The 58,275-nt window shown below is 32.5% G+C and overlaps 6 protein-coding genes and 1 long non-coding RNA gene across 9 annotated transcripts; 4 read left to right on the top strand and 3 right to left on the bottom strand.

Moving 5' to 3' along the window:
- Positions 1 to 4,811: 4,811 nt before the first annotated feature.
- On the top strand, positions 4,812 to 11,217 carry LOC112779257 (membrane protein of ER body 2). The gene is made up of 6 exons (XM_025823506.2): positions 4,812 to 5,141; positions 6,203 to 6,592; positions 8,257 to 8,304; positions 9,168 to 9,383; positions 10,013 to 10,074; positions 10,456 to 11,217. Exons 1-6 carry the CDS (start codon positions 4,994 to 4,996, stop codon positions 10,948 to 10,950), a joined length of 1,359 nt encoding a protein of 452 aa, XP_025679291.1. The 5' UTR covers positions 4,812 to 4,993; the 3' UTR covers positions 10,951 to 11,217.
- A 14,716-nt stretch (positions 11,218 to 25,933) lies between these two features.
- LOC140182026 (uncharacterized) lies at positions 25,934 to 26,722 on the top strand. Its single transcript, XR_011877835.1, has 2 exons — positions 25,934 to 26,279; positions 26,375 to 26,722. It is a non-coding gene; the product is annotated as an uncharacterized lncRNA (long non-coding RNA).
- Positions 26,723 to 29,686: 2,964 nt separating this feature from the next.
- Positions 29,687 to 35,366, top strand: LOC112777114 (uncharacterized). Its single transcript, XM_025821398.3, has 2 exons — positions 29,687 to 30,384; positions 33,742 to 35,366. Exons 1-2 carry the CDS (start codon positions 30,125 to 30,127, stop codon positions 35,120 to 35,122), a joined length of 1,641 nt encoding a protein of 546 aa, XP_025677183.1. The 5' UTR covers positions 29,687 to 30,124; the 3' UTR covers positions 35,123 to 35,366.
- A 138-nt stretch (positions 35,367 to 35,504) lies between these two features.
- LOC112775524 (uncharacterized) lies at positions 35,505 to 38,891 on the bottom strand. Its single transcript, XM_025819185.2, has 4 exons — positions 38,634 to 38,891; positions 38,108 to 38,221; positions 37,445 to 37,549; positions 35,505 to 36,212 (listed from the first exon to the last, which is right to left on the bottom strand). The coding sequence occupies exons 1-4, from the start codon at positions 38,842 to 38,844 to the stop codon at positions 35,932 to 35,934; spliced, it is 711 nt and encodes a 236-aa protein (XP_025674970.1). The 5' UTR covers positions 38,845 to 38,891; the 3' UTR covers positions 35,505 to 35,931.
- A 1,279-nt stretch (positions 38,892 to 40,170) lies between these two features.
- Positions 40,171 to 44,161, bottom strand: LOC112775525 (prefoldin subunit 6). Of its 2 annotated transcripts, none has more exons than XM_025819186.3 (7): positions 43,654 to 44,161; positions 42,533 to 42,658; positions 42,327 to 42,415; positions 42,185 to 42,255; positions 41,961 to 42,085; positions 41,157 to 41,217; positions 40,171 to 40,408 (listed from the first exon to the last, which is right to left on the bottom strand). In XM_025819186.3, exons 3-7 carry the CDS (start codon positions 42,406 to 42,408, stop codon positions 40,352 to 40,354), a joined length of 396 nt encoding a protein of 131 aa, XP_025674971.1. In that variant the 5' UTR covers positions 42,409 to 42,415; positions 42,533 to 42,658; positions 43,654 to 44,161; the 3' UTR covers positions 40,171 to 40,351. The 2 variants fall into 2 exon arrangements, with proteins under 2 accessions (XP_025674971.1, XP_072083030.1); XM_072226929.1 differs by having other exon boundaries at positions 42,533 to 43,105; positions 43,654 to 44,156.
- Positions 44,162 to 44,658: 497 nt separating this feature from the next.
- LOC112775738 (galacturonosyltransferase 8) lies at positions 44,659 to 47,632 on the top strand. Its single transcript, XM_025819567.2, has 3 exons — positions 44,659 to 44,996; positions 45,539 to 46,783; positions 47,035 to 47,632. The coding sequence occupies exons 1-3, from the start codon at positions 44,871 to 44,873 to the stop codon at positions 47,308 to 47,310; spliced, it is 1,647 nt and encodes a 548-aa protein (XP_025675352.1). The 5' UTR covers positions 44,659 to 44,870; the 3' UTR covers positions 47,311 to 47,632.
- Positions 47,633 to 49,681: 2,049 nt separating this feature from the next.
- On the bottom strand, positions 49,682 to 54,393 carry LOC112775737 (nuclear transport factor 2). 2 transcript variants are annotated; one of them, XM_025819565.3, is made up of 10 exons: positions 54,095 to 54,393; positions 53,858 to 53,940; positions 53,627 to 53,764; positions 52,717 to 52,993; positions 52,411 to 52,637; positions 52,051 to 52,222; positions 51,812 to 51,933; positions 51,671 to 51,730; positions 50,647 to 50,710; positions 49,682 to 50,418 (listed from the first exon to the last, which is right to left on the bottom strand). In XM_025819565.3, exons 2-10 carry the CDS (start codon positions 53,909 to 53,911, stop codon positions 50,123 to 50,125), a joined length of 1,410 nt encoding a protein of 469 aa, XP_025675350.1. In that variant the 5' UTR covers positions 53,912 to 53,940; positions 54,095 to 54,393; the 3' UTR covers positions 49,682 to 50,122. The 2 variants fall into 2 exon arrangements, with proteins under 2 accessions (XP_025675350.1, XP_025675351.1); XM_025819566.3 differs by having other exon boundaries at positions 52,051 to 52,216.
- Positions 54,394 to 58,275: the final 3,882 nt, after the last annotated feature.

Here is a 58,275-nt window from a genome sequence, read left to right as displayed (position 1 = left end):
AAATCTTTTTTCATTAAAAATTTTTTATCAACTTAATAGCATCTAAACAAGTATATAATATTTTTTATTATAAAAAATATTTTACCAAATATATTTATAATTACTTGTATTTATTAAAAGGTATTTTTAATTTAATTTATTAAATACAGATGTTACCATTCTTAAAAAATTAATTTTTAAAATTAGTTTTTATAAATTACTCTTAAAAATAAAAGTTTAACTAAATTAAACCTAAGTCTGTCTACAGGAGGATGAAGATATAGTAAAGAATTATAAGAACTTGCTTGATTGCTTTTAGGTAATATCAGGTCTAATAATTAATTATGATAACTCTATTTTTATTCACCAATTAATTGTAATGATGCATGGGCGAAGAAGATGTGTGACTCTTAACTCGGATACAAAATTGGTAAACTATACCATCAATAATTATTTTAATTTGTTTTTTTTTATCAAAAGTTTATTATCCTCCTATTACTGCTTATAATAAAAACTAGTACTTTATATTTAGATTTAATTATTCTGTTGGTCTCTATAGTTTTGTGAAATTTTTAATTAGGTTTTTATACTTTTTTTTTTAATTGGTCTTTTCACTAAATTTTTTTTTCAATTAGGTCCCTCTTGGTAATAATTGGCTTAATTATATAGAGACCCAATTAAAAAAAAATTAGTGCAGAAATTCAAATAAAAATAAAAAAAAGTATAAAAACTTAATTAAAAAAAAATTAGTACAAGAATTCAACTAAAAGAAAAAAAAATAAAAATCTAAATAAAAATTTCACAAAATTATAAAGACCAACAGAATAATTAAACCTTATATTTATTATGGTTTTATGAAGCTTTGATATCTTTTGTTTTATTAGTACGTGTTTGGCGTGTGGATAACGTTCTGAGTTTTGAGCCTTATTATATAACCCAAAATTAAACCATTATTAAAAGAAGGAAGAAGAAAAAACGCGTTGCTTGTGAGAAGAAGAGAAAGTTATGTATATTTAATTTTTTTGAGTTATTATAGCATCAGTGCTTTTAATTTCAAAACAGCCCCTACTGCTACTGTGAATTCAATTCAAGCCAATAAATGAAGCAATAAATTTCATCTAAGCTAGGAGACAACTTTGAACCAATATTTTTACCAACTTAACTGGCTTCATGATAAATTTCTCAACAAATTATTACTGTGAAGGTAGTTGAATGGAAATAGTAATGAAGCCATCAAGAAATTAAAGTACATACACTGTCATGCCTTTTGCAAGTTGCAACGCCTTCTTTACATCATATGGTAGCCAAAAAATTGTTGTTATTAGGTTTAATTATTCAGTTGATTTCTATAGTCATTAAATTTTAATTAGGTTTTTATACTTTTTTTTCTTTTTAATTGAGTTCCTATACCATATCAGATTTTGTAATTAAGTCTTTATCGTGACAAAAACGATAAAATTAATAGAATATTCCGTTAAACAAACTAAATATGCCTAATATTTTACTGAATATTCTATATAGTTTAACAGAATATTCCGTTAATTTTAACGTTTTTGTCACTGTGAGAACTTACTTACAAAATCTGATATAGTTTAGGGACCTAATTGAAAAGAAAAAAAAATATAAAGATCTAATTGAAAATTTGATAAAATTATAGAAACTAACAGAATAATTAAACTTTGTTATTATTATTAAGAAAAGTCATCAAACCATTCATCCAAAAAATTTAAAATCTTAAATTAAAGAAAAATATAACATAAATAGTTATATTTCTAAGACTCTCTTTTGAACAAAATTTTTTATTGAGTTTGCTTGATTTTTAAATAAGTCTTTTTTTATTTAATTTGTCTTATATTTTTTTTTTTTAGATTCATTAAGGATCAAATTCTAAATATTTTGGACATAAAATTCTGCTATTATATTATGAAATCACTCATTTCAAAAACTTAAGTCGATGAAAAGAGACAATATAAATAATTATATCTCTAACAATTATTATTATTATTATGTCTTCTATGAAAATAATGTATGCGTACCTTTTTCTCACATATGTATAATCTTAATGAAAGGTTATTACATGTACAAGAAATATTTTTATTTTTTAGTTATTAATTTTACAATGTATTTGAAAATTGGAATGTGAAAGTTTTCCATTCTCAATATATGTAATTTATCCTCCACACTCAGTGATGTCACTACAATGATGTCACCAGAATTATGTCACTTTTTGCACACATAAATTGTTACTAACTTATTATTGAGAGTTAGATTTATGCCGCATATATACGAAAATGTATAAAATGTTTAGTCTTTTAACAATTTACTTGTCAATGAGGTTATCACAATATTTGGGCTGAAAATTTGCTCATAAATTACTATAAATGTGTGGGGTTTTCTGAAAAATGCAAATTAGGATTTTCTATGATATAAATCGTATTAAGTAGGATTAGAAGTTAAATTTTATTAAGATCCATTAATACTCGCTTCAATTTTAGTAGTTTTTTTTTAGTATTAAATATTTAAATCGCTATAGGTAATAGGATATTATTAGGTATAAGGAAAAATATTGAGAATTAAGTTTTTCAAGAAACGTTTCTTTTAAATTTTGTCTTTCTCTATCCCTTAATATTTGTTTTATTAACTATTTTTTTGGCTAATTATTAGTTTAAAAAAAGTTAGCTCTCTAGCAAAATCATACATACGAATTGTCATTATTGTAATATTACACTGCATGTATATATCTATTTATATAAACGAAATTTAACAGTGGGACTAAAACTTAAATATTTATTGGAATTAAACTAAAAGAAAAATATTTATAAGGAATGAAACCAAATATTTTATAAGAACAAAAAAATTATTTAAGTATGAAAAACTGAGATATTTCATTCAAAAAGCAAAAAAAAAAAAAAAATCCAAAAGATTGGTAGGAAGTAATAGAATGATGCTTCTCTAGTTCTCTTCCATATGAGGACAAAAGAAAAATAGTTAAACAAGAAATGGTCATGGTTGTTAGAAGAAGGATCTAAGTCAGGAACCAGATGAATACGCGTAAAAGAAGAATAGGAAAAACATTACTATAATTAATAGGGTTATGTTACGTGTATACTAAAATCAGCTACCAAAGTTAGCTATTAGTATAAAATATATACTAGAGTATAAATACACATTAAAAATAAATAAAACTACACATATATTTATACATAAATATATTAGTGGCTGATTTTAGTGTACAAATAATATTTTTCTAATTAATAATGGGTCACGGATTTTACATTCACATATGATTGTTTATATAGTGACAAATTAATATATATATAATTCTGATTTTATTATGTTTATGCTAATTGCTATGGTAGTTATAAAGTGTTATTAAAATTAAAATTATATTTTTTATATTTTAGTAATATTTTTTAAAATATTATATAATTACCGTAACTATCATAATATAGTGATATTAAAATGACTATATATATATATATACACATGAGTAAAATAAAAATAATGTCATATGATCAAGTCATTTTAATAATTAAGTTTATTCAAGTTAGTATAATAATTTAGAGATTAATAACTAAAATTTTTAGTTGAACAAACAAAACTAAGATAAATTTAGTTTAAAAAATAATTTATTTACCTAATATTTCTCAAGTAAAAAATAAAAATATGAATGTATAAGACAATACGTGATCTATAGATCAGATTATCTTATCTGCATATTAATATTTATCTTTTAACTTCTTATTTAAAAAATATATCATGTAATTCTTATGCTACAGATTTTATTTTATTTTGTAAGTTTGTATTTGGTTATGTCTATGCATGTACAAACGATTTAGGGTTTAGGATTATGTTTGCACAAAACATTTATATTTTTTTTACAAACTCAGACGATGGTTTGAAAGATAAATTAAATTTTTATAATTTAAAGGACCAATAGTGATTTACAATAATTAGTTGATTAATATAGACATAATATTGAATTATTTTTACTAGCGCTTAATAACTGCAATTTTTGTTTAGATTATTAAAAATTTCAACCGGAACCAATTTTAGTCACTAATTTTTTTAAAATTATTTTTTATTTTAAATTTTAAATTCTAAAATTTAAACTTTAAATTATAAATTATAAATTTTAAACTCTAAATTTTAATCTTAAATTCTAAAGTCTCAAAAAGATAAAGATTAAAAAAAAAATAATTTTACAATAAAAAATTTAATTAATATTAACTAACTAAAAATTAATTTTTTATTTTATATTTATTTTTACCAAAGATAGGAAGACTCAAACTCGTGACTTCTTAGATAAATATGGGAAGACTATGTCATTTGAATTATAACTCATTAGCTAATTTGAGTTATCAAAATGCAGATTTTCATTTTTATATATTATTTCTTTTATTTTACAATAATTAAACAAGGATTAAAAAAATTAGCATATTATTGTCTAATTCTCAATAAGATACTGATGAATATTAACGATCAACGTGCAATCCACGGTGCATACAATAATTGAATGAAAATCTAATAAACAATTTGATTTTGTTGATTTTGTTAATAATTGATCGAACAAGGTAAGGTATAACTACCTATAAAAATTTTCTAAGTAATTAATAATAAAGTGTAATAAGCTAAAATATATGTAATCGAAGATCATGCAATATTCGAAAGTAATAAAATTAAGATAATGTAAACGTTAGCTAGCTGTAATTATTATTAATTTAGTAGCCTTCAACCTTGCAGACGTAAACAAAACATGTGGCATATTTATTTCTTTTATCTTAACGTCAACCTTTCACAATATATATATTTAAGATATATTATTTAATTTTAACTAAGTTGCATCCACATACACCTAGAAAATTAAATGCACAGAAAACACCAAGTCTCTTCACACACACAATATGTGCCAATATATATAAATTGGCATTAGGCTGTGTTTGGAGACACACACACTTGAGTCCAAAAGAAAAAGAAAATTAGTGTGTTTTTTTTTTTTATCCAAGTAATAAGAATGGAAGCTGTGGCACAGAAACTGGAGCAGCCTTTAATGGTGAATGATTATCATCGAAAGGAAGTGGTGTTTGGAGATGCGAAGGCTATATCTCAGTTTACTATTAACACTAATCTTATTACTACTGCTGTTGATGAAGTTGATGCCGGTAATAAAGCTTCTTCTATCTTCATCTGCTTCTTATTATATTATGTATGCAGAGGCTAAAAAGTTAAGTATAATTATTTTTATATGAAATTATTAGTTAAGAACTAGTATTTTTATCCGTAATATAATATAAATTTTTTAAAAGTATGGTTCACTTATATATAGTATAAAAGATTTATAAAATTAAATTATTTTTTTTTGTAAGTCGATAAAAGTTTTTGACTAAAAAGATCAAGGTATTTGTAGATAAAAAATCAAATAATAAGATTTTTAGTTATTATTTTTATACGAAAAAGTCTAATTTTTATTAATAATTAATTTTAACATTCGTTATCTAAAATTTAAAACAATTTAACGTGTATACTTTTATATTTAATTAGATATTAACTGTTAAGTCTGTTGCATAAATAAAAATAATTAATTTTTATATTTACTATTTAAAAATATTATTTTTTTATTTCTATGTATATAAAAATTTCAAATTATATGTAATAAATATTTAAAAAAAAATAAAAATATAAATTAAAAAAAATAAACAGTAAAAATTTAAAATTAAATAAAAAACTAAAAAATTATGGATATGTATAATATATGTTACAGCAAATTATGTACAATATATATAGTTTGCATGCTTATGTATAATATATGTTACAGCATAATAATAATAATAATAATAATAATAATAATAATAATAATAATAATAATAATAATAATAATAATAATAATAATAATTTTAGATTGATAATATCATTTTTTTTAATTATATTTTTTATTTTTTCAAAAACTACTCGTAATTCTTATTTTTGTATTTAAATATATGCAAATAATAAATAGTAATTCAAAAATTTGAGAATTAACTAAATCAAAGCTATATATTTTCTTTTTTCACAATAATGTCACCTGCATATATAATATATAAAAAATGAAAAAGAACATATACATGAAGGATTTTTATTGTTGGCAATTATTTATATACACAAACATATATATTATATATATTTTATTGTTCCTGAGTTGATGAATTTTTTACTAATTTAACTTGTTCATGTAATTAATGAACAGCTTCTGCGACTAATTACAACACAAACGAGTTTGGTCCAATATTAATACATCAGAAAGGAACATACCACCATCAGCAACATGAGGAAAAAAATTGGTTACCCATTTCTGATTCTTCTTCTTCTTCTCATGAAGTGAATCCCCAGAAAGTATTGGAAGAAGAAGAACCAATAGGGGTAGTAGTTTCAACGACGGAGAAAATAAGAGAAATATATCTGAAGAAGATATATATTATGCCACCAAACCATGAATTCTATTGCCCTAAATGTAACGTTTGCATAGAAAAAGTGGTTTTATGCAAAACTGGAAAAGAAACTGATTCTCCACAATTTACTCAACAACAAGAACCTCCAGTCATATGCTCTGCATGCTTCGGTTTCCTCATTCAAAAGGGTACTTAATTATTTTTACTTCTAATTTTCGCATATAAATATAATAAGATGAAAATTTAGGTGAAGTTGATTTCATGTGAATTTGATATTTGAGAGCTGTTAAATGAAAATTTAGTCAAATCAGTCAAATTATCTAACGGCTCTCAGGTATCAACTTCACGTGAAATCGACTGCACCTAAATTTCTACCGTATAATAATTTAATTTTAATATATTGTTAATATAAAAATTTGGATACGTGCATCTAATTAGATAATACCATCTCAAAAAAAAATAATTACATTTTATATTATCTAATTAGATAATGTCATCTCAAAAAAAAAAAAAAATAATTACATTTTATATTGACTGCGTATATAATCATCCAAAATTAAACGATAGATATATATAATTATACGACTCATCAATATATTTAAATTACACTCTAAACATAATACATATTATTGCACTCTCAAGCACTCACATCACTCAGATGTGCAAATAAATGTTTATGTTTATATATATTTATCAAATTAGTCATGTGTTACATTACACATTTTTAATATGTATTTTATGTAAATAATAATTTAGTAATTAATTTTTAGTGAAATATATAATATTAATCATATTAAGTGTATAAATTATATAACACCTTTTATTTGAGAAAAATAGAATGAACTCGTAAATTAGATTTTAGTGATTTTTGTGTCAAACAAATTCTTTGTTATTTACGGAGTAGTAACCATGTAAATTACTATAAAATAATTTCTCAATATTTGAATATGACATTTATTTTTAAATTTTTAAAAATTAGCTAATTTAAAAAATAGTTTTCTTTTGTACGTGAGAGGATTAATATGTCCCTTACTAATGAATTTTGAGAAACTGTTTTTCCGATTCCTAATTTATGGATAAGTTAATAAAAAATGATAAAATATGATAATATTTTTATATTAATAATTTAATTAATATGTGATTTAAGAATATATAATAAAATTATTAATTCAATTTTTAATGAAAATATAAAATTTAAATTTATTAAATAAAAAATTAAAAACTTTTTGCTAATAATAATTTTAATATGTATTTTAAAAATACATATCACCTAAATCATTATATTAATATGAAATAACATATCACACAAGGAAGGTAGGCATCAGACTTGGACATAATAAATAAACTAATAACTAATAAGTATCGTAATCTTAGAAAAAAATTATATAATTTTACCCTTTGACTTAATTTATTTCTATATGCATGGTCAATTAACCTAAAAAGTCATATTCACATACATAATATCTTCGTGATGGTGGCATTAATTTCTTTTCATTTTATATTTTATGTGGGCGCTTATGATTGTTAATTTGTCGCTTAGTGTGTTATTTTCTTCTTCTTATCTTTTGACTATCTTATTTGTATTCGAAAGTATGTTGAATTCAACTTACAAATTTAAAAATTTAAAATATATATTAAAATTATATAAAAATAACATATACATAATATTTAATTTTTTATATTTCTTTCATCGTCATCAATAGCCTTTATTAATGGCTCAATCCTATTAACTTGCACTCTTGTTAGTTTGTTATATATTTATGTATGTGTGAGATATTTTTCAATTTATGAGCTAGCATGCATTTTAGATCCAGACTTTAATTAAGTTCTTAATTTCTTTAATTTTGAACAGGTAGAGAGTGGTTTTCTGGGTTCCTACCAATTAGTGCTCCAGCCCCAGGTAACTTATTTCTTTCATCCAACCAGTTTAATTATTATTTAATTGATCAATTAAATAAACGACGTAAATAAAATCATTATCATTGTTAGAATATTAGTTGTTTGTGGAGTAGTAGCAAGTGGTAAACAGCTGGACTTTTGGTTATAATAAAGACATAATAAGTTTGAATATTAAGAAGCATACTTATTAATTTAAGGGATAATAACAACTTTGAAAATTTCTTCCCCTAGCTAATAAGACTGCAAGAATAGTGAATAGGTCTGATAATTTTATTATTTTTCGTCCAAATTATTATTGTCCATTTTACAAAGCTACTCTTATATTATTTGACAATGGCGTCTTATATATGATAAACAAAAACCTATTTAATTTCATTAACATGATAATTAATTTAAGGGTATAATTGACTACTTAATAATAAATTCTGCATCAGAGATAATTTAAAACAAAATAAATACAAAATGATAAGATCGTATTATTTCTTTATTTAATATATATATATACCCTTGTATCTTATAATTATTAACTATATTCTTCATATAAAATTGATAGTTAAAAGCTTAAAATTATTAAATAATTTAATATATTTAATTAAATTATTATTTAATAATTTTTAAATATTAATTTTATATACTAAAATAACTACATTCGAATTTTCACTTTATATTTAATTAGCTTGCATATAATATTCTCTCTAAAAATGTTTATGAAACGTCTTCTAAAGAATATTTTTGTCATTTTATAGTTAAGGAGCAGTTTATATTAAAAATGATAAAAATATTAAAAATGACAAAAATATCCTTTTGAACACTAATAAGTTTATATTGAAATTATGAATGAGGAATTATGTTTTGATTGATCAGGGCCAACTCCAACTCCAACTCCAAAGCCAAACCCAGAAGAAGTTATAACTATTGTTCCAAATGTACCAAGAGAAACAGAGGAGGGTGAGATTATAGCAACTAAAAGCAGCAATAAAGGGTGGGAAGTTCTTAAGAGCTTTGTATATGGTGGTTTGGCTGAATTATTAGCAAGTCTTAGTCTTGTCACTTCTTCAGCCAGTGCTGATGCTAACACATGTATGTACTCATCATCTTCATCAATTTTTTTTCTCTCTAATTTAATATCTTGCTTTAATTTTAGTTTCTTGTTGGTAATAATTATATATTATTGCTTTCAAATAATCATCTCATATTTAACTATTTATTGAAGAATAACCTCTTATATACTTTTATTTTTTTTAAATGAATATAATTCTATTATAGACTTGTATATTATAAAAAAAAATATTTAGTATAGAATAATTCAGTTACAGACTTATATACTATTAAAACATAATTAAAAATTAGATAAAATTACAAAAATTAACAAATTAATTAATCAATCATATTAGATATAAACTAAAATTAATCATCAAAATCAGTCATTAGTATAGTATAGAATATATATTAAAATATAAAATACATATTAAAATTAAATTAAATTAAATTATATATATTTGTATAAAAATATTAAATATATAATGACTAATTTTGTTGACTTATTATTGTGTACAAATAATATTTTTATTAATTAATTAATTACTAATAATGTAACTTTTCATTAATTGCACTAATTAAAACATACAATATATGTATGTTGGAAATTGAATTGTTTATTCGTTAGTCATTGATCTTAATTGTACCTATTCATCCATTTTTGTTTGCAGTGAACATTGTTGCTCTGGCTATTGCAAACCTCATTGGTGGCCTCGTTCTCCTCATCCATAATGTGAGTTCTGTTTAAAACATTGTTCTTTTTATTTATTACTAATAAAAAAGATAAATAGATCGTTATTGATTAACTAATTAAAAATATAAATATATTTCTTACTTTTCAAAATGCAAAACATTTAAATTCCTTTATTTAAAATATATAAAAATAAATAAATTATCCCAAAAAATTTAGATATCTTACGTTTTAAAAAATGGGAGACATTTTTGTATTTTTAATTAGATAGCTCAAGATTTATTTATCATTTTCTCTTATTACTATTATCATCACATAAAATGCATTTTATATTCATTATTATTAGAACACCCTTTAATTGTGGTGTAATTTAAGTGAATTTGGATATATATGCTAATCTAATATGTATGCATGCATTCACAGCTTAGAGACCTAAAAAACACAAAAGCAAGAGAAGAGGAAACAGAAAATGAAGCAGGGGTTGATAAATACTACGAGTTACTTGGAAGAAGAGATAATTTCTATCTTCACACATTTGTTGCTGTTCTATCATTCCTAATATTCGGACTATTGCCGCCGGTTGTGTACGGATTTTCGTTCCGGGAGAGCGACGACAAGGAGCTGAAGCTGGCGGCGGTTGCGGTGGCTTCTTTAATTGGCCTGACATTGCTTGCATTGGGCAAAGCACATACTCAGAGGAGACCAAATAGTAACAGCTATGTTATATACTTCACCACAGTGTTGTATTATGTTACCTCTGGAGTGTTGGCATCTTTGCTTACTTATGTTGCTGGTGCACTTGTCAAGAGGCTTGTGGAACAACTTGGCTGGTTTGACACTCACCCTACTCTAAATGATGGATTTGCCAATGCCATGTCCTTTCCTATAGGCAAGAATCAAGGAATGAGTTACTACTAGTTTGTTTTTCTTTTGTTGGATGTGTTTGGATTATATCTTTGAGGGATGAAGATCAGAGGTTGGTAAAGTAGTAAAATGAGGAGTTAATCACTCTTAAATTAAGATAATGGAATATATATTTCATAAAAGTTACAAAATTAATAGTGATTAACTTTTTATTTTACTATTTTACCAATTTTGTCGCTTTAGAGTATCTAAATTTATCTTTGAGATAGAAATAATGATAAAAGATTGTTTGGTTATAAGATGGAAATTTCTGTTTTAAAATGGTCTTTTATATTGATCGTATGTAGTAAAATAGTTTTTGAAATTTTAATTATATTAATTAAGTTTTAGAGATTGATAAAATGTACTATGTTAGTCTCTTAATTCTTTTTTATCAAGTGATTCATTACGCCATTTAAAAATTACTGTGGTATATTTTTTTCAATATCAAAAAAATAATTGATATAATTAGAATCTTAAAAAATATTTTAATATATGTGATTAATCTCAAAAATTATTTTGGAACATAACTCTATGATGGGATATATAAAAAATTTTTCTTCTATACTTGCTAAAAAGTGGGGAAAAAAATTATATTTATCTTTTTTGTCTTTGTATTAGGAAAAGAATCCAAACATAGCTTAGGAGTTGTTTTTATTGGACAATTTGTTCTCTTGTCCTAGCTTGCTTCATTTGTTGAATTGGAGCATTCATGGTTAATTTTGAATTTTCCTCCCCTCCTAAAAGTTTTTGAAGTATGGTGTATGTCTAATGTAATAATGTTGTTGAGTATTGTATCTGTTGGCATATAATAATGGTGGTTTTCTACCTTAGTACATGATTTGAAACTTGAGTTATCAACAATAATGTTATTTGAATGCATGCACTCTTTTTATTTAAATATAAAACATCTCACTCATGAAAGAAAAAAAAATTTAGTTAAACGGTTGGTCCTATACCTTCGTTAAATTTATAATTAGATCTTTATATTTTATTTTTTTAATTAAATTTTTATTTTAATTTTGTAATTAAGTCCTTGTCAGTATAAAAAATATTAAAATTAATAGAATAATTTTTTGTAAATTAAAAATATCTATAATTAAAAATTTAATTAAATTTTTTATCACACATTTTTTGAGAAGAATATTCTATTAGTTTTAACGTTATTAACTCAAAAAGTACTTGATTACAAAATTAAAAGTAGTGTAGAAATCTAATTAAAAAAAATATAAAAACTTAATTATAAATTTGTTAAAATTATAGAGACTAATAAAATAATTAAATAAAAGAAAACACGTTTTGTTTTTCCATCGTTTAGAAGGGAAGAAAAAAGTTTATGATGAAATCCACAAATGCCCGAAGGTTCATGAATTTGCTATATATAACAGGCAAGCTATGTATGTTTGTTTGTGTGTGTGGCGTGAATAAAATTTGCCTTCAGTACTAGAAATAGAAATGGAGTGAGTTGATAATTTCTTTTTCTCAGTTTCGAGACAGAGTTAGATAAAATATTAAAAAGGGTAAAAAATATTTATACAATAAAATAATATTATATTAAAATTTATATATAAATTACATGTAAAAAATCAAAATTAGGGGAGTCATTGCTTTCCTTTTTTACAATGTAGTTTTGCTCCTGTTCAATTTTTGGTAAAAGTAGTAACACTAATGTAACAAAAGGAGTTTAAATTGGTTATGTTAGTTATGTTATAGGATGGTTAGTTTTTTTTTTTTTGGTCATTGTCTGGTGCCCAAAAAGGTCCAGACCAAACACCTCCATAACCCAACCCGACCCGGAATTGGAGATCCTTCTACCCAAAATTGCATACTGCAACTGCGTTCTATTTTCATGGCTAAAACACCCAAAGATCGACACTACAATGTTGCCTCCCCATGCAAAGAAGATGCTGCTCCCACACCTCATCGTTACCGTGTTGATTTGCTCTCTGTGTTGCCGCATGGCTATCCGCCGTCGTCGTTGGGATTCCTCACCGTGTTTCCTTCATCCCCTCTAGCAACACCTCCATCTTGGCCATGGCTTGAAATTCGTAACTTCTCTCTAATCAGGTCTGCTGGGATGACTTCACTCTCTGCTTCACTTCTTGGAAAGCACTCTTGATCGCCGTCTACCTGATGCTGCCGATGGGTACTCCCGTTGACCGTGCCATAGTTCCTCAACCCCAATCGCCTTCCCTCGTCGCCGCTTCTCATGGCCTTCAAAATTATTCCACCTTGCAAACTCCTCTCTCTTCCATTTTCGTTAAGCTTGCCCACTATTGACGGTTCTTAAGGTTGATATTGCTGCTTGCTATTTTGAGATTCATCATCAGCTCTGACTTGGCACCGCTGTAAATTTTGGTTGTTGTTTCTTCCTCTCCCAACTGGGCCTTGGCTTCCACCTTCGCTATCACCTCTTCTGTCAACTTCATTTTCCAAATTGCTTGCATATACGCGTGTGATCTGCTCTTTAAGCATTGGACTTGCTCTTATTGCCTCTCTGTTCATAATCATCCTGACTGTCTCTGGCGGTTCCAAGCACCATCAAGATCCTAGATTATTCATTGCAGCCAATTTATTTATGGAGTGGGCTAAAGCATTACCTTCTCTGGGTACCCACGTCATACCACATTTGTCGAAATTCTCCATCAGCAAATTTATGTCTTGAAGTATAGGTTGTATTTCACCTATATTACCTTTGGACTTGACGGCTTGTGTTAAGGTAAGTGAATCAGTCTCAATGATTACTTTTTCCATTTGCATGTTTTTTGATATTATCAGAGCATTCCTAACTGCCATTGCCTCTGCTGCCAGTGCTGAACTAGCCTTGATCCTTATTACAGAACCTGTAATCATTTTTTTCCTGTGATCTCTAACTGCTGCTGATATTGCTCCACTTTCAGAACTCTTGTTATATGCTGCATCAACATTAATTTTGACCCAATTCAATGGTGGTGGTTTTCAGGTAATCCTCCTAGCTCTGTCCCTTTTAGTTGTCTGTGATTCTACTCGTTGTCGTTCTTCCTTATCTATGAAGTCTTGTTCATTTAGTCTAGCTCTCATTATAGTTGTCTTTGGATTGATGCTGACATGTTAGTGAAGTGCCTGATTCCTTGATTTTCATATTTCCCATATTAGGAAAGCTAGTTTGCTAATGAGCCTATCTTGACTTTCTCTCCCATCTTTCTTAATTCTTCCTATCTGTTTAAGCATCCATGCATCGAAACTTGTAACTGTTTGTGGTGTTGGGCTACATTGAACTTAGGATCCAAACCATGCTGCCCTAGTCCATGGACATAATAGCATGGCATGCTCTGTTGTCTCTGGTTCCTGCAAACAAATAGAATACATAGGACTGTTAGTAATTTTTTTTTTATACAAATTAGCATACATTGGCACTATGTTGTGGGCAGCTTTCCATAAGAACATCTTAATTTTTTGTGGGACCTGACATCCCCATATTTCTTCCATAAGTTATTCCATATCCTCACTTGTCGAAGGGCTCCCTACACCAGCTTTTGAAATCCCTTTTCTCGCCACCTTGTACCCTGACCTAGTAGAATACCTGCCATCAAATGTATGAGGCCAGATAAACCTATCTTCTCTATCAATAATATTTACTGGGGTTCTCATAATTTTTTCTATATCTTCTTGCCTGAACCAGGTAGTGAGCTTACTTAAATCCCACCCTTCCCCCTCCTTTAACAAATCTTTTACATATTTAACTTTAGGCCTTCTACATTCCTGTATTTTATTTGTTTCCAAAATTCAATTGTCCTCCCAAATTCTCACTTTAGTCCCGTCTCCTACTATCCATCTTCCATTCCTTTTCAAAAAATTCTTTCCTTGAATCAAGTTTTTTCATGCCCAAGAGGAGTTACTTGTATTCTTTGTATCCCAAAAATTATCATTTGGGTAGTACACTGCTTTAATCACTTTCACCCAGATGGAGTTTGGACTCTCTACTATCCTCCATGCTTGTTTAGCTAGGAAAGCCAAATTTTGAATGTAAAGGTCCTTGAAACCCAAGCCTCCCTCTTTTTTGCTTAAGCTAATCTTATTCCAGCTCTTCCAATGAATTTCCCTATCCTTTTTGTTTGAAACCCACCAAAAATCTAGCTACTCTATTACTCAATTTTTGACAAAAGCCTTTTGGAAACCTAACAATACTCATGCATATGATAGGATTGCTCGCATCACTGCTTTGATTAATACTTTTTTGCCCGCTTGATTTAAAAGCTTTTCTTTTCATCCTCTCAATTTCTCCATGACCCTGTCTTCTATCTATGCTAAGGCTCTGTTCTTGGACCTTTCCCATTGTGCTGGAAGCCCCAAGTACTTTCCAGAATTTTTCTAAGAGGCCATATTCAGAATCTCCTCTATATTCACTCTTTTTTGAATAGATATTTGGCTCCCAAAGATTATGCCAGCTTTTTTTAAATTTATCCTTTGTCTCAAAGCCTCCGTAAAGGAGTTAAGGATTGAAACCAGTTGGTATATTTCATCCTCATTTGCTTCTGAGAAAATGATACAGTCATCCACAAAAAGGAGATGGGTTAGTGTAGGTGCTGAGCGAGCTACTTTAATGCCTGATATTCTTTTATCTTTCAGAACCTCCTCCCTAAGTATTGTGAAAACCTCGGTTGCAATGATATACAAATATGGGGAAAGGAGATCCCCTTGTCTTAGACTCCTCTGAGGTCTAATCTTTCTTGATAACTTTTCATTGATTTTAATTCTGTATATAACTCGTCTCACATATTTCATAGCCCACTTTACCCACATAACCTCAAAATCAAACGCCTTCAGGGTGGCTTCAATAAAATCCCACTCCAACCTATCATACGCTTTATTCATATCCACTTTAATGGCCAAATTCTTTGATCCCCCATTCCCTTTTCTACTCAAACTATGGAAAACCTCTTGCACTATGACAATATTATTCTGTATCAATCTCCCACCCACAAAGGCACTTTGAGTTGGGGATACAATCTTGTCCAAAATTTTTCTCAGCCTCATCACCATGACTTTTGAAATAATTTTGTACACGAAATTACAGCAGCTAATCGGTCTCAACTGATTAAGAGTTTCTGGCTACTTTACCTTCGGGACCAGGACAATAGTGGTTTCACAAATTTGTTCATTTAGTGATCCTTCCTTAAAAAAGTTCTTGACTATTGTGGTTACTTCTTTTCCTATAATCTCCCAGTGTTTTTGAAAAAACAGGCCATTAAGTCCATCAGGACCTAGAGCCTTAAGCCTGCCTAAGCTAAAAGCTGCATCTTTAATCTCCTTATCAGAAATATCTTCAATGAGACTATTATTTATCTCTTGTGTTACTTGTTTTGAAATTTTACCAATGCAATCCGCCATTCTGAGATCTTCAGTGGTTTTGAACAAACTTTTAAAATACTCTTCAGCCATCTTCCTAACCTCATCTTCTTCACTTATCCATTCCCCATTTGCATTTTTCAATCTTTCAATCCTATTTTTGTCCCTCCTTTGAATTGTAGACGCATGAAAAAATACTGTATTTTTGTCTCCCATCCTCAACCACTTGATCCAGGTCCCCAGAATTTTTCTTCCTGCTTCTAAAGAAAGGTGGTTCTTCTCTTTAACTCCTTAATTTCTTCTTGTTTATCCTCTGCCAAATCTAAACTCATAATCTCTTGTAGTCTTGCTTTCATCCTCTCGATCTCATGGTCTGCTCTCTTGAATGTCACTTTACTCCACTTTCTTAATTCCCTCTTGCTTCCTTCCATTCTCTTAATTAATTTGTTCCAGTTCTCATTTTCTGGTCTGCCTTCTCTGCCCATCCCTTTCTAATAACATTTTCACACTCATCATGATTGATGAGCGGATAATTTATACGCTTTTTGGCATTGTTTTTAGTATGTTTTTAGTAGGATCTAGTTACTTTTAGGGATGTTTTCATTAGTTTTTATGTTAAATTCACATTTCTGGACTTTACTATGAGTTTGTGTGTTTTTCTGTGATTTCAGGTATTTTCTGGCTGAAATTGAGGGACTTGAGCAAAAATCTGATTCAGAGGTTGAAGAAGGACTGCTGATGCTGTTGGATTCTGACCTCCCTGCACTCAAAGTGGATTTTCTGGAGCTACAGAACTCGAAATGGCGCGCTTCCAATTGCGTTGGAAAGTAGACATCCAGGGCTTTCCAGAAATATATAATAATCCATACTTTGGCCAAGAATAGACGATGTAAACTGGCGTTCAACGCCAGCCTTCTGCCCAAATCTGGCGTCCAGCGCCAGAAAAGGATCCAAAACCAGAGTTGAACGCCCAAACTGGCACAGAAACTGGCGTTCAACTCCACAAATGGCCTCTGCACGTGCTACACTTAAGCTCAGCCCAAACACACACCAAGTGGGCCCCGGAAGTGGATTTATGCATCAATTACTTACTCATGTAAACCCTAGTGACTAGTTTATTATAAATAGGATCTTTTACTAGTCTTTTAGACCATCTTTTGATCAGCTTTTAATCTTTTGATCATCTTAGGATCTTAGGATCATCTTTGAACGCATTGTTCTTAGATCAAGGGGGCTGGCCATCTCGGCCATGCCTGGACCTTTCACTTATGTATTTTCAACGGTAGAGTTTCTACACTCCATAGATTAAGGTGTGGAGCTCTGCTGTTCCTCAAAGATTAATGAAAGTACTACTGTTTTCTATTCAATTCATCTTATTTCTCTTCTAAGATATCCATTCGCACCCAAGAACGTGATGAAGTTGATGATTGTGTGTGACGCTCATCATCCTTCTCCCTTATGAACGCGTGCCTGACAAACACTTCTGTTCTACATGAATTAAGCTAGAATGAATATCTCTTAGATCTCCTAACCAGAATCTTCGTGGCGTAAGCTAGAATGATGGCGGCATTCAAGAGAATCCGGAAGGTCTAAACCTTGTCTGTGGTATTCCGAGTAGGATTCAATGATTGAATGACTGTGACGAGCTCCTAACTCGCGATTGCAGGGCGTTAGTGACAGACGCAAAAGGATAGTAAATCCTATTCCGGCATGATCGAGAACCGACAGATGAATAGCCGTGCCGTGACAGGGTGCGTGAGCATATTATTCACTGAGAGGATAAGATGAAGCCATTGACAAGGGTGATGCCTCCAGACGATTAGCCGTGCCGTGACAGGGCATTGGATCATTTTCCCGTGAGATGACCGAAAGTAGCCATTGACAGTGGTGATGTATCACATAAAGCCAGCCATGGAAAGGAATGAGACTGATTGGATGAAGATAGCAGGAAAGCAGAGGTTCAGAGGAACGAAAAGCATCTCCATTCGCTTATCTGAAATTCCTGCCAATGAATCTACATAAGTATCTCTATCCCTTTTGTTGTTTATTTTAATCTAATAAAGTATCATGTTTAAATCCGCCTGACTGAGATTTGCAAGGTGACCATAGCTTGCTCCATACCAACAATCTCCGTGGGATTCGACCCTTACTCACGTAAGGTATTACTTGGACGACCCAGTGCACTTGCTGGTTAGTTGTATCGAAGTTGTGACAATTATGTATTGAGATCAAAGCACCAAGCTTTGGAGCCATTACCAGGGATTGTTCGAGCCTGGACATCACAATTTCGTGCACCAATGATCCTCCTAATATGCCTCATATTTAAATTCCTTTCTAATCTTGACCTTTGGTTCAAACCTCAAAATTAGAGGAGTATGATCCGAGCTAATAGAAGGTATAGTATAGCTGTTAACATAGCATTTGGATACATTCTCCTCCATTCCCACGTGGATAGGGCCCTATCAATCCTTTCCCTAGTAATAAACCCATTCCTAGGATTACTAAACCATGTAAATTTCATACCCTTCAAGTCAAAATCCATAAGCGCATTAGTATCCACAAACTTTCTAAACACCAAAATCTGATTTCTTGGTTTGGGGTCCATGCCTCTTTTCTCTTCTTGATTTAAAATTTCATTGAAATCCCCTATTAACATTCTCGGTTTATTTAGATTTACATTCTCTATGGATAATTCTTTCCATAATTCTTTCCTTCTCTGTGGATTCGGATGACCATAAACAAAATTACATTCCCATTCATCTCCATTCTTATATTTAATAGTAGCTTTAATATAATTAAGACACCATGCATAAACATTAATACTGATATTATCATTCCAAAATAAACATAATCCACCGGACAAACTCCTGGATTCTACACAAAAAACTTTATCTTAATGGATTTTTCTCCTAATTCTATCAACAGTTTTTTCACTGGCTTTAGTCTCCATCAAAAAGATAATACTCGGCTTAAACTGCTTGCAGAGGTTCTGCACCTCCGCCACTGTCGCAGGCGCCGCTAACCCGTGACAGTTCCAACTTATGCAACTCATGATTACAGGTGGGGCATGCTAAGGCCGCCTCCTCAGCCATGTTTTGTATGTTCAGGTACCTTTTCTTCCTTGTAGCTTCTTCTGACTCTTTTTGTTCATCTTGCATGCTCTTTGTTGTTGCCTTTGGCTTCGTGATCTCCCTCTTCCTCTTCAAACTCAGTTGCATTCCCATACTCTGTGCTAATTCTACCTCCCAATTCTCCTCTGTATCCATTAAATCAGTTCCACCATCAAGCTTAATTCCTTTCCCTTCATCTTCACTTGGCAATTCAACATAATAAAAATTTCCGTTGCCACTGCATTGCATTATTTTTGACATCAGTTTCCTGTCCTTCCATTCTGCATCCCTCTTATTTCTGAATTCCCAGATTTGCTTTCCTTTCCCTACCTTTTCGGTCTTCCTATTGTTTATTGTTTCTCCCGTGTTTTCTACTAACTCCTTATCCTTAATTGTAGCCCCTTTTCCTCATTTCTCCTTCAACATCTGCATTATAAAATAGGGCCTGTATTTGCATTCTATTTCTGTTGTCTCTGTATATTCTAGGCTTTTCCTTTTCTTAGATTGTCCTTCACCATGTGCAGTCCATCATTGTTACCTTTTGGTGGGCTTTGATCAACTTCCATGCAGATTGTATTTTTTGATTTAATGGGCCTGTTGGCCCAATTATTCCCAACCTCTCTATTTAACTTTTTTTTCTTAGTCTCTTGAAATTTTTTTTAACTTACCTAACTTCAGAAAATATCTTTCCAATTCTCCTAACTGCTCCAAATCTTTATTCTCTGACACAAATTCTTCCAGTTGCTGATTTTCCGGACCTTCTCCTACCTGCTCCTCTGCACTATGACTATGTGCTACTCCATCTCCTTGATTTCCGCTTGCAACCTCCTTCCCTCTTTGTTTCCCAATGCTTCCCATTCCACCAGTGACACTCTTAGCTGAGAACTGTAGATCCTCACCTTCCTTTTCAACCTGGTTGATTGCACATGCCTCTTCTTCTCCCTCTTTGTTGTCTGGAGTTTCTTCCCCAATTCTCCATGCCTCCTTGTACATGAGCGGTTTTGCCTTGTTAACTCCAAGGCCAGATGAATATCTGGGTTTACTTGGATCCTAGCTTGCCATAGCTTGAAGCCTCTGGCAGTCCTTCCTCCCATGTCCCAATAATCCACACTTCAAACAGTAGCTATCCTGAATTCTTTCATACTTAAATTCAATCCAGGTATTTGGCAAGTCCTCTCTGGCCAGCCAGAACCTAGTTGGTAGTGGCCTTGTTATATCCAAAGCTACTTTCACCCTGAGAAATGATCTCTCCAACATATTGCTGCTTCTTGGATCCTTTGTTTTCATTGTTATTCCTATCTTGTCTCCAATGATTCTTGCAGTGTTATTGTTGAGATATGCCTGTGGGAACCCATGCATCTGCACCTATAACTCCATTTTATCATGGTTTACCTCATGTATGGACTCCCTCTGGTTCCACATCTGCAAGTTAACTAGCTGCCCTCTTATGCTCCATGGTCTTTCCTTCAATATTTGAAGCCCTTTTCTCTGATCTTTGAAGCTGATAAGGACCTTGTTCCTTCCTACCTCCGAAATAGAAACACCTTGTGAATTTTCCCATATCCCCATAATAGCATTCCTTATTACCTTGAAACTTAGTTCTTTCTCCGATATTATCTTGCCCGCCAAGTTGATGCAGTTAGATTTGTGATCCTCTTCTATTCTCTGGTTGATTGCAATCACTTTTCCTTCTATTGGTTCCAAACCAAAGGTTGTCATACTTTTGTGCTGTGTATTTTATGTGTGGTGTGTAAATAAGTTGGTTGTGTGAATGTTGATATGTAATACTTGCTGATTCAGTGTTATATGTGGATAAAACTATAGCTAATCTAACAGGTTTTCTTGTTGTAGGTTGGTTTTGCTGGAAGGGATGATATTCAAGTATGGGTTCGACTAGAACCTTACGTTCTAAAAAGCTCTCCTCATGAGAGAACTCGCTCTCCTGCTGAGAGAAGCTATAGGATGGTTAGTTAGTGTTAGTTGCTTGCCATATCAGATTCTGTTAGGCCCGTCCACCATAATATATTAGCTGGTACCTCTACATTATAACTCTTGACAGTTCTTTGTGAGTGTTTGTGAAATATGAAAGAAAATTATATTATGTTATGTAAGTGATTTATGTGAATAAGGGATCTTTGAGCTAAGAAATTATGGATTTTAACTCAAGATTTGGTATTTGTTGTGAGTTGTGAGAGAATTTTACATAACTGTTTGTTTATAAAATTTGTTAAACAAATACTTTTAATATTGTGTAACATGCTTTTGAATTAGATAAAAAATTGATTATAGTTATTAAAAGTTTTTTATATTTATTCATTTATAAGTTCAAAATAATTGGAGTTTCATTGAACTAAATTGTCAAAAAAATGTCAATATAACTCTTAATATAAGAGATTAATTAGTATTATCTAAAATCCATCCATATATAAATTATAAGGTGTTTGCTAAAAACACAAATGCAAAAACTGCAAAAGAAGTATGAATTCTTTAAAGTTATCATACAAAGGGATATAGCACAAAAAAGAGTTGCATTCACTAAGATAGAATATAAAAGATGTACATTTGTTTAGAGAAAAGTAAAAAAGGGTTAAATATAGTTGTAACTTGTAAATCACTTATTATTCTTGATGACTATTTCTTGAATGTTAATTTGGAGGCCAACTACTACTAGTTACAGGCCAAGATGCAAAATTGCAAAGTAACAGAATATCAGGGGCGGAATTAGATGAAATATTAGAAGGGACCAAAAATATTTACACAATAAAATAAGACTAAAATAAAATTTTAAGAGAGACTAAAATGAAATTTACATATAATTTATATGTAAAAAATTAAAATTAGAGAGTCCGTTGCCCCTCTTTCTCTTCATGTAGCTCCGCCCCCGCAGGAGATCTAGAACTTCAATTCAAAAGAATATTGGAATAAAATAAAAAATAAGCAGAAAAAAAAGTTCGTTGAAGAATAAATACACAAGTATAATAAAAATTTGAAATGCCTCCTCATTCCCAAGTCCTCTTGCACTATATTATCCTCCTACAAGAACGAGAGTAAAGAGAAAAGTAGTTGTTGCTCGTCAAGTAAGCTGCTATTTTAAATCAAAGACTACTTTGCAAACCCTCATGAAAATGAATATCCCATTCTTGCGAATAAATAAGAACGAGGAAGAATATCTGTAAAATATTTACAAAATGTAAAATTATCAAATACCCTTCATTTATATATTTTATGAATTTGCTTTTTAGAATTTTAAAATCTTATTTCGTTGTTTCCAATTTTTCTTTTAGACTTTCATACAATAACACAACTCTCACTTTTAACAACACAAATCTCATTTTCAACCTCTATTTTTATTGTAAATATCACATTCTCAGCTAAAATTTTTTATATATAGGTAATTTTAATATGAAATACGAAAATATTTTATTATTTTAATATTTTATATTATTATGATACCATTGACATTTTATAAAAATAATATTTTTAATTATAAAAAAAAACAAAATATCATCGACGTTAACTTTTTGAGATAAATACTACATCGATACTTAAAAGATTCTAGTGTTGACAAAATGGTACCTGACTTTTATTATTAACAAAATAATCTTTAAAAGACTTAAAATTTGACAAACGTGTCCTTTGAACTCGCCAGAGCACATCTCCAACAAAATACTGCTGAATTAGTTACCATATTTTGCTAAAATTACAACTTAGACCTAGTTGAAAATTTTAATTAAACAACCTAATCCAACCTGAAAAATCAAAACACCAAACACCTCCTTTCTAGAACTCTAATCTCCCCCTCCCCAAAACTTCATTCAGCATGTTTTTTGATAATGATCATTGATAGACTAAAATTCATCCTCAATCGAATCCCTAAACTTAGCAACCTTCTCCTTATACTTCTTAGACTGTTCATGGGTTTTTCACTGCTTCTCACTGTTGAACTTCTTTCCACATAACACACAATAACTCCTTCTCACCACCCTTCTTCCCCCCTTATGCTTCTTAGACTGTTCATGGTTTTTTCACTGCTTCTCACTGTTGAACTTCTTTCCACATAACACATAATAACTCCTTCTCACCACCCTTCTTCTCCCTTCCCCCCTAAAACCACACTTCTTCCCCCCCTCCCCCCTAAAACCACAAATCATTCTCCCTGTCCTCGCCTTCATCCATCTTCGCCCACTTCTGAATACCCTTTATAGAAGCCTCTACTGGAATCGAAGTAGCTAGAAAAGACAACATTAAAAAATTAAAACACCAAAACCCCTTGTAGCCAACAGTTGTGCCTCGTTTTTCCTCCCTGCCTCCACTTCTGCTTCTGGGTGCCATGCCTCTTCTATCTGTGGTGTTCTTCTTCTGACTTTGTTTGATTTCGCATCTTGTTTCTATAGTGTCTGTGTTGAGCTTTGTTTTTCTTTTGTATATAAATTTGTTTGCTTTCTCTTGAGTTTTATTATTATTAATCTTCTTGAATTGTAAATTAATCTGTAAATTTAGGACAATTCATGGTCGAAATCGCAAGAGAGTGCGTTGGGGGATCTTTCACTGGATTAGAGTTCAAAGATTTTTTCCCCTAGGTTTGGGGCAATTCATGGTCGAGATAGTGCGTTAGAAAAAGGGGGAGTTCTTGAAAGGGGATTTTAGTGTTTTGATTTTTTAAGATGTATTGGATTGTTTAATTAAAAATTTCAACTAGATATATACATTAACAATGTTCAACAATTTTCGTTGGAAATGTGCTCTGGTGAGTTCAGGGGACCGCTTGTTAAATTTTAAGTTCTTTCATGGACTATATTATCAGTAACAAAAATCCGATACTATTTTGTCAGTGTCAAAATCTTTCAGATACTAATTTGATATTTACCTCAATGCTCAATTTTTTAAGTTATAAAAGAATAAAATGTCGTTGATATTTTGTAAAAACCCACAACAGTATATAGCACATAATTTGTGTTATTTTTAAAAAAATTATCCTTAATAATTTAATATTAAAAAAAATTTCACATTCTCAATTTTCACTTCAATTTATATTATTTTTTATAATAAATATATTATAAATTTTTAATATATAAATTAAATTGATTTATTTGATATTATTAAATTATGTTTTTTATTTTATTCTTTTTTAAAAATAAAAGTAATAAAAGTAATATCCTAAATTATCGCGGATATTTGTCTTTTTGCATGAACAAATATGGGGACATGCGACAAGATTAGAGAGGGTACAAGAGTTATTTTCTTAAAAATGATGAAGGCAAGGTGAGGGATATCCACTCCTAGAGAACCCTATTGCCATCCCTAATATTGGAAGGGATTGAAACATTGCAAGACTATATGTGAAACTTGACGCTCCACCTCAATGATAGAGGTTAGTTATTACTTATTAAGAGACATATAAATATGGACTGTTGTGACTAATGGAGTTAAACGGAGAAATTTACATCCTCTATATTTTAAATTTTTATTTAAAAGAGAAAAATATAATTTTTTATTTTTGAATTTTTTTTTGTATATATTTTTTTATTTCTATCTATAAAATAAACAGTAAAAAATCACACCTTATATTTTTAAGTAAAATCTAAAATTTAAAAGAATCAAATTCAAAATATATATTAGAATATAATACACATTGAAAATAAATTAAACCATATACATATGTATACATAAATATATTAGTAGCTGATTTTAGTATACAAATAATATTTTTATAAAAAAAAAGTTAGGAATCAAAGTATTAGCACAAAAAATTATGCCACTGATTTAAAATATGCATTTCATTTTAGAATATTTTATACAATCGTGTAATTACTTCTATTTTTTTGAATGGCTATTAACGCGACCAATGAAAATAATAATTATTTTTTGAAAGTTCTTAATAGCCTAAAAAAAAGGGGTTGAATCTATGGCATTTTTTTAAGTTGATTGATTAACCCTTAAAATCAGGAAATGAAAATTTGCTTCTATTTGTCTGCGTGATGGATTATGCAGAAGACAATTTAGTTTTGTCTCATAAATCGCAAATAGACAAAATAGTGCAGAGAAAAAGAAGATGGCACCAGCATATATCCTGATTCAGTTGCTTTGTGCAATGCAACCTATATTTAATTTCCACCACAATATTGGTGGAATTTTCACTATACTTTCAAGTGTTACAGACACTAATTTCCTAGGACTCAACATAATCCTATCTGGGACAAACCAAACTTCAACATAAGATTGATTTGGCTAGGCAACATCCTAGACTCTCAATACACTAAGTGCTTACCCAACTTAACAAGGGGTACATCAGATACAAGATACAAAATAAAAATATAAACAAATAGAAATCTAAAATCAACTTTGCCTTTTCTCTCCAAATTTTTCTCTTTGCATTTTTTCTCTATTTGACTTTTTCAAATATCTCATATTTATGCCTTTTTTCACTCAAAGATAAACATTAAAATAGAATAATAAAATAATAAATTATGAAGGAGATGATGATTCACAATTTTAAAGCTATAAATTGAACCGAATTTAGCATTCTCTTATGAAGCTCTTCATCTTGATGGAATATTTCTTTAATCTAAAAACATTGTCCAAAACGTTGAACTCTCATAGGGAAACTCAAATTCTAAAAAGTTCTTTTTTTTTGTATGATTTCAATTACCATACCTAAACCTTGTTTTACACAGTTGACTTAGAGATGGGACTGTAGTTGAGATTTCAGATTTCATGCATTCATATATTTCATCTTCTCTTTTATCCTTTTTTTAATATCTTTAAGGATCTAAACCATTTATTCTTGCTTTGGCTCCAAGTTCCTTTCTTGACCATTGATCCACAATAGAACTTCATAGCCTCCATTTTTCTTTATTTTTTAAAAATGGGTACGAGGGAGAAGGAAGTTTCAACAAGTTATTTTGGGTATCACAAGTGAAAAGATTTTTTTGATTTTGTCTAAGATTTAATTTGTGCTTTTGTGTCCTAGCTTCTGATTTCTTCTTCTTTCTTTGTTTCAGAGTGATGTGACGTAAAGGAAAATGGAAGAGAAAAAAGATAAAATTTTGGTTCGGTGTAGTGAAAAAGTTCTGAAGCAATTGGAATTTAAAATTCTGTAGTTGGCATCTAGGTGAGTAAGTGAAATTGGACATGGATCACCTAGTTGGACCTTATGCTTATGTTTGGTCCAATTTCCTTTCTTCACACTAATATTTTAGATTTCTTTTTTCTTTGGACTTCGTTAGTTTGTTGGGCCTATTTTCTTACTTTTTGAACTAGATTTCTTTATTTCTTTCTTCCTTGTTGATTAGCCACTCTTTTTTTGAATTACTCGTAATGATATAAGTTCAGTCACACATTTTCTTGGAGCTTCTGGATTTAAACCATTATTTCCTTTGTTTGCTTAATCTTTGGGCCGATTTTCTTTTTTCTTAGGCTTGCATCACTAATTAACACATCAAATCCAATTGGATTATTAACTCAACTTCAACATGTTTGTCATCATCAAGTATAATAGTATTATGTGATTAAATATATGTATAAAATTGATCGTGCATCAAAATAAAATTCTTAAAATATTATTCTAAAATATTATTGAATTAATACTTAAATTATTCAAGAAAGGATTAAGTATGATTTTGGTTCTTAAGATATAGGCTGAAAATTTTTTTTATCTCTAATTCATTTGGTATACAAAATCATCCCTACAATTTAAAACCAAATTTTAAAATCGTCTTTTTTAATTATTTAAATAATAAAATTTTGGACTAAATTATCTATAACAAAAAAATTAGAAAATAAAAAATAAGAAAAAGAGAGTATTTTTCCTCCGACAAAAGAGAAGAAAAGAAAAAACAAAAGAAGAAAAAAAAATTATTCACGATCTACCTCTACCTCTATTTTTGCTGTCACCTTTATAAAATTTTGATCTCTAAAATAAAAATGATTTTAACGGAAGCAGTATGGGACTGTGAATCATCTAAGGCTCTGGGGAGCGATGGATATAACATGAATTTTATAAAAAGATGTTGGGAGAAGATTGGAGTGGAATTCACTAAAGCTGTGATAAGTTTCTTTGAGACAGAGAGACTACCAGCAGACTCCAATATTACTTGGGTAGCGTTGGCACCGAAGTTTGTGGGCGCGGAGGAGATAAAGGACCTTAGACCAATCAGTATGGTTGGTTGCATTTACAAGGTCATATCAAAAGTGTTGACAAGAAGAATGAGGAGTGTAATACCAGGATTAGTTAAAGAATCACAGAGTGCATTTGTAAAGGGCAGGCGAATACATGATGGAGCGTTAATTGCCTATGAAACTGTACAGTGACTAAAACTGAAGAAGAAGGCAGCAGCTATCATCAAATTGGACTTCCAGAAAGTCTATGATAGAGTCAAATGGAATTTTGTTGATATTGTGTTGAAAAAGATGGGGTTCGGTAGAAGATGGAGGGCATGGATTACAAAGTGCATTAGATCAGCTTCTATATCTATAATGGTTAATGGGGCTCCATCCAAACCATTCAAGATGGAAAGAGGGCTTCGACAAGGTGACCCGTTATCACCTTTTTCTATTCGTTTTAGTAGTAGATGTGCTGAACAGGATGATCGAAGAGGCAGTAAAAAATAGGAGAATATCTCCTCTTCTAGTTGGTAGGGACAATGTAGAGCTATCTCATCTCCAGTTTGCTGATGACACGATGTTGTTCTGCCCGCCAGAGGAGGAAACAGTGAGAAACTACAAGAGGCTCCTGAGGTGTTTTGAGATCATGTCGGGATTGAGCATTAATTTTGACAAGTCCAGTTTGATACCGGTAAATTGCAGTCAGGTGTGGGTGGGTCAAATGTGCAGATTATTAGGATGTCAGGCGACGAATCTACCAGTGAAGTATCTAGGCATTAATCTAGGTGCAAACCCGAGGCTAGTAAAAACGTGGAAGCCAGTAATAGATAAGGTGGAAGAGAAACTGAGTTTGTGGAAAGCAAAGGTACTCAGTAAAGTGGAGAAGTTGGTTCTAATCAAATCTGTGATAAATAGTCTACCTACGTACTACTTGAACTTGTACAAAATGCCGGTTACGGTGGCCAAAAAATTAATCTTGTTGCAAAGAAGATTCTTTTGGGGGAAGGACGACGGACGACCTGGACTTGCCCTTGTAAAATGGGAGATGATACAGGCACCAAAGAAACTAGGGGGACTAGGTGTGGGAGATGCGATGATTCGCAATACCACATTGTTATTTAAATGGTGGTGGAGATTCTCTAAGGAAGAGTGTCCTCTATGGAAGAAGGTAGTGTGCTCTTGCAATAATCTGAACCCCGGCCAGTTATTGTCTACTCAAGCTATACCAGCAAAAGGGGGTCCATGGAGAGATATTTGTCACTTGCAAATCAAGGAGCAACAAGTCAGACAGAAGATGATTGACGGGTTGGCTATGGAAGTAGGCAATGGTAGACTAACCAGATTTTGAGAAGATACATGGCTACAGTCGGGGAAGCTGAAAGACTCATTTCCAAGGCTCTACTTAATTTCAGATAATAAGGGATCCGTGATTGGGGAGTGTGTATTTTGGGATGGGATAGAGTGGGTGTGGAACTTCCATTGGAGGAGGGAACTCCGACAATGGGAGACCGACCGTTTGAACCAAATGCTTGAGATCTTGCAAGTTGTGAGACTGATAGCATACACACAAGATAGAGTGGTGTGGACATTTGATAAAGAAGGTATCTATACTACTAACTCATTTGTGCAGGTTTTGCAGGTATAGACGTTAACGGATGATATCCTCAGCTATAAGTTCACAAAGAAAATCTAGAAAGAAATTGTTCCACCGCGGATAGAGTTGTTTACTTGGTTTGTGCTTGTAGGCAGAGTCAATACAAAGGATCGCTTGAGCAGATTAGGCATCATTGAACAAAGTGATAACATCTGTGTTATGTGTAGTAAAGAAATTGAAACTGTACAACATCTGTTTGTTACGTGTGAGTTTGCTTGACAGGTGTGGTGCGCATGGATAAGTCACGTGGGTCTTGTGTGGAGCGTCCCAGGCTCCATAAAAGAACATTTTGAGAGCTGGAGGATGATGAATTTGAGAAAAGATGTGCGAAAAACATGGTTAGTGAGATTCTTCTCAGTTATATGGACCAGCTGGCTGTGTATAAATGATGTCATTTTTCAGAACAAGACAGCGGAAGTGGAAGATTGTGTTGCTAAGACGTTTTGTCGCTTTAGAGAGTGGTGCAAGAGGTAACACATGTTATTGATGGCTATGCCGAAAATAATATAGAAGTTGCAAAATTTTATTTAATGCTTTCTTGTATGCTCCACCGAATGTGTTGAGCTCATTTTTCATTCACAAAAAAAAAAAAAAACCAAGTTAATCTTTAAAAAATAATTTTTTATAAAAAAAAATTAAAAAAAAATTTCAACCTCAACGTCTAAAATCGTACTTAAAGTTTTGATTATTTAAAAAGATGAGTTTTGTTAACGGAGAAATAGTGGAAAAACACATTATAGTGTTGAATGTAGATTGATGATTGATTGTTGATTTCCGGCTGCGCTCCTTTCCTTTGTTAGTCTTAACTGGTTTCACGACCACGGCGTTTGTCTTCTCTGGGTCTCACTCTTACACCCTGTCTTGTCTTTTTAGAAAGACAACCCTTCCCATCACATCACGCACATGCTCCCTATCACCACCACCGCCACCACCACATTTCCCAGATCCAACTACTCACTCCCCACACCACTCTCTCTCTCTCTCCCCAACCGCAATGGTTGGTCTCACAGAATCCTGGTGCTTCTGCAAAGGCCTCAGCAAGTCCGAGCGGATGAAGGCCGCCATTTTCTCCGGTAAGGCCCACGCCATGGCCACCATCTCCCCCTCCGCCTCTGCTGCCTCCTCCGGCACCGGATTCTTGATCCACCGGAACCTACTTCTGACGACGCACGCCAACATTCCGTCCGCTGTCGCCGCCGAGACCTCTGAGATCCGGCTGCATAACGGCGTCGCTGCCACTCTTGTTCCTCAAAGGTACTCCCAACCTGAATCAGAACTCTGATTTTGTTTATCTTATCTTATGAGCTCATTTTAATGCTGAAATTATGAGCACTTGCTATAATAGAAATTAACTCTTATTTTGTTTATATATATATATATATCATAGTAAAATTAGTCATTATAAAATGTAGTAATAGATAAACTCCTTTTCCTTTGAGTGGTTGAATAGGATTGCTTTTGATAGGAAGATATATGTTTCCAACAAAAAAAAAAGAATATCAGGAAATAGTTTTGTTAGGGAATAAAATATCAGGAGCTTATTTGCTGATAGTGATAGTAGAAACTACATTGAGAATTGTTGGTGTGTTTTGCAAATTAAACTCTGTCTATTTCTTGCAGATTAGGTTTCTGAATTGTTAGAGAAATCAGTCGGTTAAAATAATTTGGTTTCGGTTCTAGGATAGAGAAAATGGAGATGGCTGGTGACTATTTAGAAAATCAATCATCAATGTGTTGACAAATGAGTCTCTAAAATAGCTTTTGTTAACACTAAGAGAACTCTATGGTGATAATTAAATTAATCATTGTAGCACTGGAAACTAATAAACCACCTTTCAAGAACTATTCTTTCAACAAAATGATTTTTTACAGTTCAAATGGCGGTTCCCCCCTTTTCATATGTGTTTCTATGACTGTTTGTTACTTTAAGCCAGTGGTCATAATGGCATTATGTGTTTGATGTAGCTTTTTGAATTGTAATTTATTTATTCATTTTTGGTTAATGAATTGTAATTTATTTTATTTGAAGTGAGATTGCTTTTAGAAATCTTTTCCGTAAGCAGATGGATTGATTAGATATTTACATTCCAAATGATTTGTAATGATTCCAAAGCTAGAAGGTGACATTGTTTTCTTGTTAGCTTTATTATTGGTTTCAATTAGCATAAGTTGTAGGTGGAGCTTATCATTTGATTGACTTTTATTTACAAAAGTAAAACATAATTATTAAACTGGTTTTGTTCACTTGTTGAACTACAATAATAGTAATTTTACTCTAATTGAATATTTCATGATTGTTATGAACCATGCCTAGGCTTTTATCTATGAGTTTGCCAAGTCTGAAGACAGTTATACCTATAGTTAGTTTGCCCTTCTTGCCATCTTCAGCTAAATGTTCCTTTGACCAATAAATACTCAGCATCTTGGTGCTTTCATGTTCAAGAGATCAAGCAAGACGTGTCTTTTAGTGCATTATAGAGTTCATAACAAGAAAACAAGTCAGAATGTTAAAATGGTAAATATTATACTAGACCTGGGAATCTTAGAAGCAGGGTGAATAATGCTTATAAATAATTTTGTTTAGAATATTGTGCTTCAGAAGTTATTGGAAAATCAAAACTAAATATATAAATAATTTAGTGTTGTCTATATCTAATGTTAACACCTACCATTTCTTTTCATTTCCTATATACCATTGCAATTTTCTTTAAGCAAAAGAAGCTCTAAATGTTACAGACCAAAAGACTCTCTTGTGCTTTAATTGGTTTATAATAAATTATAATGATAAAAAGTTTGTTGGTATAGTCTTTTTTCTCCCTTACAAAGCTTTAGGAGAAATGACACCCTGAATAGAATTATAGAAAATTTAGTTTTAATAGGGTTCAATGCACTGATTGAGCCTTTCCTGTTCATTTATTCCTTTCACCACTCTTTGTTGAGATACCATTCTTTCCTTGCTTGTTCTTTATATGATGTTTCTCATGTTCCATAAACTCAGCATTACTCATCAGTAACTTACTCCTTCTATTCCATTTTAATGAGTCGTTTTGACTTTTATGATACATTCATGGATTAATGTATCTACATACAAATTGCATCAATTTATGAATGTGTTAGAAAATTTTAAACAACTTACCAGTAGTGAATGGAGGAGAGTATTAATTTAATACTCAGACATTCGTGATCTTAAAATATTCCTTGAATGTATCGGAAACTCTATTATTATTCTTCGCTAATGAAGTAATGATCTAATACATAGGACAAATGTGTTGATGTGCAAAACCTAGTTATTAGTTATTGCAGATGATTTCGAATGGTATTTGCAAAAGTAAATCCATAGGTTTTACCTTCCTTTTTCTCTCCACTTAATGAAGGCTAACACTTACTCTATGACAATTATGAACTGCTTAAGCTTACTTTTTTTTTTCCAGTTCATTAATGGTCACATCCATCATTAACTTGTTTATTACCCAAGTAGCCTTTATAAATATTCAGACACTCCTTTCCCCTTAAGCTAGCTTTTTGGGGGAAAAATATAAAATTAGTTATTTAGTTTATGCTATGTTGTTGGCATGAGGCCAAAAAATAATGAGATTTTGTCCTCTATCCACGTTATATTGTATGTTTTCTTGCTTGTTGAGCTGAAATTACTGCTAACTTCCTACTTTGTTTTTGTTCGTACATTAATTTATAGACATTTTCATTTTGGACTATCACCATTTTTCTCTCATAATTAATCTTTATTTCATTATTTGATCGTTTTCCTCGGATTCAATTCTCTAGAATATTGATCATCCAAGGCTTTCTTCATGTTTGAAGTATGCCTCTTTTTTTTACTGCATTAAGCTATTGGTTTGGTACTCTCTTGATTTAGTTTCCATGAAGATTTTTTCGGTTATATATAGGAATTTCCATAGATAGAAAACTGGCTTCCCTATGCTGGTATTGGGTCATGTTGCCTCAACCTTCTTATTCCCCCATGAGTGGACACTGCTTCAGAGGAATGTCTTTGGCAGATACGCGCAGAGATTCACAGCCATTCTTTCATGAAATATTTTCTTTCTCGTTTTTTTTTCTTTTTCTTTTTTCTTTTTTCTACAGAGGAAAATCAAATCCATAACTTTAAGGTCTCTTTGGTGTTCCCTCAAAAATAGTGGTAACAAATACAACAACAATAACGAAGCCTTATCCCACTAGGTGGAGTCGGCTACATGGATCAAATGATGCCATTGCATCCTATTATGTATCATGTCTACAATGAGACTGTTGACGCATAGATTCCTTTTGACCACCTCATGTATGGTTTTTTAGGTCTTCCTCTACCATTTTCTTCTCTCATGTCTTAACCACCTAAGACAAATAAGTTATATTTTTTTAAAAGAATAATTTTATTTATAGATTTCATCTATGATGTTTTCAGCCCTAGTTTTAGAGGGTTTACCATAATACCAAATTTTACATTAAGGGCGTACATAGTTTGTTTTCCTTTATAAGTTCTTTGTAATAAAAAGCAAAGAATGATCTGTATTGAGAGCAACGGCCTTTGCCAATCTGAAAAAATTAAGTGTTTATTATTGTGACAGTGATCTTATTCTTTTGACATCGTTGCAGGTTTTTCATTACGAGTTCAGTATTAGATCTTACAATTGTGGGTTTGGACGATGCCGATGGAGAATTGATTGCCCAGGGTCAGTGTCCTCACTACTTGAAGACCTCTTGTAAAACCACCCTGGATCTTGGAAGTGTAGTTTACCTTTTAGGCTTCACTGAGAAACAGGAGCTCACTGTTGGAGAAGGGAAAGTGGTCATAGCCACTGATAATCTCATAAAACTGTCAACTGATGGGATTCCATGGAACCAAGGTTCTGCTGGTTTCGATGTACACGGCAATCTAGCATTTATGGTTTGTGATCCTATGAAACTAGCCACGTCGCCAAATACCAAGTCCTCTTCGACTTCTTCGTCATCCTCATCATCTTTGAAGAAGGATCTCCCCATGCAATTTGGTATACCTATTCTTGTTATCCTTGATTGGTTAAACCAGCATTGGGAAGGTAGCCTTGATGACCTTAACAAACCAAAATTACCTCTTATTCGGTTGATGTCTGCTGGTCCAAAGAGTGAGCATTCGTGTGCTTCATTCTCAATGAGGCAAGTTTTCAAGTCAACTGCTGATAATGATGGCACCACTCCATCTTCATCGAACACTATCTCGAAGACAAGGGATCAGGGACAGAGTTCTAATGCTGCTGCTAATACCATTGAAGAAGAAAGCTTAATCACAAACCTGAATGCTGAACATGTACAGGGAATTCCCACTCCAGAAATATATGAATCTCCAAGAGTAAATGCTGCGCCACTCGGAAAGAAAGAAACTCCACAAAAGCAGCTTTTGGACATTAATTTTCCTCCAAGAAACTCTCAACCTACAGTTTTGCCGAAATCATCAAGGTTACCTCTTCCAAAGTCTGCTGAAAACTTTTTGAAGGGTCCTTTACCAGAAAACCGGTTAGACAAACAGAACCAAGACCGAAGACCAGCGACCCCTAGTGAAGAAGTTGCCTCAACAGGTTCTGTTAATGTTGCTCAAAGTCAGGTTCAGTCTAGTTCATCTCCCATAGAAGTATCAGAAATGCACAATGGATATAGCAGCGAAGGAGAGACTACTATGTATTCAGCCGAAACGGCGGAGAGTCGCAATTATACATCTCCACGGGAGGGGAAGTTTCAACAAGTAGGGAGGAGCCAAAGTTGTGTTAATTACAATAGATGGGGTGCTTCTCAAAGGAACCAAGCTTCTCGCCGGACGACACCCGAAAACCAGAGGAGCTTTGGTCATGGGAAGAAGATGTATTCACAAGGAGCTACCTCTCAGAGGAGTAATGACTTTTTCAGCCCCACTGTCTCGTCGATCATGAAGCGCAACCCTGACCATATTATTAGACCCCGGCAAACTCCTGTGCATTCTTCTTCGCCGAGATGGATGTTCTGATTGAAACTTCATATTAATAAAGGAAACAAAATCAGAATAGTATAGTCATCCTTACATTTTCTTTCTCTATTATATAACATTGATTCTTTTAGAATAGAGTACCCTGCGTCGTTGGATCCATGTAACCAATCCTATACAGGGGGATAAGGCTTAACTGATGTTCGGTATCTACTTGCTAACCTTTTTCGTTGTTTGGTGAAACATGTGAAAAGACGAGCATGGTTTATAAGAATTTTCTGCCAAATTTCTTGAGTTAGAGCTAAGGTGATTTATATTAGAGAATATTTTCTTGTCTTAAGATATGTTGAACTCTTTTTATTAAAAAAACCAATACATAAAATTATAAATAAAATCTTATTTTATCATATGAACAATAATGATATTATAAGAATGGTAAAAAGTAATTATTGGTAGATATTTCTTAATATAAGCTTGGATACATTGATTGATAGTACAAAACAGTTTAAATAGTCATCTAGTTCTACCTACTTATTGCCTCGCTTTCTAATTGAGACAATCCATTTGGTCTTGGCTGCATCACAGAACATCAAAAGCAAAACAAAATGAATTGACCAATTCATTGAGACTTGAGAGAATGAGAAAGTTCTGTATGAATTAAGTCCTCTCAAAAATGCAATAAGATACAAACACTCAACTAAGTTATGGATTTCCCATGTGTAATATCGAGAAAGGGAAGAGGAAAAATCTTCACACAATCCAAAAGGTGACTAGAACTTAATTCTCAACAGTTCCGAACCTCTGATAAAGACATGCATAATCATCACATCCAAAAAATAGTGTACAGTTTTTCAAGATTCTTCTTCCCTTAGACTACGAATCCTTGCCCTCTGTGCAAGAAACTCCTCTTCCTGAGCTCGTTTTTTAGCAAGTGCTTCCTCATCAAGTATCCGTATCGGGGACCATTCTGGCAATCTAAACCATTTTCCATTTTTCTGTGAATTCTCATGATCCTGATGTATTATTTTAGTTTGATCTCTCAAAAAGTCTTTCGCTTTGAGAGTAGCATAATCTATTGTTGTCCCTACAACAGCGAAGATGACAGAGTATCGAACCGCCCCAAGTTGACCGCCTGAAATTCCAGAATAAGAAAGCAATTTTAAGTGACAAATTTATCCATACATTTTCACAGCCAAGCAATGCAATCTACTTAAAACGAATAGTATCTTTGCAGAACCAGATCGGAACTGATCTCTATTTGGGACCCCAAGTTGGTCAAATTTTCCCTACTCGTGGGGGCAGTATGGAGGCAAAAGTTTTCTCGGCAACCTTCGAGGACAGGCATGACAATGACCACGCCTTGGTCCCCATATATGAGAAATTATTTACCATTATATAGGTACATATATAGCATAATCATTTTAGTCAACTATATATGATTAGTAGATTAATAGGCAATTAGACACTATCCACCTTTTTCTAAAATTTAAAGTGTATAATAGCAATAAGTGTGAGATAGTCAAGATGGTAAATGGTTTACTGTTCTAATAAGAGGTTTTGGGTTCAAATGAGTCTTAGGAATAACAAAAAGCTTTGGTTTTCTATAAATATATGAGAAGGCTATTTTAGAAAAGAAAATTTGTGCATCAAATCACTCTCAATCCCCTTTATATATAGTAAATATTATTTTTATATCATTTTCATACTATAGAAATATATTAGTTTTACTTTCTTTGTTTAACTTTTTAAAATTTTAGTAACATTATTTTTCTAGTTCAGAGACATCCTGAAATGGAGATTAAGGATTAACAAATGAGGTGGCGGGGACTTCTACCAACGTCAACTGCTATCCCAGCTCCTATCTATTGAATTTGAGTTCTTTTGCTTGAGTGTTTCTCTGATTCTTGTTCTACTCTCCAACATCGAATTGTGTCATTATTTTTTAATTTCCTCTCTTTCAGTCTAACTGGTTCATCCTTATTTTCATTTTCAACATCTAAACTTAAACATATCTGCTTTAATATACACTTTTTTCTACATTAGATGAACCCTGTGAAAGGAAGTTTGAATGTAATCTAAATTCTAAACATATTACCCTAAGCACGAATAGAGTGATACTCGTGAATCTATTTTCATGAGCAACATGATTAATCATCTTTGAAACCAGTTATTAATGCCAAACTATATAAATATGTTGGAATCGTTAAAAAAGAGTTGAGGGGATAGGGTGGAAAAGTTGAAAGTAAATCTTTTTCTCTATAAAATATTTGATCCTGTCAAGCAAACATGAAAATTTATATCATTGTTACAATAACAAAAAAACACCATGTAACAAGAGGGAGAGTGCAAAAAGCAGAACCAGACCTTGCAGACGCCCTAGAAGAGCACCTGTTCCAAATCCAGCAACTACAGAGTTCCATAAATCATCAGGTCCTGTTTTTCTAGTTTCTGTCACAAATTCTCGTACCCCTGACAATTTCGACAAACCATAGTTGCAATTTAATCCAAAATAATGACCTGAATTATCAAATGTTCATGCTCCATCCACACTTCTAATGTTGATATTTGACTAAAAGATGTAGTTCTAACACAGATAATTGAAGATTTACGATATTTATTCTTACTGAAAACAAACATGCTGATATTTTACAAAAATGTATCAAATTTGAGCCCTTGAAATTGATAGTTGAAGTCAAACTTAATTTGACAAAAGCAGAGGAGGGCAGCACCATCATTTAGAATGACATTGATAATAGAAAGAAGATATAATAAAGTGACAAATACACAAATAAGTTTTCTTGCACAGGTAATGGTATTGCTAGCAATGAAACTTGAAAATTTTATCTTTTTCTCTGGTCACATGATACTGTTATGTGAAAATTAAGAAGGATCGAAGTCCATACAATAGTATAACGCAACAAACTGTTATAATCTATAACAACAACATAATCAAACACAATACATGAAAACATATTTACAAAACTCTTAACTGATGAGGATCTGATCATAAGAAAATCAAACAATTACCGCAATAGCAACCAGTGACGATGGCAAAATTAGCAGCGTAGCTGGCAGTAATATTTGCAAGACCAAGACTCTTCTGATGCTTCGAGATTAACCCAGTTCCAGCACCAGCAACCCCTAATCCCAAAAACAATCAATAAGGTAACAAATAAAAACAAATAGAGACCAGTATCAACACTCTGTAGCATTCTATCTATTCCCATTAAAACTAAACATAAAATAGAAATGGGTAAAGATTCATCATAGACTATTAGGCATGATCCTCCAATTTAAGCATGTTTAGATTAATTAATTAATTAATTAATTAGGCATGATAGACACCCAAAAGGAATGATAAAAGTTCACAATCAAACACATAGGTTGCACTTGGATTGACAGAAAGAAATAGGAGCTCTCTCTCTCTCTCTCTCTCTCTCTCTCACAACACGTAAAACTCCAAATATCAAAAATAAATATAAAATTAAAACAGAAGTAAGAAAATATTCATAATAGAGAACATGATAGAAGGAAGATAAGAATAGAGTGATACCTGCAAGAAGGGTTGGGATTAAGATGCGGTTTTTCCATCCATTAGAAGGAGGCAAAGTGTTGAGCTCTCTCTCAGGGGCTTCTTCATTTTCAGCGCCCATTTCGAATATACCCTTCAATTGTTGTTGATTCCACGGGTTTTGCGTTACAGTGCCAAATGCAGTGACACAGGTTTTGTGAACAAGAAATGGAACTAGAACAGAGTGGAGCATCACTCATCTCCCCATATAATGAATAAGTGAAAATTTAAACTATAATTTTTTTTTCTTTTGTACAACATAGTCTGACTGAATTAATAATTTAATTTAATAATAATATATAAATATTATTTGATACTATGAAATATTGAAAAACTAAAAATTATATTTGAATGAAAATTAATTTATTTTTTAGCGATTGGATCGAATATGATCAGGTTGAAAAAATTAAGATGCAAATAAGATTGGAGTAGAGTTTAAATTCTATTTACCTTATTCATTCACATTCTTATAAATAAATAACAAGTTTAAAATTTTATATATAGTTATTAAAATTGAATTGGTAATTAATTTAGTTAGAATACTTTAATAGGTTACTGATTAAACTAATTAACTGAATTATAATTAAATAATTATATAAATAATTAATTTATATTTATTATATTTTTCAAGTATTTATTAAAATAAATATTAAGGAATATCATATAATTATAAAAATAGAATAATTGTATACAATTAAAAAATATTATTAATTTAAAAAAAATGAATATAAAATAAAAAATAAAAAATAACATTTGATTGAAGATTTTAAAAATATATATATATATATAAGTGCACATCATAATAAATGTAAACTTGGTCTGGAAGGTGGAAGCAAGGCTATAATAAGCTTGTTAGCTTCAAGTTGCAACTTTGAATTTTGTGGAATACATTTTGGAATGATAGATTCAGACTTCTCACCTTTATATTTTTTCTCTCATAATTTTGCTTAGTCTCACCTATAAAATAAATAATAAGAGATCACACTTTATTTTACTCTTTAAAGTAAAATTCAAAATTTAAAAAATCCAATTCTAAAACTGCACAGCAACAATAGCGTAAACATCTCAGTTCCATCAGTGAACTTGCAGAGGTGCACCCATGGACCTGCACGAGTCCGCAAGCAATTCACTTTGAACTGATCGATTTTTACTAGGTTTGACCCTCAATGACCGATTTTCACCCGATTCCTACAGTGATAGATATAAGCACAATTGAGATTTCTGAAGAGTTATATATTTATGTATTGATAAGATCATTCACTATTTCTTGAAGCTCGATCTCTCCCCCAAAAGAACCATAGAGCCAAGAGAAACTATGAACCATAATAGAAGAACTTGCCCCACCCATGAATAAATATTTCGTAGTAACTTTATCATATCTAGGTCTGGTCCTGACAGCAAATCTAGCAGAACAGACTGTCGATTTTTTGTCAAACCGGCCGGTTCAAGCCAATCGACTATCAACCTTACTAAGTTAGCATTGATGTTTCTTCTATTGTGATGATCACGATTGTATAGATTGGTTGGAACTTTTTTCTCGTAGTAACAAAGATATGAATATCGTATTAACAATAGCACTTCAAAAGGATTTATAAAACACCCCTAAAATGCAACTTCAGTCCAAAACAAGAGTCACAAGAGCACATACAACCCTAGCAGAGTAAAATTATTACAACGCTAAAACAATCTGTCGGCGAGGATTATGCCTTGGCTTTCGAAGTCTGAAGGGACTGAATTCTCTGTTGCAATTTTAGTATCTACAACAAGATGACAAATGAAGAAAAATATGCAACCAATCATTATTTAGAATCCATATAACATCAAGTGAGCAATAGCAAATCAATCCAAGCATGTTCACACACAAATAAAACACAATTTATTGTCCGTCCTCTTAAGTAGCAATGAATGATCACATCCAGAAAATAATCCTCAAGCATAATTTATTTTAGTTTATTTCTCACTAAGCCTCCCAATTCAATGTAACAGGGTTGGAACTCCCACTGGATAAGGTGGATGAATCACCAAATATTATTTTGTTAACTACTAGAATCTCTTATTCTTTTCGCAAAAGATCATTTTACATATATAATAAATAATTAAAATTTTTATCATTCCTTATAAAAGAACGGGAATAGTCATGTAAGAGAGTAATCCCTGAATAATAAAACAATATCAGACACACTAGTCTCCGAACTCTGAGGATTGAGAAATTTAAACTACCAATACAGTGTTTAAAAGTGTTGGTTACCCAAGTCCTTGAGACAAAACATTGTTATTTTGAAATACTATTTCAGAGTTTCTAATTTCTCAACAACTAATGTAGTTGTTGCTGTATTAATCATGGGCAATTTTAGGGGGTTTAAATAAATGTAACTTTATGATCTTGAGATGGAGAGGCTACGCAACTTATCCGAGTTAAGTATCACAATCCAAGTGCGATAAAAGAAACCATAAGGAAGATGAAGCTAGAACTACACAAATAAGCATGGAAGAGCTAGTACAAACCGCATCTTTCTTGCTATTCTGCTTCTCTTCCAAATCTTGAACAGTTGCATCAAGACGCTTCCTGTCAGGCAGAGACCATTTAACACTTATATTTCACAAAAATAATGTTATAAAATGCCTAACTTAGATAAAGCAATCGAAATATTTACAAAGTGAAAATGATGAAGAAAACAAGCGGCAAGCCATAAACAATAAAGCAGCATCACAAATGAAGTTGATGGAGGAGATATTGGCAGATATCAGATATGGCAGGCTTTGGTATCAATAAACTTTTACAACAAAATTTCACCGCTTACTCTCGCTCAGCTAAATAAAATAATAAATTGAACAGCATTTCAAAGAATTCTTGTTTCACTTCCAAACTTGCTAAAAGTGATAAATGGTGTTTACATGGAAAATTTTCAGTTTAGCAATAGAATTATACATCGGTTGGACACCATATTTTGGATATCTTTGATCAATGAGTGATTTTGCACAGACACATATCTGGTATGGTAGTTGTTGGACATTGGTATTTAGTTGCCCAACATTTTGGTTTCCACTTTCCAGTTTTCACAATCAAATGCTATTGGCAGATATCAACCAATAACTGCAATGTATTGTTGATACGAGTTAGTTATACAACTAAGTTGATTATGTAACTAGCTAGTGAGTTCCTTAAATAATAAACTTGATGGATAGCTAACTTGTATCTCCAAATACAATTAACAAAGGCTATAAAAACACAGTCCAATCCAATCTTTTTGTTACAACGCAAACAATAGGAATAGGCATGAGAAAAAATTAAAGAGAGAAGAATCTTACAATTCAGCAGTGATGTATTCGATTCTCTTGCGGACATTAGAGTTGGCCTCAGCCAAATCTTGCTTAACCAGCACTGGACCAATCAGCTTGTAAACATTTGCATCTTCGTTCAATAAATCCAATTCCTTAATTAACAAAACAAACAAACATAAAGTTAGAAAAGAAATGAAAAATATAGTATCTGAGGAAATTGGGAATAGGAATGGATTAGGGATAGGTTATACCTTTAGGACCAATTCGTTCTCTCCAAGTTGGACAGTGTACTTCTTTCTAACTTGGTGATTCTTTGCAATATCTGAAATTGGAAGAATATTAATATATCAAAAACCAAAGAGACGGGGATTCAAAGGAATAACGAATGAATACCCTTTTGAAGCTTGGAGAGATCATTGGTTTTGTTCTCTAATTCGCGTTGAAGATCTCGCACCGCACTGCTCAACGAACTCATTCTCAATCTAGTATTTCAAAATTAAAATATTTGGTCATAAGGACCAACATAACAAACAATTACATTTCTCATGGAGGCAGAGACTAGTGCATTGTTTTTTTATTACTATCAAGGGTTTTCTGACCTGGATGGAGGAAGTGGCAGATGACGGCAAGCAACGCTGTAATAGAGATATCAACAGAGCTCAGCGAGATGGCGTGAGATCTTGACGGCGACAAGAAGGTCAGAGAGATTCAGGTATGCCTTCAGGCTTCAGGCAGGTGCAGTATGAAGAAGTACAAGAAAACATAGTTATCAGAACCAAACCGGTAATTGACCCGGTCATATGATTGGGTCCCCAGGTCACAGGTTCAACCGGTGGGTCACTAATTCACCCGGTTGACCCGGTCATAATTAAATAAAATATAAAATTATAAAAATAAAATTAAAATCAAAGTTAAAACTTAAAATGTATGTCTTCGTAAATATATTAATAACAATCAAATATCAATTCTTAGACGTAACAAATAATGCAAAAAAAATAAAATAAACTAGTCAATAGTACAAAATACTTTCTCAATTTAAAGAACAAGAAAAAACAAAAGATAACAATCAGTAAATCAAATTCAAGAGGTGATCTGAAAGTCGGCATCTATATCTTCATAAAACAAGTTTGAAGCTTGACCAACATTTCCTTCATTTTGATTTGCATCTATATCTACATTTGTGTATATTTCACAAATCAATACCAAAAATAATTCATAATAATACAAATAGAAAGTGTGGGAAGACATTTAACTAAACAATTGCAGAGAGCATAAACATCATTTCAACAATAAATTCAACTATAATAATTTAACAACAAAATATTCATACCAAGAGATGATTTACAGATTTACAACAAAAAATTTAGATAAGTGATTATTTCAGCAAGACAACAATAGATTCAATCTTCAGTGATGATAATAAGTAACAAATTCAACATGATTTACAGATTTACAACAACAAAAAAATTTAACGAAGTCATTATTCAGCAAAACAGCACCGAATTCAAGGTTCAATAAACTCAGTAATGATTTTCAGCAACGAACAAACTTAAGCTAAGTTAGGCTAAGTGATTATTTCAACAACAAATTCAAGGTTCATGATAATCAGCAAAAAATTTCAGCAACACATTCAACTTTCAGCAACAAGTTACTTTCAGCAACAAAATCAAAGTGCCGTGATGCGGCAAAAATTGAAACAGAAAGAACAGGGGGAACTCACCAAATCCGGTTGGGTGAAGGAAGCTGACGGCGAAGGAGAACCTGATGGCGAGGGAGAAGCTGACGGCAACGCTCGAAGCAAGAAGACCCACAATGAAGACCAGCCCACCGGGATCTGTTGCCTCTGCTACCGGCGACGAAGAGCACAGGGAAGGGAGAGATCGAGACCAGGTGCGAGACAGAGCCCGTAAGAAGCAAGAAGACGACCACCACCACCACCCGAGGGACCAGATACAGTTCCGTCTGCTTCTGCCGCCGGCGAAGCGAGCGCAGGGAAGGGAGGGCTTGAGCTGACGAGAGCTTGACAGACCGGAGACGAGAGGTGAGAGACCGGAGATGAGACGAGCTGACGAGAGCTTGAGCTCGTGGGAGAGAGTGACGAGAAACTGATAAAGGGAGTCGAGAGAGGAGATAGCGTTGGGGGCTGGGGGTGATCTTCAGCAATTAGGGCTTCAGAGAGGGAAAGGGGGAAAAGGTAGGCACCTGAAAGGCTGAAACGACCCCGTTTCAGTATTGAAAAATAAATAAATAAATAAATATGACCCGGACCGGGTTAAATTAACCGGCCGGATTACCGGGTTTAATAAAAATCTGTCAGGTCGAACCGAATTTCAGTGGGTCTATAATATACAGCCGATTTAACGAGTAACTCGGTTTGGTTAAGTGACCGGTTTGGTAAAGTAATTCGGCTAACCTTCGTTTCCTCTCTCAACCGGACTGGATCAACTGAGTCATAAGTCATTACATTCATAAAAATAATCAATTTATCAATTTGGATTGGTTAAGTATTTACATTCTATCTTGTGCATGTAACAAAATACTAGAATAACAAAAAAAAAATACATAAATATGAAAATAAATTGACAACCAAGATCACATTCGTAACAAAATCCATAGAAAACAAAATTTGCAATTAAACTGTAACAAATGTTTTGGTTTAAATAAATTCGCTAAACAATCCTCATGAGAATCAGTTTTAATTTAATTGCGAAAATTGACACAATTTATTCTCAACCATTTTCACTTCTGCTAGCAAAAATGCCTGATAAAAAAAATAAAAAATGGTTGAAGTAATGCGCCGACACCGAGTCTGACTCCCACTAATCCCGCGTTACCGTCATCGCTAGTTGGCTATTAACTCCCGAATGCCTGCCAAACAAACACATTAATTAACACACTCAGACTCAAGCCTCGATTCTTCTGAATTCGCAAGCGCTGATGGCGAACTCTCCAACCAAACGAAACACAAGTTTCGTTTTCTCTTTCAGAGTCTTAGCCTCTGCTATTTCCCTTGCTCTCTGCATTTTCTTCACCACTCACCACCACCACCACCACAACACAATCGTAAGCTTCATTTATTTTAACACTCTCTCTTTTATTTTTTCTTTTTCTCTATTTTCCTTGTAATTTTAAACCAACGGATTTGTTCTAGTTCTTTTTTGTGATTATGTTACTGTTTTTATGCTCCTCCTTCGCGACATTCAACCGAAAGTTGGATCTTGTTACATGAGTCCAAGTGGAAGCAACGATTTGACTCTAGCTGTATTCTGTATTAGTTCTTAGTTGGTGTGCTATTTTCTCGGGAAACTAACAGAAATTGACTGGAGATGTTACTAAAAGGGGAGATTTTTTCTTCTTCTTCTTCTTTTGCAATCTTTCTTTTAACTTTTGGGAGGTGAAATTGACTTGAGATGTGTAAGGCAGCTAAGGCAGAACCAGATTCCTTTGTTGGTTGGATATTTCTCGAGAAACAGATGGAAAATCCAAGTGAAAAGAAAATGCCACTGAATAGGGGAAATTTTTTAGAAATAAATCCTTTGGTTTCCAATTTGTCTGGTAAATGAAAAGATATCTTTGACTAATCTGATGACTTGATTATGAACTAGGGTTCTGATGGAGTTTCACATGGATTTGAATCCGTACGGAGATCCATTCTGGCTCTGAAAACAGATCCACTGAAGCCTCGGTTGGACCACATCAAGAAGCAAGCCGAGGATCACCGCATGCTTGCATTGATGTATGCATCCTATGCAAGGAAGCTCAAGCTTGAGAGCTCCAAGGTTGTTAGAGTTTTCGCCGAACTCTCAAGGGACTTCTCGGATCTAATGAACAAACCGCAATACACTGCCCTCTTCAGCTCTGATGGCGCAATCGATGAATCAGTGCTTCGCCAATTGGAAAAGGAAGTGAAGGAGCGGATTAAGACTGCTCGCCAAGTAATTGGCGAAGCCAAAGAGTCATTTGATAATCAGCTCAAGATTCAGAAGTTGAAGGACACAATTTTCTCCGTGAATGAGCAGTTGACCAAGGCAAAGAAGCAAGGAGCCTTCTCCAGCTTGATTGCAGCTAAGTCAATCCCGAAGAGCTTGCACTGTATCTCAATGAGGTTGATGGAGGAGAGGATTGCACATCCAGAGAAGTATTCTGATGAGGGGAAGCCTACTGCTCCAGAACTCGAAGATCCTAAACTTTATCACTATGCCATATTCTCGGACAACGTCGTTGCAGCATCTGTGGTGGTCAATTCAGCCACTAAGAATGCAAAGGAACCGTGGAAGCATGTATTTCATGTTGTGACCGATAAGATGAATCTTGGAGCGATGCAAGTGATGTTTAAGTTGAAGAATTACAATGGGGCGCATATCGAGGTTAAGGCAGTTGAAGACTACAAGTTCCTGAATTCATCATATGTGCCGGTGCTTCGACAGCTGGAGTCTGCTAACCTGCAGAAATTTTACTTTGAAAACAAGCTTGAGAATGCCACAAAGGACACAACAAATATGAAGTTCAGGAATCCGAAGTATTTGTCTATACTAAACCACTTGAGATTCTACTTGCCAGAGATGTATCCAAAGCTCCATAGGATTCTGTTTTTGGATGATGACATAGTGGTTCAGAAGGACCTTACCGGGTTATGGAAGATTGATATGGATGGCAAGGTGAATGGAGCTGTAGAAACATGTTTCGGGTCATTCCATAGATATGCACAGTACATGAATTTCTCACACCCATTGATTAAAGCGAAATTCAATCCGAAGGCTTGTGCATGGGCATATGGAATGAATTTCTTTGATTTGGATGCTTGGAGAAGGGAAAAGTGCACGGAAGAGTACCATTATTGGCAGAATCTGGTAAGACTATGAGATTATTTGTTACTTTGACTATGCCATAACTGTTTAAAACAATTGCATTCTTAAATCTCAAATCTAATGAAGTACTACTAATGTGATCCCATGTCTTGGAATGTTATTTAATGTGCCAGAGGTTGCATCTTCAGAAGCTAGGATACGTTAATATTTTGTTTTTAATCTTTCTGCATTAGAATCATGCCTCACAAGATTCTTTACCATATTTAAGTTGGTCTATGCTGATGTTGCTGCAGAATGAGAACCGGACATTATGGAAACTAGGGACATTACCTCCGGGTCTTATCACATTCTACTCAACCACAAAGCCACTAGAGAAATCATGGCATGTTCTTGGGCTTGGTTATAACCCAAGCATCAGCATGGAAGAGATCAAGAATGCAGCAGTGGTGCACTTCAATGGTAACATGAAACCGTGGCTTGACATTGCTATGAATCAGTTTAAGCCACTTTGGTCAAAGTTTGTTGATTATGAGTTAGAGTTTGTTCAAGCCTGCAATTTTGGTCTCTAAATTTGGTTATGATGGCTTCTTCGACAAAGAGCTCTTAATCTGCTTATTAGTTTTTATGAATTATGATGCCCTAATGCTTATATTATACAGTTAGTTAAAGGAATTCCTTGGTGGGGCTGGAAAATCCTTGCCCCTTTCCAAGAAGAAATACTGTTACTTAAAGGATGTTGATTCTGAAGTAAATGAATGTTGTAGCTTACAATTGGCCTTGAAATGTTTTTCCTCAAAGGGAGAAATATCACATTTGTCACCTTATAGGCTTTGTATTCATTAATTTCTAGAATAATGTGAAAATGTTATATTAACGTGTTTAGTTGAGTAATCATTCGTCAATCATTTGTAAATGTATAAGTTGATACTTTCTATTTGGTAAACATACTTCCTTTCTTCGGCATTAAAAGACATGGTGATCTTGAGAGCTCTTGTGGAAAGCTTTTTAGAGTTGATTTATGCTCTCTAAAACTTAGAAGATTAATATAATTTTTTAATAAAGGAACTTTTTTTTGCTGGAGTTCAAAGCACACTATATCTCGTGTTTTCTTTTCATAAAATATTTGGTTCAAATTCAACCAAATATTTGTTACAGTTCAACCAAACCAAAATTAGTGAAAGTGCCACTGCCCCAACCGAAAAACTTTCTAGGCAAAATTGTGGCGGTCAGCCATATACTACAAATCACCAATTCAACACAAGACATATGGTAGTTGATTTGATAATTAACTTTTCGTGTATTCATGATATTTTTTTACTAACATATATGCCCCTTATGTTTTGGTCTCAAGGGTTAGTGTTAAGTAATAGATATTTTGTAACAAGTATGATCTGTCATCTGTGCCAATAATAATGAGAATATCATTTTTTATATACTCCTGATCTTAATTTTTTATTAACTCATCACATTATTTCATCCCTAAAAGTAAGGAAATAACTTCTCTACTAAAAGAAATTGTTCCACCATTTCTTCTTTTTTCTTTTCTCTTACCCGTTTCACACCCATAATCTTCTTCGTCCCTTCTTTTTTCTCTTTTCTTATCCTAATTTTATTGTTTAAAATTTTATTTTTTTCCCGTAAAAAAAATCAGAGTAAAATTACTAATGGAGAATCTAATCCAAAGAAAAAATAGAAGACATTTTTCTGTTCTCGATTTTAGAAATTATTAAAAAATATGTAAACTTTTGTCTCTACTCCCTACAACAAAAAAAATAGAATAACGGTGAGACAGCTACGCAGTACCACTACCACTAGTAATAGTATAATAAATGGTGAATTCTATATGCAATCTCATTAGATACGGACATATACACATGCACACGAGTTCAAACGCACATGTAGATTTAAGATTAAACGGCATTTGTTGATTTAAGTTTAAACAAAGTTACACTATATATATGTGTGTGTATTTTGTAAATCATCTTTAAATTATAACCTATCAGATACGTTAATTCTGCAAAAAAAAAAAATAATAATAATAATAATTTTACACGTGTATCCAATTATGTAATGTTACATCAATCAAAATAACTACTTTACATTGAGACAAGAATGCATCAAAATTAAACTTTTATTTTAAACACTTTTAGAAATATCTGATGGGTGAAATTTGAATGGAGTCTATAATTAATTTCATGGTGATGGAAAGAGTATAATGATGAGAAACTACCTCTTTAGTGTGCGAATATCATTTTCTAACCTATAATAAAATTCATCTATGTCAAATTTCACAAAATTTATACATCAATAAATATATATTAAACAACTCTATTGTCTATGTATATTTTAAATAAATCTAGTGTTAATTTTTAATTATATACAAAGCTCATAAACCATAAGTTTATAACATGGTTCAATCATTCATCAAATCCAATCGATCAGATATAAACCCACTCTGATGTTTATAACATGGTTCAATCATTCATCAAATCCAATCGATCAGATATAAACCCACTCTGATGTACCCATTTGTTTTCCAATTCGCGTCGAATAAACTCAATTCAATGCGTGCATTGAGTATACACTGAATGACTAATGAATAAATTAAAAGGTTCTGCTGACAAATATCTAAGCCCAAACAATTATCTCAATAAATCTTATGAAATAACAAATTAGTTTATTTTTTTATCAATCTTTCACCAATCCAAAATTAACTTGCCCATCCACGTTGCCACCTATTTTTCACCCCTACATGAATGAGATTTACATCCATTTCTACTAGGAAATGCTATGGTTGGTATTCATCTAACAAGAAGTTCATGAATGATGTTTTGTATTTCATCAAATGCAGCATATAGAACTTAAAACATTGATCATAATGCTAAACATTTAACGCCTAAACAAATGGAGGAACCATTACTAAATAACATGCCAAACGAATGGAGTACTCAATAATATTTGTTCTAATATCATATTCAAATTTAAGTCTTATAGTTTTACACAAAGGAATTTTGCGTATAATGCCACTATCAGCCTGTCCTGTCAGAAATGATAAATAGACGATTTTTTCTCACAAAATTGCAATCATGCTTCCAAAAATATTTAAAGAACTCTGGAAGCAACAAAAGGTCAAAAGCTAACCTCTGCTATATTGACACTGCTACTACCACTAACCAAATATTTAGGGCACTACCTTTACCTAAGTCACTAATATGGCAAAAAATAGTAAGAGAAATGACCCCTAAGAAAATCTTAGTCCACCCCAAATTAAAATTTAGAAGTTCCTTCATTGCCGCTTTACCTTTAACTAAGTGACTGAAATTGAAAATATCTTTCAATGAGTTCATCGCACCAAAAAGGCCACAAGGGTTAATAGGTTGCTCAAGCAGAAGCAGCAACACGAGCGTCCGTAGTTTTGACTGCCGCAGTACCAGAAAACCCACCACTTCGATTCCTCCGTCCACCATTTGCTCCAGGATGATTATTTCGATGGTACCTGTCACCTCCATGATTTAGAAACCCACCCTGATTAACATTCCTATACCCACCAAATTCACCCTTTGTGTTAGGGTCGCCTCGGCCATAGCTTCTCCCATTTCCATAGGTTCCCCGTTCTCTTGCTCCTTCATTCCTGTATCCTGGCCTCCTTCCAGATGGGAATCGCCCCCTGCTATTCACTGGAAACAAATAGAAACAGTTTCACTTTGCATGCAACATATTTTAAATTTCAAAATGGATGACCACCAATGATGTCTACTTGACTAGGCCAGTGAGAACAAATTGAAAATAAATAGACAACATAACTCGGGTCTTTTCTCACACTTGGCTAAATGATAAATAAAATATGGCAAGGAAAGGAAAGGTAGACTAAAGGCAAAAAAATGTTATGAATGCAGGACGCTTACCTCGAGTTGTTGATCTCTTTTCCTCAACCAAAACTTGGTGCCCTTCAATCAGAATAGGTGATGCCTGACATTGCCAATGAAAAGTGTTAACTCACAAATCCACATTCAAAAACAATTATATTGTCCAAGGATATGTGACGCCGTATAGAAGAGTTTGACTTAATAAATACAAACAACTCTACATAAATAACTCAGCTTGGAAACAGTTTATACACAATACATCTTAAACAAGACAAATGGACAAACTTCTAACGCATCTTCTATTTAAGAACCACAACAAAAACCATCTACTCCCAAGATAAATCATGAACGACAGCATCAGCCACGGCAAACTTTTGAATCAGAGTCAATTCACTGACTGAAGTACCAAATAAGCCAGAGCTTCAATATTAACAAGACATACTCAACATAGACAATAACAAGCTTAGGAAAATGAATACCAGCCAAGCTCATTAGGAGATATATCAAAAATAAAATATGTCAAAGCAACTGCATAAGAAGTTGCAAAAGTGACATGACACTATGCATATGATCTTTCTTGAGGACAAAGAGAATAATTTTTACACAAGAGATCCAAGTAAATATAATACCCAAACACAGAGCCTTTAATATGATTGTGTAGAAATAGAATTCATCACTTTGGTGGCCCACTTTTTTTCTTCTTTTGTACAAAAGTAACCATCACTAGTAGCTCATTTAAGGATATAATAATACCTTAAAAAGACAAAACTATAAGCATCTCTTGTTAATCATTTAAAGACATAAAGTTATAAATTCATAATGCAACAAGTTTTCCCAAAAGGAAACAAACAAGTTTCATTGGTTGAACATTTCTTTCTTTTAATATTATTTTTTAAAAAAATTATTAGAAGATAACCTGATTGAACATTCTTTTAAACCATGATTTTAAAAGAATATCGCAACGTATTAGAAGATGATGATGAGCTATGCAAATTGAAATTGTATATGGAATTCTTAAATCCAAGGAGTATATCTCATTTTTTTTATATCTTTTTTTTTTTACCTCAAGTGCACTTTGGGCAGCACTTGCTACTTCAAACTCCACAAAGCCAAAGCAAAAACCCTGTTCATCCATATGCATATAGATGTTAGCTAGAAGCTGATAATAAGAACTCGGAAATCTTTGAATGAATATGCATTATACCTTTTGTGATCTAACTTGGATACCACCATTCTTAATAGGTCCAAACTTCTTGAACACACTCTCCAGGAGGGAAGGTGTAGTGTTGGGTGAGAGCCCTTTCACATGAATAGAATAACCCTCAGCTGTCATAAAGGAAGGAGTCATGTTAGCAATATCAGTGCGATAAACATAGTGGGAATAAACAAAGACACGAGACAGAAAAATATGAACCAAAGAGTAGAGTTAGATGGGCACTCGACCTTCAGCTTCTTGAATGTTTGCAATTTCTTTAGTATTTGTCTCGGAACCATTTGCTTCTGAACGACTGGGTGGCGGAGATAGAGTACCTTGTTGCTCTTGGCTCTTGGTGAATGTAGTCACAGAGGTTGCTGCTGTAGAAGATGGTTTTTCACTCTTCCTCATCACCTTAACCTTGAAAGATGTACTAGTTAGATAGACATAGTAATTAACGAGAAATTATTACTCATCTAGGGAAGAGAGCAAGCAAAATTTGACATCACATTCTCTATAAAACTGCCATTATTTAAGAAAAATAGAATTCCAAATATGATTCAGCAATCTGGTAGCAACAAGAGGGTGTATTGTAACAGGATACTAACAATGGAGGCATATGACTTCTTTGGAACTCTCTCGTTGGAAGATGCTGATCCAGCTATGGGCTTTGAATCATCAGGGTTTTCATCAAAAACTTCAGGTATCAGAGCTTCCGCTTCTTCAGCTGAACCTTCCCCACTTTCCATATTGAATGCTTCCTCCCTATCACCAACCACAGCTATCTTGGACATTTGCTCTGAAGCATGCATCACCCGTACAGAAGGATCTTCCACTAAAAGGAAGAAAAAGAAGAAAAATCTTGAGATAAATTGAAATGCTTTAATTTAAATTGCAAAGTATGCACACATTACCATGGTCAGAAGTCACTGGAGATTTGGAATCATGAGCACACCCTTGGGATTCATTGTCATTAACATATCGCAAAATATCATTCAAAACAAAGTAACCTTTCTCTTGAGGTGCAAGGAAGAAACATTGAGTAAATTTCTTCTTAATCTTGTCCTCTCCTTTTATAAACCCAGTGACCAGGACAAGGACACCCCCACCATAAGATTCTTGGGCATCAACAGACATAATTTCCACACTGAGTTCACCATAACCCAAAGATAATATCTTCTTATTAATATCCTGCTTGATGAGAAATTAAATGTACATTAGGATGTTTAAAAAGAAATGGAGAGGCCAACAAGTTAAGGGGTTAAAGCTAAAGAACATTTAACCCAAAGAGTTTTGTCTTACCCTTACCTTACTCAACAGTTTAAAACAGATAAGGTAGAAAAGAAGATCAAGAGAATATAATATATTTTTACAATGTTAATCTTTACTCAAATAATTAGACACAATAGGTTTCCTAATAGTATTAATTTTAAAAATTTTAAAATATTAAATGTGTAAAAAATTATAGGAAAAGCTAACTTCTAACGTTTCACCTCTACTTTTCCATCTATACCAAACCCACATAGTTGCCCCAAACCAACCCCCCAAAAAAAAAATCGCTCCAAACAATACAACGATACAAATATTTCAATTCCTTTCCTTCCCTTCCCTTCCCTGCCCAAACCAAACTCATGAACATAACCTATGTTTCAGTCACAAAAACCCAAGCAGAGAATAAGTATCAATTTAAGACTGAGTGTTCCATCATTTACGCCTCAAAGATAATCTCACATCAATAAACATACAAATGTAAATGCAAATGTACATACAAAAACAAGCACATAACACGGGTAGGCTAGGGTTCATTCAAAAGAGAGAACTCACCTCCATTGTTGTTGTAATTCCCATTATGCCATTTTCCTCAGGGCGGCCAAACTTGCTGACATCCTGGTAAAAGCGATGCACGAGCTCAGGGCTCTCGTGCAGCATATGGTAATACTGATCAACAAAGGCACTTCCAACCTATATTACACAATCATTACAAAACCCAATCATTCATACTACGACGAAAAGCCGAAAGATTCGACACATTGAATCCAAATATACATTACATACAATATGAGCTGGTGGAGAAGTTCTAGATGGAACTTGCTGCTCCGATGCGGCCATTCGGATATCTTTCCAAAATGCTGATTGAACTGCAGAACGAAATTATAGATTTTGAGTTACAAAATACAAAACTAGAAATAAGCACAATTCAAGAAATAAAATAAAAAAACAAAGGCTCAAAAAAAGAAGGAAAAGAACAGACCAATATCATGAGAAGAACTGCAGAAAAGGAAAGTCGGTTACCTGGACGGATCTGGACGGAGACGCGAGGATCTGTGGCGGCGATTCGAGTCGCGGTCTCCTAAGCAGCGGCAGTGGGATCTGGCCGTGTGGAGAGCCTGGCCTCTGGAGGTGGAGGGTTTTGAGTGGGAAAAGAGTGTGAAGAGTGGTTGTGAGAGTTGAGTCACTCGGGCTATGAGAGTGATCAATGAAGAGGCACCTGGCCCTAATTAAAATTAGGCGGTGAAACGGGCCGGACCGGCCCGACACATTTAAGCCCGCAAGGTCACATAGAACATTAGAACTCTAAAATAATAAAATATACGTGTGGTTTATTTAACGAAAGGCCGATGTTTACTAGCATTTGATTTGCACGGAGCGAAAGCTAATGCGCTCTAAGTTCAGTTTAAACTTTAAATAAACAATTTAATTTAATTTTTTAATTCTAAAAAAATTTATTTAAAAAAATAAAAAAATTATTATAATTTTTTTTATAAATATTAAAATAATTTAAAAAAACATAATTTTATTTTAAAAATTACACTAAATATTCATTTTTATAACTATTTATAAGTTAAAATAAAAAGTACAATACGTGTTAAAAATTAATCTGTTATCAAAGATTATCAAGTAAATGCCAATGAGTAATAGCTCAAATGACATAGTCTCTCTATACTCAATTAAGAGGTTGCGAGTTCGAATCTCATATCTTTAGTAAAAAAAAAAATTATCAAGTAAATAAGGTTTTATATTTTTATGTAATTCATTGTAAATACAAAAAAAATTAAATAGTCCATTTATAAATAAAAAAATAGTCAATTTAAGAAATTAAAATTCAAAATAAAATCACTGAAATTTAAAATCATAAAATCAAAACATGAAAAGATGTTCTTATTGAACAGCAGGGCCGTAGGGAATATCATTCTGGATCCAAAGACACAGAAGACAGAGTCAAGATCGGAGAAATGAAAAAGGTTAAAAGTCACCATTGGAAGAAGGCCGTCAAGGAACAGTTGGTTGGTGACGTTGCAGAAGATTAGTTGGTTGCAAAGGCATGCAATGCATTCTGGCATAGGGGTGTTCATGGATCGGATCATATCTACTGATTTGCGATAAATATTCACATCCGATTTAAAAATTGCGGATACAATTCAATTCACACACTGATCATATCGGATAGGATTTGATCACACCCTTTACGGATCGGATCGCGAATATTTGCTCTACATCTGCATATTCAATCTGACAGATCCTCACAATAATAATTAAAAATAAATAAATATATATATGTTTAGTATTATATTTACTTGTTTTTATGTTTTAGTTAGTAATTATTATTCATATATTGTATTATTTTATTTTTTTATTTAAAAAAAATTTGATTAAAAATATTTTAGGAATAAATAAGTTAAAAATGTGAAAAAATATTTTTATTGAATTTTTTACATAGAAATATGATTAAAAAGAGAAGGTTCAATTATGTAGATATATCTGATATCCAATCCGATCCGATCCGTACATTTGCGAATTGGATCGGATTCGACACTAAAAAACGTGGATATCATGAAAATTGTGCGGATCGAATCGAATTTTTAGTTATGTCTGATCCGATCTGTATACACCCTTTACGGTGGCATGCAATTGGAATAAAAAGAGTGTTTTTCAAAGAATGATGAAGTAGAATATTCAACCGCTTTCAGATTGGGGGTAAGGTTGTAGTTCTAGGAGGTGATTTAAGACAGATACTTCCAATGATTCCGAAAGGGAGTAGACACGATATATTGACATCAGCTATTAACTCATCCCATCTGTGGTTGTTTTGTAAGATTCTGAAACTGCATACGAACATGAGGCTTCTAATGTCTTCTTCAGATCAAGATGAAGGTGAAATGAAGAAATTTACTAATTGGATACTTGATGTTGGAAATGAAAATATTAGTTTTGTTGTTGGTGATGAATCAGAAATTGAAATTATAGATGATCTATTGATTACAACTACTGATGACCTTCTCTTTCATTTGGTAGACTTTGTATATCCAAATTTGTTGCAAAACATGTCAGATTACAAGTATTTTCAGAGTAGGGCAATTCCTGCACCCACGCTTGAGAGTGTCAAGAAGGTAAACGATTTTGTCTTGACAATCTTTCCAGGGATGGAAAATGAGTATTTGAGTTCTGACACAACATGTCAAGCTGATGAGAATGAAGATGTACAATAAGAGTAGTTCACACCAGAGTTCCTAAATGACCTCAAATGTTCGGGACTACCGAAACACAAGTTGACTTTGAAGCCAGGAGTCGCTGTAATACTACTGCGAAATATAGACTAGACTTCAGGTTTATGCAACGGGACAAGATTAATAGTTAACGAACTTGGTAGTAACGTAATTGGAGTGACGGTAGTGATCAGTAAAAATATTGGAGATAAAGTGTACATTCCAAGAATGAACTTGATCCCTTCAAATTCATGGTTACCATTTAAGTTTCAACGGAGACAATTTCCATTAACAGTATGCTTTGCAATGACCATTAACAAGAGTCAGGGTCAATCATTATCACATGCAGGACTTTACTTGTCAAAATTAGTGTTCACCTATGAACAACTTTATGTTGCTTTGTCAAGAGTTAAGAGTCGCAGTGGCCTTAGGTTTTAATTCTAGACAAAGACAGCAATCTAAAGTCATCAACAACAAATGTCGTGTTTAAAGAAGGTTTTAATAATATTTAGGTAAGAATAATATTATTTTCATTTTAATAGCATGTTATGATTTACACTTTTATATAAAAATTTACTATAGATATAACAAATTTATCTATTACTCTGTTTTCAGATTTGAGATGAAATGTGTAACAAGGAGTACACATCATATGCCAATTGCTTTTCTAATGAAGTTAGTAAGATACTAGGTTGTCGATAAATTTTTATTAGCCATTTGATATAAAATTTAGTGTAAAATTGACATGCTATTATTATAGTTATATATGTTCTTATTTTTTTCATGTCTTCCTCCTTATGGTTCAAGAATATTATAGACTTTAAACTCTTCTATTTGCTTTTTACTTTGAATAAAGATTAAACAGCATATTCAGTACGTTTATTATATAATGACGATGATCGTGTTATATTAAACTCAAAAAATTTATAATTATAAAATATTATTTTTAATTTAACATATCAAATTTAAATATAAGTCCGTGCATTGCACGGGTTTAATACTAGTATGATTAAAAAGAGAAGGTTCAATTATGCAGATATATCCGATATCCAATCTAATTCGATCCGTACATTTGCGAATCGGATCGGATTCGACACTAAAAAACGCGGATATCATATTCGATCCGATCCGATGAAAATTGTGCGGATCGGATCGAATTTTTTGCTATGTCCGATCCGATCCGTATACACCCTTACGGTGGCATGCAATTGGAATAAAAAGAGTGTTTTTCAAAGAATGATGAAGTAGAATATTCAACCGCTTTTAATGAAGTTATTAAGGATTATCAGTGATGTTTTTATTTATGTATTATTAAATTGGTTTTAATAGTTAAAATTAAACATACATAATAAATAATATTATAAATACATTCATTAAAATGAAAGGTCTTGAAAAGACTAAACTTTGTCTCGACCTATAGATCGAACATATAAAAAATGGGATCGTTATTCATTAAACAACATACACAAAAAAGATTTTAAAGAGATTTTACATGGATAAATCACATTCATTATGTACCCCAATAATCGTAATTAAGGTCTTTGGATGTGAAAAATTATCAATTCCGTTCTAAAGAAGAAAATGAAGATATCATTAGTCATAAAGTACCATATCTTAGTGCTACTAGAACGCTAATGTTTCTCTTCGCCAATAAATTATAACTCAAATGACACAGTCTCTCCATACTCATCTAAGAAGTCGCAGGTTTGAGTCTCTCTAACAGGATACCTATTCACATATGGTGATCAGCTATATCATAAAGGTCCACGAAACAGATGATAGCAGCAACATTCTCTAATCATGCTGAAATACTGGCAATACATGAAGCAAGTCACGAGTGTTTTTGACTCAAGAGTTTGATTCAATATATTCTGTCATCATGTAGACTAATTGATTATAAGACAGTACAGCGTGCATTGTGCAAGTTAAAGGTAGATACATCAAAAGTGATAGAACAAAATATATTTCTCCCAAATTCTTTTTTATTCA

The sequence above is a fragment of the Arachis hypogaea genome, chromosome 19 (assembly GCF_003086295.3).
Source record: "Arachis hypogaea cultivar Tifrunner chromosome 19, arahy.Tifrunner.gnm2.J5K5, whole genome shotgun sequence".
In the NCBI taxonomy this organism is placed as follows: domain Eukaryota; kingdom Viridiplantae; phylum Streptophyta; class Magnoliopsida; order Fabales; family Fabaceae; genus Arachis; species Arachis hypogaea.
This window is presented reverse-complemented; position numbering and strand designations above follow the sequence as displayed.

Coding starts and splice junctions, on each gene's coding strand:
- LOC112779257 (XM_025823506.2), top strand. CDS start 4,994: ATGGAAGCTGTGGCACAGAAACTGGAGCAGCCTTTAATGGTGAATGAT. Junction 8,305..9,167: donor AATTAGTGCTCCAGCCCCAG/GTAACTTATTTC, acceptor TTGATTGATCAG/GGCCAACTCCAACTCCAACT. Junction 10,075..10,455: donor TCGTTCTCCTCATCCATAAT/GTGAGTTCTGTT, acceptor ATGCATTCACAG/CTTAGAGACCTAAAAAACAC.
- LOC112777114 (XM_025821398.3), top strand. CDS start 30,125: ATGGTTGGTCTCACAGAATCCTGGTGCTTCTGCAAAGGCCTCAGCAAG. Junction 30,385..33,741: donor GCCACTCTTGTTCCTCAAAG/GTACTCCCAACC, acceptor ACATCGTTGCAG/GTTTTTCATTACGAGTTCAG.
- LOC112775524 (XM_025819185.2), bottom strand. CDS start 38,844: ATGCTCCACTCTGTTCTAGTTCCATTTCTTGTTCACAAAACCTGTGTC. Junction 38,222..38,633: donor AATCCCAACCCTTCTTGCAG/GTATCACTCTAT, acceptor TTTTGGGATTAG/GGGTTGCTGGTGCTGGAACT. Junction 36,213..37,444: donor TCTTCTAGGGCGTCTGCAAG/GTCTGGTTCTGC, acceptor CTGGAATTTCAG/GCGGTCAACTTGGGGCGGTT.
- LOC112775525 (XM_025819186.3), bottom strand. CDS start 42,408: ATGAGTTCGTTGAGCAGTGCGGTGCGAGATCTTCAACGCGAATTAGAG. Junction 42,086..42,184: donor AGAACGAATTGGTCCTAAAG/GTATAACCTATC, acceptor TTGTTAATTAAG/GAATTGGATTTATTGAACGA. Junction 41,218..41,960: donor GAATACATCACTGCTGAATT/GTAAGATTCTTC, acceptor TCTGCCTGACAG/GAAGCGTCTTGATGCAACTG.
- LOC112775738 (XM_025819567.2), top strand. CDS start 44,871: ATGGCGAACTCTCCAACCAAACGAAACACAAGTTTCGTTTTCTCTTTC. Junction 44,997..45,538: donor ACCACCACCACAACACAATC/GTAAGCTTCATT, acceptor ATTATGAACTAG/GGTTCTGATGGAGTTTCACA. Junction 46,784..47,034: donor ACCATTATTGGCAGAATCTG/GTAAGACTATGA, acceptor ATGTTGCTGCAG/AATGAGAACCGGACATTATG.
- LOC112775737 (XM_025819565.3), bottom strand. CDS start 53,911: ATGGCCGCATCGGAGCAGCAAGTTCCATCTAGAACTTCTCCACCAGCT. Junction 52,223..52,410: donor AGAAGTCATATGCCTCCATT/GTTAGTATCCTG, acceptor ACATCTTTCAAG/GTTAAGGTGATGAGGAAGAG. Junction 51,731..51,811: donor TCCAAGTTAGATCACAAAAG/GTATAATGCATA, acceptor ATGGATGAACAG/GGTTTTTGCTTTGGCTTTGT.